Source organism: Nicotiana tomentosiformis, chromosome 6 (genome assembly GCF_000390325.3).
Source record: "Nicotiana tomentosiformis chromosome 6, ASM39032v3, whole genome shotgun sequence".
Taxonomy (NCBI): domain Eukaryota; kingdom Viridiplantae; phylum Streptophyta; class Magnoliopsida; order Solanales; family Solanaceae; genus Nicotiana; species Nicotiana tomentosiformis.
Window position 1 is genome coordinate 84,001,735 of NC_090817.1, and position 72,089 is coordinate 84,073,823.

The 72,089-nt window shown below is 36.3% G+C and overlaps 5 protein-coding genes, 2 long non-coding RNA genes and 1 other non-coding gene across 8 annotated transcripts; 4 read left to right on the top strand and 4 right to left on the bottom strand.

Moving 5' to 3' along the window:
- Positions 1-7,237: 7,237 nt before the first annotated feature.
- Positions 7,238-7,809, top strand: LOC104088196 (histone H4). The gene has a single exon (XM_018768096.3). It carries the CDS (start codon positions 7,324-7,326, stop codon positions 7,633-7,635), a length of 312 nt encoding a protein of 103 aa, XP_018623612.1. The 5' UTR covers positions 7,238-7,323; the 3' UTR covers positions 7,636-7,809.
- Positions 7,810-11,412: 3,603 nt separating this feature from the next.
- On the top strand, positions 11,413-11,486 carry TRNAV-AAC (transfer RNA valine (anticodon AAC)). Its single transcript has one exon. It is a non-coding gene; the product is annotated as a tRNA-Val (tRNA).
- A 10,929-nt stretch (positions 11,487-22,415) lies between these two features.
- LOC104121491 (uncharacterized) lies at positions 22,416-25,505 on the top strand. The gene is made up of 3 exons (XM_018766674.3): positions 22,416-22,543; positions 23,757-24,702; positions 24,800-25,505. Exons 2-3 carry the CDS (start codon positions 24,487-24,489, stop codon positions 24,983-24,985), a joined length of 402 nt encoding a protein of 133 aa, XP_018622190.1. The 5' UTR covers positions 22,416-22,543; positions 23,757-24,486; the 3' UTR covers positions 24,986-25,505.
- Positions 25,506-41,278: 15,773 nt separating this feature from the next.
- On the bottom strand, positions 41,279-41,628 carry LOC138895019 (uncharacterized). Its single transcript, XR_011409219.1, has 3 exons — positions 41,594-41,628; positions 41,421-41,529; positions 41,279-41,335 (listed from the first exon to the last, which is right to left on the bottom strand). It is a non-coding gene; the product is annotated as an uncharacterized lncRNA (long non-coding RNA).
- Positions 41,629-43,017: 1,389 nt separating this feature from the next.
- LOC104117935 (NADH dehydrogenase [ubiquinone] 1 alpha subcomplex subunit 2) lies at positions 43,018-44,610 on the top strand. Its single transcript, XM_009629086.4, has 3 exons — positions 43,018-43,168; positions 43,328-43,434; positions 44,202-44,610. The coding sequence occupies exons 1-3, from the start codon at positions 43,083-43,085 to the stop codon at positions 44,297-44,299; spliced, it is 291 nt and encodes a 96-aa protein (XP_009627381.1). The 5' UTR covers positions 43,018-43,082; the 3' UTR covers positions 44,300-44,610.
- A 911-nt stretch (positions 44,611-45,521) lies between these two features.
- LOC104117936 (protein yippee-like At4g27740) lies at positions 45,522-47,697 on the bottom strand. Its single transcript, XM_009629088.4, has 5 exons — positions 46,938-47,697; positions 46,248-46,285; positions 46,054-46,159; positions 45,906-45,961; positions 45,522-45,826 (listed from the first exon to the last, which is right to left on the bottom strand). The coding sequence occupies exons 1-5, from the start codon at positions 47,052-47,054 to the stop codon at positions 45,739-45,741; spliced, it is 405 nt and encodes a 134-aa protein (XP_009627383.1). The 5' UTR covers positions 47,055-47,697; the 3' UTR covers positions 45,522-45,738.
- A 249-nt stretch (positions 47,698-47,946) lies between these two features.
- Positions 47,947-48,699, bottom strand: LOC104117934 (probable histone H2B.1). Its single transcript, XM_009629085.4, has one exon. The coding sequence runs from the start codon at positions 48,613-48,615 to the stop codon at positions 48,169-48,171; it is 447 nt and encodes a 148-aa protein (XP_009627380.1). The 5' UTR covers positions 48,616-48,699; the 3' UTR covers positions 47,947-48,168.
- A 20,854-nt stretch (positions 48,700-69,553) lies between these two features.
- LOC138894962 (uncharacterized) lies at positions 69,554-70,458 on the bottom strand. The gene is made up of 3 exons (XR_011409156.1): positions 70,197-70,458; positions 69,954-70,070; positions 69,554-69,876 (listed from the first exon to the last, which is right to left on the bottom strand). It is a non-coding gene; the product is annotated as an uncharacterized lncRNA (long non-coding RNA).
- Between the last annotated feature and the right edge of the window lie 1,631 nt (positions 70,459-72,089).

Sequence of the window (72,089 nt, forward strand, 5' to 3'; positions counted from 1 at the left end):
AATATATTATTACCAATTAAACTGCTCTTCAGTATATGAGAGGATAATTTTCAGTGCCAAAAAAAAAAGTTGACAATATAACAAATTTCATGCATTTTAAAAAATGTATGGACTATCATGATAAAATCAAAAAATAATCTTATCCAATTAAAAAAGCTCATCACATAAATTTATTGAATCAATCACTGAATCTGAGGAAGTTGAAAAGAAAAGTATTAAAATATATTCATCTACCGTAAAAAAAAGACCTAGAGATGTAGAGAATTTGCATTGCAATTGCAATATTTCTTGTTAAATATCAAGCTTCTTGTACCGCTCTAAGCAAACATGAGTTGTTCGCATGATTAGGTGACTATGTCACGAAGAAATCTTTAATGATTTGAAAGAAAAAAGATTTGGAAAAAAAAAATGAAGGGTCGGCTCGTCCTAGCCCGTGACCTTCTTATGACTGGGTTGGATTAACCATTTAAGGCTAATTCAGATGATGAGCCGATCAGTCCCAACTTACCAAATTCAAAAGTCCGCGAGGCCTAGGCTGTAAATGCCTGATTTTTATTTTTATTTTTCTTCTACATTGTGTCTTTATTTTAGGTTTATTATGTATAGGTTTTAGGATTAGATTATATTTAGTAGTTTGTTAATGGGTTTAATTGGGATTGATTTTGTTTGTTTTAAAGCACAATTAGCCCAAAACATGGACCAAATCTGTGGCCCAATTGTATTCGACCCGCCCAGCTCAAGACCCCAATCGGACGCCCCAAAACGGCGTCGTTTTGGTTTAGTGGCTGAGATTTAATCTTAGCCACACATCTTGACTTGATCCAACGGTCCTAATTTAATATTCACTTAGGCTATTTAAAGCCTAAAGAGCATAAACTTTGCCCTCATTTTTGCCCTATTTTCTTTTTCTTTTTTCTTCCCCTCTCTCTCTCTTCTCTTTCTCCTCTCAGCACCACCACCCTGCTCCGTCGCCGAAAATCGTCCACCGATGGCGGCCCACCTCCAATCCACCCCAAAATCGTACCATACAATCATCTCAACCCCCTCTTTCCAAATCTCCAACCCAAATCCCTCAAAAATCGCTCAAATTCAACGATTTTTAGATCTAGAAAACCCTATCCGCCGCCTATTTTTCCAAAATCAAAGAAACTCCGGCCACTACCACCCTACAACACATACATGGATGGATAGAGCTCCGCAAGACCTATCCTTTCTTACCCATTTTACCCATAAAATCCGCACCACCGCCGGCCAGCCATCCCCTGCTGTCGCGACCACCCCAAGGTCACCACTGCCTAATTTTTCTTTAGCCCGTTCGACCCAAAGACTCATGTTCCCTTCTAGTATGATGCCAAAACTTACTTGTTTTGGGCATTTTCTAAAAGGAAACTTGTGCTTCGGGGCCGGACAGCCGCCTCTTGGCATCTCCGGCGTCTTTTCGCGGCTCGAACAGTTTCAAGCACGCTCGTTAGGTATAATCGTCATCTCTTTAATTAATTTCTGATTTTTGTTTTTTTATTATTTGCAGGTTAGTTTCTAATTTTTGATTTTTCTATTTTGGTTGTTTGTTGTTAATTAGAGTTTCAAGTTAGTTTAGTTGTTTGTTAGACTATTATTGATTAAAAGTAATCTTTAGGATATTGGTTAAATCGTTTACTTAGTTAATTGATTGTTTAATTGTTGAACATCGTCGTTCGATTGCTAACGATGCCCGATCTGTTTTGAGCATTAGTTTGTGAATTCAGTTGTCTGTTCTATATTTAGTTTGCACAAATCAGTTTGAGTTTTAGTTCCATTTAAATTCTGGTTTCTGTTTTGTCAATTCTTAGTTGTTTGAGTTTGATTTGGTTCAAAATCAATAGGATGGTATTGATGTTGTTAAAATCTGAAGTTTATATGGGTTTTATCATAAAAATAGGGTACTAGTAGTCTACTTTTTACTAGTAGGGTAGCTGAAATGATATTTTTTCTCCTTGGTTGTGACATAGCAGATTTTCAGATTGTCTTTTCATCTTTTGGACAGATTTTGAACAGTGTTTAGCACACAAAGTCAATCTTTTGGTGAACCAAAATCTGTCCCAAAAAGTGACTTTATTTGCCTATTTAAGGGGCTGCTATTTCCTCACTTCAGGACACTCGATCTTACATTGAGAGAATATCTTCTTACACTCAAAAAAAAGAACACAAAAATAATAGAGATATTAAGAGCTTTTTTTTAAGTGAGTATCTGAGAGAAAAGAATACTTAAAAAAAAATACAAAGGTCTTTGACGCGAGTCTCTAGTCTCTTCTTTCCTTGAAAGTCTGTTTGAGTTTCTGTTCAAATTTCTGGATCGGATCGGTTTCTTTTGCTGGATATTGATGCTGCTGCATAAAGTGTGTTGTTGTTGTTTTGCTCGTGAGTTTATTCTGCTCCTAATAGATATTCCTTTCACATTTTAGTGTAGCTATGGTTGTTACAAGCAATAAAATATAGTCTTAGGATGCTTATGATCATTTAGTGCTTTATGAGTGTGAGTTCATGCCTGCAAAAGAACTATGAATAGCTTATTCCATGTATCGATATTTAAAGCTGTAAAATTCAGCTTTTGATGATCATGCTATTAGCTTCCCTTGAATCCTTTTAATTGTGTGCTTGTGTATAATTGTGATCTAGTTTGGATGTATTTATGTTTGGTATAAATGGTGATTTAAGATCTGGAACTTATGGCAATACATCAAGAATTAAAACAAGAAGTGAAGTCTTGTAGCATGACTTTTTGTTTTCCTGTTAGTTTATTAAAGTCAAAGCTATGTGGTGGATTAATTGTCTTAATATGGTTTGCGATTTGCTAATGTTATATTTTTCTAGTTAAGTTCTTTTCTGACAAGTGATATTATTACAGAGATATCTTTGTAGAGTCCATTGAATTAATGTCAATAATAATGTGAACAATGAAAAAGTTTTAGTAATATTTTATCACTGTTTGGCCTCACATACATTAGTGCAATATTTGAATATTTATGTTAAGTTAATAGCGTATAATTGATAGGTTTGGGGCTAAGAGATAATTGAAATGTGGGTGACTAAGTTATTGGGCTATGCAGCCACATATTGAATAATGGGCCCAAGTAAATATTTTTTGCTAGGCCCACTTCGTGTTAAGCATGCTAGCAGGCCCATTTGTTAAGTAGTTTCAGCTGGCCCATTTTCTTTCTTCTTAAAAAATAATAATAATGATTAAAAACAGTTGGCCATTCTTTGTAGATATTTTCTGCTGGGCCCTTTTCATGATAAACCAAAAAAGCAGCCCAATACCATTAAAGTTTAGGAGCTGGCCATATTTATCCATAAGCAAGAGATGACCCTAGTCTTTAATTGTTGGTTTCTCAAACCAACTCCAATTACAGCCCGATTTCGCACCATAATTAAAATAATTTAGCAATTTAATTGCCTTAATAATTATCTTAAACGCTAGGTATTTAGTAGGCGCGCTTTAACTTCACGGATTCGCTCGCATAGCGTGATGTTGAACATTCAATAAATTAATTCAGTAATCTCATACCATACCCATTTGTTTTAGTTAATTTTTAATTTAATTAATCCTTTGCTAAAATCGCGGATTCGCTTGCGTAGAGCGATAGTTGACTTTAAATAATTTTCAAGAATTAACTTTTTCAAATATAGTAATTTCTCAAAAGTACTATAAATAATTGATTGTCATGATTTCAGATTCACTTGCGAAGCGCAATTATGATAAGTTAATTAATTTTGTTATTCGATCACGCATTCGCTTGCGTAGCGTGGTTATGACAGTGTAATATTCTCCAAATCATTTTTTAATAATCATAATAATCAAGCATTAAAAGCGGATAGGTAAAACATGAAAATCATATAAATCACAGTTTGTCCAAAATTGATTTAAGCCAAGTTTTAAGTCAATAAAGCGACCGTGCTGGAACCACAGGATTCGGGGAATGCTTTGTACCTTCTCCCCGGTCAACAGAATTTCTTACCCGAACTTTATTTTCGCGGACCGATAAAAATAGAGTCAAACCTTCCTTTGGCCATGGATTCAAATATATTGTGACTCGAAACACCGAAAAATCAATTCCAAGTGACGATTCTGTAAATAAAATAATCCTTCTTCAAATTTATCACTTTAATCGAAAAAACTCATTAACCCCAAAATAATCCATAATACATATTTTTTTGGGGGAGGGGAAAGGGGGGGGGGGATAAAAAAAGGGTGTGACATGGGCTAGGCTGGCCATTTGAAAACTCTAGTCGCTTGATTATTTTTGGGAAAAATACCATCTATGTCCATTTATAAGTAGCTTATTATAATAATTGGCAAATTCATAAAATATTACTAATATTAGCCAAATATTTCTAATATGAGCCAGTTAGTTATTTGTAGCCAAAAAAGACCAAAATTTTGCTTTTTTTGAGTATGTTTTATTATAATAGATTGCGTATATTTTAAGGAGCTTGAATCTCAGTTTTGGGATGATTTGGTGGAGTTTTGAGTTAGTTTGGATTGAAAATTCAAAGTAGGAGACGAACATGGAAAAAAAAATATGTATACCACACTGTGTATCACATATGTATCATATTTGTATCAACTGTGTATCGTATGTATATCCATGTATGCCTGTGTGTGAGATACATACGTGATACATGTGTCGCACAAGAATTTTTTGAACTCGATTTTAACTACATATTTTGATACCAAATCAGTCCAAATGGCCTCCGGTCTTCCTCAAATTTTGTATATTGACTCATCTATATGTTTTCAATGAATTTCAACCATACCCATTAAAATGTCCTTTTTTGCTTAGATTTTTGGAATCTTGTATTTCATCACCTTATTTGTTATCCCATCCATGAAATTTTTTTTCCGTCTTGCATCTAATGTTGCTAATCATGCTTAAAATTATGGAATGAGATCTTAGCGTGTGATTCTTGAAGAGAAAGAACCTTATTTATTTGGATTTTTAGTTTTTATATGTGCTTGACTAATTTTGATAAGTCTATAATTAATGACTAAAGGTCGGTAAGTTAGAATTTATTTGAGTATTTGTGTAAGATTCCCTTATTTGTGTGGCTAGGTTAGCAACAGTTTCGAAAATTATCATTAAATTTTACACAGAGGCCAGAAAAAGTGATTAACTACAAGGAGGAAGAGGAGGAGATCATGTGCCGCATGTTACTTTTGTGGCAAGTTAGCAACAGTTTCTAAGCTAGCGTTTGACCATATATATTCTCAAATTTGTTTTGAAAAATTTGATTTGGATGAAATTTGGTTTGAAGATGAAAATGTGTTTGGACATTAGTTTTCAAAACATATTTCTCAATTTTATTTTGGAAAAATATGAAACATGACTTATACCCACAAGTTTTAAAAATTATCACAAATACCCAACAATACCATTATCAATAATATTCATTATATTATCGCAAATCATAGTCCTGAACATAAATAAATTTGATACAAAATTATCATTTTAATAACGAACTACATCATACACTATCAGATGATCAAGAATACGAAGCAACATTATTACAAAATAATAAATTGTGGGCTCTTTTATAAAATACAAAAGTTTGGGGCAATTTTTAAAAAATATAATAGTGATATTTTGGCCCAAAACCAGCTATTAAGTTGGTTTTAGGATTTGAGATTTTTGCCAAAATATAGGCAAAATTTAGTGTTTGCCAAATAAAACCTAAATTTATTTTGACAAAATCTATGACAAAACGAGTCCTAATAAATTATTTGGATTTTTAAATATAAGCCACAAAAGTGATTATCTCATGTCATTTCTACCGCATTTAGCCTGCGTCGTTTTTTTTTTTTTTTTTTTTGTGTGTGCGCTTGTGTAGCTAAAAATTCATGTAAGGAGTTAATATTTTTCATTCCTTTGTTGTGAGTTCAAAATATCCGTTTTTTCACAAAAACAAAGAGAGTTATATACTTAAAAACTGCGTCAAAAGTATTTCATTCCTTCTATATTTATTTAAAAGATGTTTAAAAGTTTAAATAAAAATAATTTGTTGGATGAGGAGTGCGTGGCTTATTTTTTCTTTTGTGTGCTTGTGTAGCTAAAAATTCATGTAAGGAGTTAGTATTTTTCATTCTTTTGTTGTGAGTTCAAAACATCCTTTTAAAAGAAAAGAGGTTATATACTTAAAAACTTCGTCAAAAGTATTTCATTTATTTTATTTTAATTTAAAGGATGTTTAAAAGTTTAAATAAAAATAATTTGTTGGATGAGGAGTTTTAGCACAAATGCGTAGTACATTTTCCCATCAAAATGCATTATATAATTAGGACTTAGATCTTTTAGGGGTCGTTTGATACATGATATAAGGATAATAATCTCGAAATAAAGTTTGTGATTAACTTTATTCTATGTTTGGTTTGGGGCATCAGCTAATCCGGTGATAACTTTTACACTAAATGGTGAGATTAGTTATCCCATATAGAAGGTGGGATAACTAATCTCATCGGATATTCCACCATTGTACCAAATAACATTTTATGCTAAAAACTTACTTTTATTTGATATTTACATTAAACTATACTAATTTATCATGATTAAGTAATAAATTAAGGCAAAAATATTTATTAATTAACTTAATTTAGTGATAATAATATTTGTGAAGGCATGTTTTATGTTTTCATTGATTTGGTATAAATATCGAATTAGGTAAAATTTTACCAACTTTTGACATGCCTATAGTTGACAAGATTAACTTTTAATTTACCTAACGAATTAGGAAAGTTTTAAGACTAATTATTATTCTTTTCAAAAGAAAATATTAACCACTGATGAGTTTTGATTACTATAATTTATTAGCATAATAAACTGCTCTTATTTTATTTACCAAAAAAAGAAACAACTGCTCTCAGTAGGAAACGATGAATTGACAACACTAGTAAATTGTCCTCTTTTACGGTTAATAATTCTCCGTAAGCAAAATATGAAAAGAAGAAACTAATATTCTCCGACCGCACCAAAGTACCCTCTTTTGTCTCGTGGAAAAAGCACAATCCGCACCTCTACACAAAGCTGCACTCCTCACCGTAGATCATATTTCAATCAACGACTCATATTCAGGTTCCGCCTTTCACACGGATCACCATTATTATCCGTCGATTAACAACCAAATCCCCCAAAATTTAGCGGCTACGATTTTAGCCCCGCCACATTTCAAACCGCCCACGAAATCCACCAAATATAAATACGCACCATCCGTCACTTCTATACTCGCCGAATACATTTCAATTCAAATACAAAACCCTAGAAGCTTCTTTTATCTTCAAATTTCTGTGTAAAAATGTCTGGTCGTGGAAAGGGAGGCAAGGGATTGGGCAAGGGAGGAGCGAAGAGGCACAGGAAGGTGCTGAGGGATAACATCCAGGGAATTACGAAGCCCGCAATTCGGCGATTGGCTCGTAGGGGAGGTGTGAAGCGTATTAGTGGGTTGATCTACGAGGAGACACGTGGCGTGTTGAAGATCTTTCTAGAGAACGTGATTCGTGATGCTGTTACCTACACTGAGCACGCCAGGAGAAAAACTGTTACTGCTATGGATGTTGTTTACGCACTCAAGAGGCAGGGCAGGACTCTCTATGGATTTGGTGGTTAGGTTGTTTAGTTTGTGATTTTAGGTTAGTGTAATGGTAGTAATTGTAGATTTTCTGGAAATTTCTGTTGGTTTCTCAGCAGCTTTGTTCTAGTTCTTCTTCTTAAGGTCTTGATATTGTAATTTCTCATTGCAGATTCAAGGAACAAAGTTCATTTCTAGAAATTACGATGGTTATATTCTGGCTCGTTGTTGTTGTTAATTGATTGATTGAAACGACTGTGCAATCCTCCAATTTTTTTTTATTTTTACCTTGATTTGATTGATATTCCTAATAAATACCAACATTGTTCAAAAAACAGAAATTTTACTGGTAAATTCAAGCTTTATCCATTTCCATTTCCGAGTTGTCAAATGCTCTGCTCGTCCAAAATCTTGAGACCCTTGTTCTTGGTTCACTAAATTTAAGCTTTATGCACGAAATTGTTTCTCTTTTTGAAGTAAGATGCCTTAAGTAACCTCAGCATAAGCTACACCATTACATATGGATAGGGAGCAATTAAGGAGCCTTGTGCTAGTAAATGATCAAGAGTTGAAATAACTAGATCAAATACTATTTACTTTTAAGGTGGAGAACTGAAAGCTGTCCTCTTAAAGTTGAAGGTATAGCAAAGGAAATCTGTTTCACAACCTTCCTTGCATGTTAATGAGAGATGAAACGGGGAAAACCAACTAAATGTGAATTGGACCAACCTTTAACGTCTGATTAACTAATTTCTTTGTTGATTCTTTTCAATCGTACTTCTCAGCAGTTAAAAGTTTGAACTGAAGCTGAAACTTAAGGATTACGAGGTTTCTCTTGTTGAGGCTGGCATCTTTAGAATCAGAAATCAAGTTTCTGCTTCATTTTCTCCTTGGCTCAACATTAGCATGAACCCTTAGAAATAACAGGATTTGTATCTTAAGTTTATCCAAAAACTGTGTGTGGGTGTGAGAAGAAGACCTGAGCAGATACCAATCCCACAAGAATCTGATGATATAAATCAGAGAGAGGAGTAGAGAGAAACAAACTAGCAGTACCAGTGTTACAGAAGAACTGTTATGTTGATAGAAAATCAAATCACAAAGGATAACTCTGGACAATCACCCTACACTTTTAGCAATGAACTACAACCACAACAGAAACAACAGTTACATACATTCACCTATCGAACGACTGACTGTTGAGCTTTGGATTTCAGAAGGTTACACCTTTGAAATACATGAAATTGTTGAATTGCAAAAGAGCAGAAAAACCCAAATCAGTGTTATTTGAGCACTGGAAATAATTTGACCATATGCTTGTGGTCATTACTAAAACAGTTTCTCAAGCACTATCCTTAGTAAAAGAGGAGACAACAGAAACCAAGATGACTATGAATATTCACGCTTACTCTGGATGAAAATATTCACATTTTGAATTGCTTTAGTCCAACCTGAAGTAATAATATGTACTGTAATACCAAAACCAAAGAAAGAATATCACACAATTACGAATATGAGCTTTAGTGTGTGCATTCAGTGGAAGTTTCTATTTTCATAATGAGCTGCTTCTACATTTTGATCAGTGGTTACAAGTCTGCATTTTCATCATTAGTTGGTTCATATAACTGGATTCAGATCAATGTTATCCATTCCATCAGCCAGCTGATCAACATCTTGATTAGGAGCCTGTTCATTAGCGCCTCCATCTTGATCATTTGGAACTTGTTCATTAGCGCCTTCACCTTGTTCATCATCAAGTTGATTTTCATTATTCATCGGAACATCATTATTCCAGTAAATAAGCTTGTCCCTGCCACAAATATACTAATTTGTATTAACATTATCAGATCGATATGCATAGAGTTGCATTTTGCATATTTGTAAGAAACTTACAATTTCATCAAGAATCTTCCTTCTTTACAGTATATGGACGGTTGGGCGACTCTAATCTGGAAAAAGGAATAAATTCTATATATGAAAAAATATAAAGAGAGAGAGAATGAAAATCAAATCCTCTTTGTTATTAGTATCTTACAAATTTCCACCCTAGTAGCATTCCACATCCGACACAGTAAGCATCGGCTAAGGTATATCCATTATCTAGTCGAAGATATTTCTCGTCGTCCAGTACTTGTACATTAAACCTGCGTATATAAAGGTATTCAACGTAGCCATATAGACAGCAGAAAAATTGCATGTGTAGATACCCAGTTTTCAAAATTGCATGAAATTTGGAGACTTACACTTTATGGTAGATCCCTCCACTCGAGTATGACACCTGCAAAATGTACAAGACAAAAAATTGAGCATTATAGCTGTTCTGTGCTTAGTCAAGAAATATTAAAGAACAACGCAAGAGTACTCATTCAATGCTTAATCACAACTCGTGATACAAATAGCTGATGAAATTAAGCGATTGAATCTTACATATCGTCTTTATGGAATCAGTAGCGATTACATCAAAACATACAAAATCGTTTTTCCTAAACGAATAGTTAAGTACAACTAAACAGAAATTAATTAAAGATTGTCCTAAATGTAGAGTATCAAAAGGAAATGTCTGTAGCCCACAAAACCATCTGGTGTGTTCACAAACAAATTCATACTGAATTGCAAGGAAAACTCACAACTCCAGGGTCCCAAAACGTAACATTCAACATAAAATACTACTACTGGTATATATGAAAAAAATGATGCAGAGAGAGTGAGAATCCATACGTTAAAAATGCGATCCTCGAGAAATGCAACTCGAGTTCTGCACATACAACAATGGATGTAATTGACAAATGGATTCATATCGCATTCAACTAAAAAGAGTCTTCCCATTGTATTAACTTTTTGTATCAAGAAGCAACTCCTAATAGATATGTTTCAACTCCTGGACCTGTTACAGAAAAAAAATTACTTCAACAAAGATAAAAAATGGAATAGAAATAACAAAGATGCACTACTGAAAAATCGAGTTTATCAATGGAATATAGACTGCTTCTAACCTGATAAAGAACGAAATTTGGTGATCAATGAGAATTCAAGAAAGTGAAAAGTGGATGGGATTTATAAGGGAGTGAATGCCTAATAATTCTGAAATGCAGAAGACTGCATATAATGGGAATGAGAAGAGAATGTTGATATAGAAAATTCAGTTCTTGATTCTTGAATCCAAGTTTGAAGAGAGCTCTGCTCAAACCGTTAAATCAGAGAGGAGGGAATTTTGAAATAGCTTCGCGAACTTAATTGAACAAATGTTCAACCTTTACTAGGGATAAATTTTCTTTTTCTTTTATTCTTGAGAAGATTTTACAATTTACCCTCTAAATTATACATTATTTTAAATTTCTGCTGTCTTGTTGACGTTTTTCTTTGCCTCCTTCTCCTTATGCACTTACTTAAAAAGGTACTAAAGAATAAAATACCATTGTGTTTCTTTTTCCTTTTTTCTTTACTAACTAACGAGAAATACAGTTATATTTGGACCCGTCTCCTTTTCATTATAGTTCTCTTAAATTTCTCAAGTACCTAGTTAAGTGAGCGACACTTGCAAAATTTAAATTTGAAGGTCTCGATTAAAATGATCTAACAAGCATTAGTTCGATTTTATCTTCAACTTTGATAATAATACGATGGAAATTCCTGCAAAATAATTTAAAACCACGTTTAAAGTTGTACATTTGAGTATAACTTGAGTCTCCAGCTTTGGTAAGAAAATGGTTGGATTCCTGCAAAGTTAAATTAAAAAAAAAAATATAAAACCTTATTTTTAATAATTTAAGTCAATTAGATAATATATATAATATGTAGCATCGGATAAAGCACCAAGGTGTCGTGGTGTAGTTGGTTATCACGTCAGTCTAACACACTGAAGGTCTCCGGTTCGAGTCCGGGCGACGCCATACTTATTCACCCGTTATTTTTTTAACGGGTAGTGTGTACTCCTGGATAGTTCACCACTAGTGGGAGGTGTTCACCACTGGAGCAATGAAACTTGAACATATTTCAGTAAACTATACTCAACAAACACACCACTCAAAAAGCTGTAAATATGCTCCACGTTGCAGATTTGGAGATTTCAAATTAAATCGTACCTAGCATTGCCATATTACAAAATAACAATATAGTTTTTAACCTTTGTTCAAGCATGTGGCACATGCTGCGCCCTCAGATGCAGAAAGCAACAGGAATGAACAAATATCTGCTCATAAAATTAACTCCAAGATGAGAGTAAAAGCCATTAGATCCACAATTTCCAAACATATCTGTTAAAATCTAACTTCACCACATACTGGAACATCATCTTTCCCCACAGTAGTCATCCACATTTTTGAAAGAAAAACAAACTAAAGTTCACTAGCATTCATTGTCAAGCAACTCCACTTCTTGAGACAGACAATTGTATAGCAGTCGCAATTAAGGAAATATCCTCTCTGATAAACCCAAGTTTCTTATAGATGTAATCTTAACCAGCAAAATCCAAGGAAATATCAGTATTCTTGTTGTCAAATGCTTGAATCCTTGACAGCTGACTTGCATCAAGAAACTAAAGATAAACTAAGCAGCATATACAACGGTAGTACCAGAGTGATAATCTAACGAGTGAGTGCATTCAGTGGAAGTGTCTACATCCGTAATAAGCTGGTTCTACATTCTGTTTAGCATGTTCAGTGGGTTCTCAATGTCTGCATTTTCATCAATAGTTGGTTCATATGTCTGCATTTAGATCAGTATTATCTATTCCATCAGCCACTTGATCTGCATCGGCTTCTTGGTCATAATCCTTTCCATTACTACCTCCATCTTGGTCATGATACTGTTCATTAGCGTCTCCAACTTGTTCATCATTAAAATAAAGCAAATCATCATTCCAGTAAATAAGCTTTCCCCTGCCACATAAATACTTATTTGTATTAATTAACACCTTGCAAATAACAAATACCATGTTGCTGAAATCATCTGAAATACCCTTTATTCAAAATCGCATGGAATCGTGAGACTTACACTTTATTAAAGATCCCTCCACTCGTGTCTGCCACCTGCAAAATGTACAAGACAAAAAGCTGTTGAAATTAAGCAATTGAATCTTACATATCCTCTTTATGAAATCAGTAGCAATTTCATCAAAGATAAAAAATAGTTTTCCTAAACGAATAGTTATGTGCAATTCAAGAAAATAATAATTCAAGATTCTGTCCTAAATGTAGAGTTTAAAAGAAAATGTCTGTAGCCCACAGAACCATTTAGTGTCATCACAACAAAATTGAATTGCAAGAAAAACTCAGAACATTCAACATGAAGTACTACTAATGATAGATATATGCAAAAATGATGAGAGAACGAGAATCCATACGTTAAGAATGTGATCCTCGAGGAAAGCAGCTCGAAGAATGCAAAAACAACATGTATTCGAGAAATGGATTTTTATTGTATTCAACTATAAAGAGTATTCCCATTGTATCTGCTTTCTCAATCAAGAAGCAACTCTGATCGTAATAGATATGTTTCAATTCGTGGACCAGTTACAGAAAAACTTTACTTCAACAAAAATAAAAATGGAATAGAATATCAAAGACACATGGATGATGGAGAACTCAAGAAAGTAGAGAATATGGGTGGGATTTCTCAAAATGGGAAAGAGAAGAGAATTAGTGTTGATATAGAAAAGTCAGTTCTTGATTCTCGAATCCAAGTTTAGAAGAGTTCTGTATTTACCGTTAATTCAGAGGAGGGAAATTTGAAATAGCTTCACTTTGAACAATTTTGTTTTTCCGTTAAGAAGATTGTTCAATTTTACCCTCCAAAATATACATTTTTTAAATTTCTGACACTAGTCCTATTGATACTTTACTTAGGCCCCTTCCATGTGCACTGCCTTAAAATTTTATAAAGAATAAAATACCGTTATGTTTCCTTTCCTTTCCTTTTATTTTTCCCTTTGCTTATGAGAAATACAGTTATATGTCAATAATGTTATTGTTGTGTGAATTTCGATCCCAAAAATCAGAAACTGATAAGGAGTTGTGTATTAATGTAGTTATATATGTAACTTGGGTCAGCATAAAAATCAAATATTGTAGTAAATGTTTTTCAAGAGAAGGGACCGTTTTCTTCTTAATTTTATCAGTCTAGTATCCAAAAAACACATTTAATGACTAAATAGTTCAATTTCCACCAAAATTATAAATTCATATAGAAGAGAAAACTAATAAAGTACTTCATAAACATTATCATTGTCTAAAATCACCACGAATATCACACCGTTACATAATTGATAATGGCCGTATTTTGTATTTTAAACAAAATTATATTAATCATTAGATAATCAGTGATTCAACATAGGTTGTATTTTAATTAAATTCATTTCATAAAATATTTATTTTTGTGGTAATCAAGAAAAACTAGTCTGACAAAAAGTTATTATTTATTACTCCATTGATTGATACTCCATATATTACTCCTTTGTTTGATACTCCATATATTTTAATTTATTAGTATTTGGACACGCGCATTGCGCGTGTATTATGTGTCAATGAGAACAAAATTTTCAAAAAAGACCTAAGAATATTCATATATATATTTGATTTACAAAAAAAATAAAAATTACAAGTTCTTGAAAATGATAGACTTTAATTGTATTTAGCTAATTCAATATAAGAAAAAAGATGCCCCACAGAATTTTCCAAGTTTTTATGGATGGTAATACTAATTGAAGTATAAGAAAATAAATCTAACTACTAAATGCTAAAAAAAGCCTACTAAATAAAAAAATTGCATGTCCACCGATGGCAACTTAAGCTACGTTTGATTTATCCAAGAGCATTCAAAATTCGGGAAAAAAGGATTGAGGACCAAAGCATGTCTCAAGAAGAAGAAAAAGATTATCATGTTTGATTTATTATTTTGATAAATTAATTCATAAAAGTCGTCCATTGTCTTTCTTCAAATGGTATGTAGGAGAACATCATTGAGCATAGAAAGATGTGTCGTATTAATTACTGACATACCTAATCAATAACACCATTGGAGATAAGTCAGTTGATCTATGGGGCTAAAAACACCTAGTGCCACTCAAAGACATTTCTTTATTTTTTCATGACGATCTCCCAATACTTTTTTTTTTAATGAATTCAATATATACTTTGCGTCAGGCTGTGAATGAATAATATAGATTAAAAGTCTAAGAGGATAAAATTTATGAGACCGTCAATATCTCGTAATAAAAAAATTTAATGAATAATTTTCTAAAGATCTTTTGTGGATATCTGTAAAAGATCTCAAAAAGAAGATACCAATTTACACATATCTTATCCAAGATAATTGAATCTAGGTTAAAATATTTTAGTATATGTCACTTCCACCCAAGTAGCTTTTTTCAATGTGACCAATAACCATGGGGGTGCTCCTTTGAGACATTGAGCAGCATACTTTGAACTTTTTAATTAAAATTCAACAAAATATGTTCCTTGTAAAATAGATTGCCGATATGCTCCATAACATAAGTCAATATCTATAAAAGAAGATAACAAGGATGTGAAGTAGTCTACAAATCTAGCAAAGAGCTACAATAAATTATAAATATAAACTTATAATAAAGAAATTAAATGGTCAAGTGAGCAGCCAATTATGGATAATTAATAACCTTCACCGATCAGTTAAATGCTAAATACATTATGTATTCTACTTGTATATTCATGTTGAGCAGTAGTAAAGATTTGCTAGTACTTATGAATCGTAATTGAATAATGACTCAACTTCAGAAATTTGCACAAGTAATAAATTAGAATGAGAGATAACGTAGGATTATTATCATTATCATTAAAAATAAATGTCTAAAGCTTGTATATACAATAAATGTGCTCAATTTTATCTTTGGTATTCATTATAATGTATAATTACATTTTTATTCAACAATGTTAAAGGAGTATTTTTAAACTGAAGGGTAAAATGGTCGTTTAGCTTTTGAAGGATATTTTAGTAAAATAACTTTACCCAAAAGTCTTCACACTTATAATATAGTATGTAAAACACAGCTTGACTCAGTACATAGTATAAGTAACAAAGAAAGATTTAACTTGTGGTCTTAAATATTACATAACATTTATGTGGTTATAAAGCTTCTCATTATGTGTAAAATAAAAAGTTTATAGTTAAATATTTTCAAATTCAAAAATATCATTATTTGTGGAAAAAATAATAAGAAAATTGTGTCATAGAGGGAGTAGGTCATTGCCTCAATTGAGGTGTATATTCTTCTTTTTTTTTTGTGGAGAATTTTTAAAGGTTTAATATATATATTTATGGGAATGAGAAAGGTGATGTGGCATGTCTCAAATGTTAGGAATTACATTTATCTTTTTCCTACTTATTTTGGGGTTTTCTCCAATTTTAATTGTTAAAAACTCAAAGTCACACCCCTTCATTAAATATTACATAACATTTGTTAATTACTTTCTGCCTTTGCTTTATTTTTTCTTCTTGCAGATATTTGTTAACAGGTAACCGCTATGCACTGCAATTCTATAATTTTGATCTTACTGAAAGTTGATGTATCGACGACCGTAACCCTTCCTTTCATCCCATGATCTTCTCCGTCTTTCATCGCTATGTATTTCCTCTATCTCTCATTTATGTAAGCGTTGTTTAATCTCAAATTGCCATATGATTTTTACAAAGATAAGATCAATTTCAAGATATTCCTTCATTCTGACTCAATTTTCTGAGAATGTGATTTCTATGAAAATTACCAAATGTGCAGGCGCTGAAAAAGAGGATATGCATGGAAACGGCGGAAAAAATTAACTTGGTGATGCACACTATTCTCAGTTTTATATTTTAATGTTACAAATTATCTAGCTTGCTTGCCATGTTTGGGGTATTATTTAGGGGAAGAGTTGAGAAAGGAACTTTAATTATGTTATTGAAAACTTGAGGAAAATTTTTATATTTGTCTTTTACTGTTATACGAGTTGTTTGAGTATATAATTGAAGAGGAATTCTACGTTATATTTGATTTTGTTTTGTCTTTGAGGTAAATTATTGATCAGTCCATTTCTTAACGTAAACTTATCTTCAATTTTTCATGCAACCAGTAACACATGTTAGTTGATTTCTTTCTATATATAGTATTCTTAAAATTAATAAAATATCATAAAATACAAAAATATTATATATATATATATATATATATATATATATATATATATATATATATAAAACTAAAAATTACAGTGTAAATTTTTTTTTTTTTTTTTTTTTGCAGTGGAAAACATCTTAGTAGTTGATAGGGAGGGTTTTACTAAGGGCTTATCCAATACAAATCCCAGTTAATTAGATTAGTAAAGTACATTGATAATGTTGCGGTCGGAGAATATGCAAAAGATAAGATTTTTTAAAGAGTACTATTTCCCTGATAATTCATTGAATGCTCTTGAGATACAAATATGATATTATTTGAATAAAAGTATGAGGATGCCAATAAAATTTTAATGTAATCAATCTGAAGGACCACGAGAAGTGCGGGCAAATTAACTAGTTATGAATTAAGATGCCACTGAATATCTGAGAAGCTAGAGCGATTGAACAAGGGCAAAAAACATAAATAAACAAAATTTAAGAATTTTTTTCACAAACATAGCAACAATAAGTATTTTACATACAAGGCAACTAAATAATTATATTCCTAGCAGAAAGCTTTAAACCCTTACCTACAATCACGCATCTAAAGTGTTCATTTCCTTAAATATAAAATCAAAGGGTTTCAGTTTCCCATCTGTAACGACCCGACTTGTCGTTTTAAGAATTTATGCCCCGTTCAGTGACTTAAAGTCTTCAGCAGCCTCGCAATATGTATTATGACCCGCGTATGTGGTCGAGTTGGATTTATGGATGATTCAGAGAGATTTGGGACACTTAGTCCCTCAAATGGAACCTTAAGTCTTAGAATTTTTACCGTAGTCGGAACTGTGTGAGGACGACTCCGGAATGGAATTTTGATGATGTCAATAGCTCTGTATGGTGATTATGGACTTAGGAGCATGTCCGAAAAATTATTTGGAGGTCCGTAGAGGGATTTGGCTTGAAGTGGCGAAAAATGAATTTTTGGAAAGTTTGACCGGAGGGTTGACTTTTTGATATTGGGGCCGAAATCCGATTCTGAAAATTGGAATAGGTTCGTTATGTCAATTATGACTTGTGTGCAAAATTTGAAGTCATTCCAGATTGATTTGATGTGTTTCGGCACAAGATATAGAATTTAAAATTTCAAAGTTCATTAGGCTTGAATTGGGGTATGATTTGTGGCTTTGATGTTGTTTGATGTGATTTGAGGCCTCGGGCAGGTTTGTGTTATGTATTGGGACTGGTTGGTACGATTGGACGGGGTCCCGGGGGCCCCGAGTTTGATTCGGGGTAGTTCCGGACCAAGTTTGGGTGTTTTGATGCTGCTGGTTGCTGGTTCTGGTGTTGTTCTTCGCGTTCGCGGGGAGCCTCTCGCGTTCGCGAAGAAGGATTTTGCTGCTAGGACTTTGTTCTTCGCGTTCGCGAAGAGGTTCTCGCGTTCGCGAAGAAGGAAATTTTACTGTTCGTCGTCTGACTTTAAAGGCTCATATCTTGCAATCTATAAGGAATTTGGAGATAATCCAAAAATAAAAGTTATAGCCCTTTGTGTCTAGTTTTCAGAAAGATAAACCATTTATCATTTGGAGTCTTATATGAAAGGTTATGGTAGATATACCATAGGCTATCCGAGAAGAGTTTGGAAATCTCTGTTGCATAGGGCTGACTTTGGAAGCTTATATCTCATAATCTATAAGGAATTAGGAGATGAACAACAAATGAAACTTATAACTCTTGGAGTCTAGTTTTCAGAAAGTTAAATCATTCATCATTTGGAGTTTTGTATAAAAGGTTATGACCATTATACTAAAGGCTGTCTGAGAAGAATTTGAAAATGACTTTTGAAGAATTTGTTCTTCGCGAACGCGAAGAACAAACCCCCGGGAAGAAGAATAAAGTCCAAATTCGTGTCATTCTTCCATTTTTGGACCAAGAAAGCTCGGGTGAGGCGATTTTTCGAGAGTTTTTCACGAAAAATATTGGGATAAGAATTTCTAACTTGATTTTGGTTAAATTACATGAATCTATTGTTGTTTTTATCACTAAATTAGTGAATTGGGTTGAAAAATTTAGAAAACCCTCTTGGTTTAAATTTAAGATTTGGAGGTCGATTTGTTATTGAAATTCGATAAAATTGGTATGGTTGAACTCATATCGGAATGGGTGTTCGAATTTCATAAAAATTGTGTCGAGTTCCGAGAGGCGAGTCCCGCGTTGACTTTTATTGACTTTTTGGAATAAAATTTTAAGTCGACGTATTATTATCCGGAATTATTTTCGATGAATTTTAATGACGTTATACAATTAATTTGGATAGATTTGAGCTGTCTGGAGGTCAATTCAAGCAAGAAGGCTATTTTGGAATATCGGCCTAACTTCAAAAAGGTAAGTGTCTTGCTTAACCTCGAGTGAGGAAAATTCCCCTTAGCCATTGAGTTTTATGTGCAACTTGGGTAATTGAAAACCATGTACGCGAGGTGACGAGTACGTACTTGATTTATATGTGTAAATTTTATTGAGTTAAAGTCTTGAGCATATTGTGTTGTAAATTGGATAATTGTTGGCATATATTTTATCATCTACTTGTCGTGCCTAAACCCTTGTTGTTGACTCTGTTGTTATATGACAATGTGATGTGATTGTTATTTGATTATTTATGAAGTTTCATGAATTTGCTGTCTTGATAATTATTGGAATTTAATTTCATTTTGGATTTTTCCCTCTGTAAATAATTAATTAAATGAGCTTAAGAAAAGGTGTTTATATAATTATTGAAAATTTAATCTTTTATGAAGACTTTGCTTTATGTTGAGTAATTTCTATCTCTATTGATTGTTTTTGGGTGTTGTACACATTGTGTGGAGCATTTGACTATTTGCTGTGAAATTAATTAACTTGGTTGTAGCTTTGAAATTTGGTTGTGGCCATTGGGTATATTGTGATATGAATTAATTTTTGTTATGTTGTTGTGATAATTTTTCGTGTAAATTGTTGTGTTGTGTGAGTTGTTATTTTGGGGAAATAAGGGTGGCATTTCACCGTTGATATTATGTGGTTATAAGGGTGGCATTTCACTGTTGTGTTTGTTGGCTATTGATATTATCTGGGCGGAGTGATAAGGGTGACTATAGGAGCGATAAGGGTGGCAATAGGAGCGATAAGGGTGGCTATTGATATTGTCTGGGCGGAGCGATAAGGGTGGCTATGGGAGCGATAAGGGTGGCAATAGGAGCGATAAGGGTGGCTATTGTCAGGGACGATATGTGATGATGTGGGATTGTGGTGTTGAAAATTTTCATGTGATGTTGTGATTTTCTTGTATTTATTTTTATACCTTGTGCAACTTGTCTTGTTGTTAGTAAATTGATAATAATCTGATTTTATTAAAATTGGGAGCGTGTGGCTATTGCCAGGCGGTTTATAAAATGAAATGTGGGCACGAGGTGCCGTGAATTGTGATATGAAAATGGGGATATTGGCACGTCAATTGTCCGTGCAGTTGTGATATAAAATGTGGGCACGAGATGCTGTGATAAAATGATAATGATATTTGGCACGTGAATTGTCCGTGCAATTGTGATATGAAATGAGGGCACGAAGTATCAGGCAAATATGATGATTAAATTATGGGCACGAGGTGCCGTAGAAATATGAAAATGAGCTGAGACCCGTATTTATGAAAAATATAAAAATGGGCTGAGACCCGTATTTTGATGATTTTGAAATGAGGTGTCACATGATGACTTTTTAATTGAAAGAATTATATTCAAAATATTTATTTGAAAGGATTTTTACTTAGAAAGTATCATATAAAAGAATTGTATTTTGAAAGATATTTATTTGAGGAAATTGTATTTGAAAAGATTTATTGAAAGAATTATATTTGAAAAATAATTATTTGAGAGAATTATATTTGAATGAGAGTTATCTCGAAGAACTATGTGAAAGACATTTATTTGAGGGGCTTGATTTAATTGGGTGTAATTGTGTTTATTAATTGTTGAGTGATATTAATGGTGTTCTTGTTGTCTGTTGTGCATATCACTGGTTGTTTTATTCTGCCTTTATTATTATTTGTTTTCTATTATTTTGCACAGGTTATTAGACTAGTGAGTGTCTTGACTGTACCTCGTCTCTACTCCATTGAGGTTAGTCTTGATACTTACTGGGTACCGCTGTGGTGTGCTCACTCTACACTTCTGCACATTTTTGTGCAGAGCCAGGTATTGATAATATCGGACTTGAGCAGAGTTAAAGCGCGATCATAAGGATTCAAGGTAGAGCTGCTTGGCCGTCGCAGTCCCTTGGAGTCTTTTCATTTCATTGTACTGTTAATTTGTAATCAAACAGTATTGTATATTCGGTCCTGGTGATCATTCCATGTATTCAGTTAGAGTTCGTGACTCAGTACTACCAGTTTTGGGAGGTTGTGTATTGTAATTATTTCCGTTGTTAGATTTTAAAAAATAAAATGGCTTCAAAATGTAATAGAAATCGGCTTACCTAGTCTTAGAGAGTAGGTGCCATCACGACGCCTGTGGTGGGATTTTGGGTCGTGACACCATCTAATAATGAAATTGTCATTAATTATTATTTTATTGATATTTTCTCTCTATTTCAATTATGGTAACGTTTTATTCGGTGGTATAGCTATATTTTATTGATAAATGTGAATGCTTGTATAATAATGCATGCTTGGATGAATAAGTAATATTTATAATATTTAGATATTATACATATTATATTATTTGTATAATACATTAATATTTATGTAATAAGTATATTATGAAGTATAAATTAAATATTATTAGTATAAAATATTATTTTATTTGGATACACATAGTATATAATTCTTTTTCTCAATATGATAAATGTATACGACATATATTCAAAATATTAAATTTTATAATATAAAATATACCACATATTTATTATATAGATGTTATATATTTAGAGCACATTGTAGTTGTTTAAATATTATATAGTATTACTATTATATATAAAGTATAAAAATGACTCATGAATGCTTCGCGTTTAAAGACTTTCATTTTATTTAGTGATTGAATTTTGTGGAAGGTAGAGAAAATAGTGAAAAGGAAGAGAAAATCATGGCATAAAGGATTCTTAAATTTATTATGACAAATTTATACTAAAAGAATAACATAAATCTTTAAATTTATTCTAGAAAGATGTGATGAATTGTAACTGTTATACTCAAATGTAATAGAATATAAAATTATTAAATAAAAAATATGTGATTATACAATGTACATTTTATAAATATTTACTGAATTTAAGTTACATTACTTCATACATGCTTATAGATCTAAATGTCCAAATAATTAAAAAAAATTAAACTCCAAAAAAATTGAATTTTTTATATTTTCATTACCATATAGATGAGAGAGAAATATTTAATAAGGAAGAAGGGAATAAAATAAATTCCTGATTTAGTGGGATCTATTTATTTTCTTAACCTGCTAAAATAGTAAAAAAAAATCTTTCATTGTTGAAATAAACCACAAGTGATGTTATTTATATTGAACAAAGGGATGTATTACACTTGGCGGTCATGATTCTCAATCTGACCTGCCCAAGTCATATGCTTCTTCAAATGTTGGTGATCCACCTTAGTGGGCTGGCCCATAGGCCCACTCATTATTTTATTTTTTCTGTATATTCAGTTTCTTATTGCAGAAAATGTATATAATCCTTCGTACAGTTCTACAACTTCTTTACTTTCTGAGTAGACTCTTCTCTCTCTCATTCGTTTTCATCGGAACGTAGGGTTTCCTGTTCAAGAATCAAGATCTCTCTCCAATATTTCACCTTCTACTTGCAGGTAAGTTTTCAGATGTAGAATTGGCATAAACTGATTTTTAAAGTTTCTACAAGTACCCTTATTCTAGCTTCTCAGGTTCAGAATTTTGGATATTATGAAATACAAGTTAAGTTGGCTCAGTAGAATTAAAAATTGGCCATTCACGTGATCGTTAGCCCTGAATTAGACTCCTGATGCTTGTGTAATCTATAACATTTTGTGTAATCATCGCATTATATATTGTAGTTCTATATATCCTAGCAATTCTAAGCTCCATATCTCATGAGCACTGAAGAAGCAAGGGTTAATTTAATACTCCATTATCACTCAATTTTGCATTAGAGTCACAATTTATTTATTTTTAACGAAAAAAATTATCACTCAGCTTTACTGAAGTATCACAAAAATCACTTACCTAATTGATGCAAATGGAGTCAAAAGTCACCCAACTTTGCCTAAGTATCACCGAAAGTCATTGGGAGGAAGCAAAAGAAACATTTTATATGATACTTAGGCAGAGTTGAATGACTTTTTGGTTACAAAATTACTTCTTAACTTTCTGTGATACTTGGGCAAAGTTTGATGATTTTTTTGTTAAGAAAAATACTTTAGCGACTTTCTATGATAGTTAGGCAAAATTGAGTGATCTCTTTTTTTTTTTTTTTTGTTGGTTACAAAAAATAGTTTCGGGACTTTGCTTGATTAAAATAAAAGTTGAGTGGTCACCTGTAATAAAATGTAACTTTGAAGGTATTTTACTCCTATAAGGGTTAAGGATGTAGAATGTAGTTTTGACAGAGTATATCTGTATAGTAATAAGAGTTTAGAATGTTATTTTGGTTCCATACTGCAACCAAATGACTCAAAGAAAACGATTTTCTTTCTCTTTGGTGTGCGTGAGCAATGGGAACTTTATTGTAGTACTCTCTCAAGTTCTTCACGTTTTAAAATATGACTATTTTCAGATATGTTGTGCATTTCATAGCAAACTCCTTGATTTTTCCATTTTTTTTAGGACCTATCCTAACTCTTGCCTCTTGTAACCACAATTTGGATTCCAATTATATATCATATAGTTGCTGCATTTGTAATTACTCACTAGCTGTAATTTTTCCCATATAAAAGGATTGAAAAGGGACTCAAAGAAAGTTATGGAAATCTCATACAGAGCTTAACTTGTTCCTTCTGTTTTAGCTCTCTTTCTTCACTGTGTTTGTGTTTTGACAAAGTGTAGGTCCTCAACATCCAGAGCACATGAGATTTGCTGGGGGGGTTTGGTGTAAATCTACTTCTCAAGAACAAAACTTGCAGCAGTTATCAGCCAACCAAAATGACGAATTCAGATTCCAAACTAAGCTTGAAGCTGTTGATTGACACCAAGGCCCGCAAAGTTCTATTTGCTGAGGCAGAAAAGGACTGTCGATTTCCTCTTTCACATTAATTCGAGAGGCCCATAAAAACCCTCCAATAAGTAACAAAGTAGCAAAAGGGCATTTCTTTTCGCGACTTTAGTCAGTAAATGAGATGCTTTTCTAGCACTGATTCTTTAAATGAGATTTTTTGCATTTGCTTTTCCCATAATTCCAAATAAAATTTATTTCTAGAGGACCGAGATCACATTGCCTGTGGGCACTGTAACTAGGCTTCTTAAGGAGAAAGGAATGAGTGGATCCTTGACTAACCTCTACGAAAGCGTAGAAAATCTGAAGGATACCTATGTCCAATCGAACCAATGCAAGGATATCCTTTTATAACCCAAATCTTCAGTTGGGAATATCTCTTCAGTTCCTTTTCTATTGCTTAATGACGTTCCGAGTACCCAAAGGGCTCTTCTAAAACCCAAGTCTCCAGTTGGAATTTCTTCAGTTGCTCAAAGGAATTTTTATGGATGTAGCTACTCTTTGCATCACGCAAAAGTTTCTGATGACCCTAGTGCTGTCTGTCCAGATTGTGGGAGGTGTACGATGACAAGAAGGTTAACATATGTTGCTCCACGGGTAGTGAAGAAAGCTATCGCAGCTACAGGGGGGTTTGTGAAGGAGATGGCGACATACATGGTTATGGATGACTTAGTGGTTAAGCCTATGTCCGCCATTTCTAGCATTGCCCTTCTCAACAAGTTTAATGTTAAGGATGTTGGAGTACTAGAGGAGAAAGTAGTAAATTTAGGAATGGAAGAGGTAATCAATTAAGTTAATTATCTCTTCTTCTTTTCCTGTGTCCTCTTCTGTTTGGTGAAATTTTCTTTGTACTTAGTAAACTCCTATCATTTTGCAGGCGCTGAAGTTGCTGAAGGCATCTTTCGAGTCGAAAACAGTTCTCACAAGTGCTTTCATGAGCACAGGAGAAGAGCTGTGTGAAGCAGAGAATGAGCTACAACACATAATAAAATTGGATGTTTCAGTTTATAGTTGTCCTTTTAGCGGCTTCCTTTTGTTTATAGGTTCAGTTATCCGTTGCTAAATCTTACTTTGTCTATTTTGAGATTTCTTTTCACTCTGTTAGCTGCCTTCAGTCTTGTAATATATAGTATTTGTTCGCAAGCATCTTATTGTCTTTAGAGATTCTTCAGCCATGATCTCCAACATTATAAACGTCGTCGGATGAGACTGCTCTACTTATAATTGCACCAAATAGCATGTTACTGAGGATTATAATGCTGTCTGTCCACATTGTCGGAACCGTATGTCAAATAAGTTGAGATATGTTGCTCCACAGGGAATGAGGGGAGCTGTGGCAGCTACAGTGGTTTTTATGAAGGATGTGGTGAAAACATTGTGATGGATGATTTGGTGGCTAAGCCTATATCCACCATTTCTAGCATTGCCCTTCTCAACAAATTTAATGTCAAAAATGTTGGTGCGCTGCAGGAGCTAATAGTACATTTTGGAATGAAAGGAGGTAATCAATCATATTTGTATTTAAATTAAATACATGGACTGTGTACAGTATTTTCACATTATTGGTGTTTTAACCCGTTGTAGTAGATAATCTTTTGTTTTGTGTGTGACTGATATCACCTTTTACGGAAGGTTTTAACTTGTACTCCCTCCGTTTTAATTTATGTGAATCCATTTGATTGAGTACGGAGTTTAAGAAAAGAGAGAAGACTTTTAAAATTGTGGTGTAAAATGAGGCACATATATTTTGTGTGACTATAAATTTTTGTATAAAAGTAAATTATTTTTAAATAAGTAAAGAGGTCATTCTTTTTGACATAGACTAAAAAGGAAATAGGTTCACATAAATTGAAAGGGAGAGAGTATGTCCTTATCTTTTAACTACGTATTCCTGATCTTTTGTTTGTGTAAATATTCCTACGTAGTAAACTCCTACTTATCATTTTGGAGGCTGGAAGTTGTTGAAGGCATCATATCTTTCTGACTAGTGTTTTGTCTGCTAGTTAGATATACTGTACATTGCATATGTCTAGATAAATTGGATAGTAAAGCAAACGAGGGATCAGTATACAAGATAGACAGAGGATAACTAGGACTCAAACTAGCACTGGATATCTTATACTCCCTTAACTCAAGTTTTCCATCCCTCGCATCCCTCGCATGAACATAAGCAGGACAATCAAAAATTCTTAAATTTGAATAATCAGCAGATGAATCGGATCATACTTCAAAAGGAGTTTTTAACTCAATAGGTATAGATGGAGATCTGTTGACCAAATAACAAGCTGTATTGATTGCTTCAGCCCAAAAAATATTTGCTAACACATGAGTGTGTAAGCATGCTCTGTGCCCTATCACAAAGCGTTCTGTTCATATGTTTTGCAATACCATTTTATTATGGTGTTCCAACACAATTGCGGTGTCTCACTATGCCCTCCCTGCTATAGAAATTATCGAACTCAGAAATGCAAAATTTCAACCCATTGTCAGTTCGAAGACGCTTTAACTTTTCTTTCCTCCTGCCTCTCAACCATCGTCTTCCATTTAACAAATGTCGGAAATGCCTCATCTTTTATTTTCATAAAATACACTCACACCATCCTTGAGTAATCATCAATCAAAATCATAAAATACCTGCCACCACTTTTGAAGGGAACTCTGTTTGGACCCCACAAGTCTGAATGTATATAATCTAACTTGTCTCTGGTTTTGTGCTCGGCCTTCTTGCTGAACTTTACCCTTGTTTACCAAACACATAATGCTCACAAAAATTCAAAACTTGATTTTTGTACCCATTCAGCAAATTCTGCTTACTCAACAATGACAATCCCTTATCACTCATATGACCAAGTCGCAAGTGCCATAACTGAGACTGATTCAGATCACTTTTCCCAGAAGCTACAACAGCTTCCCCTTCAACTATACTAGCCTGAAGATGATACAATTTAGAATGCAATTTACCCTTCATGAGTACCGTGGAGCCTTTACACACTTTAAGTATTCCATTCTCGGAGTGAAATTTATACCCTTGATCATCCGAAGTCGAAAGAGAAATCAAATTTCTCTTTATCCGAGAAACATACCAACATTCAATGTTTCTGATAATTCCATCGAACATTCTCAATTTGATGTTACCAATCCCCTCTACTGGTAATGGATTATCATCTCCCATGTAGACAGTCCCACTCATTTGCTTGTAAGTTGCAAACCAATTCTTGTGTGGACACATTGGAAAGTAGCACTAGAATCAAGAACCCAAGAATTCTGCCCATGACTAAAACTCACAACACAGACTTCCTCTACATAGTCACTATCATCAGAATTATTGCCAGTGTCAACAATATTTGTCAAATTATCTATTTTCTGCTTCCCTCTTTTCTCCTTCAGCTTAGGACAATCTCTCTTGTTGCTCCCCGCACTCATAACAGTTTTGCTTCCTTGCTCTGATACTAATTATTGCGGAAGATTGTGGGTTAACTAGCACACAATCACACACAAAGCAAATAAAGAAGAAAAATCAACACAAGGATTTAACGAGGTTCGGCTAAGCCTAATCCTCGGGGCAGAAGCAGAGAGAGTTTTCCACTATGAATAAGAAGAAAAGCACACTACAATATATAGAATTCCCAACTACAACCCCTATATATATATATATATATATATATATAGATCCCAAACCTATAAGAGAAAGGTTTCCCAATTTGACAAGGACTATAGGTTTTTCTTTCCTAAATCTATTAGAACAATGGGTTTTCCTAAATCTATAGGGATTATGAATTTCCTAAAAATACAAGGAAATAATTCAAGCCACCATCTTACATGTTTCACCCCTAGTAACATCCCACATTTGACGCTGTAAGCTACGGTTTTGCCATTTACTTGCTTATGGTGTTTCTCCGTGTCCACTTCTACATTAAACCTGCAATTGTATAAAAGGAATGACCCCAGAAAAATGTTAGGCAAATAACAAATCCCATGTTGCTGAAATCATATTTAATGTCCAATTTTCAGAATTATTGCATGAAATCATGCGACTTACACTTTATTAAACACCGCTGTTCTCTCTTCTTCCACCTGCAAAATGTATTTATGGCAAAAAAGTGAGCATAGTAAGCTGTTTTCTGCTAGAGTATTGAATTCCATGCTTAATCACAATTCATGAAAAAAATAGCTGTTGAAATTAATCGAATATTAAATATCCTCATCAAAAGGTACCTAGCTTATCAAGTACAAAATGTATGCTTAACAGTTAACAGTTCAAAAGAATATATATAATTTCAAGATTATCCAAAGTTTCATAGAAAATGTCCGAGAAGCATTTGGTGTGTACACAAAGAAAATGATAAAAATGTTTACCCGAAAAATGGATTGAGTTAAATTTGTACGTAGTTCTAAAGATATGTGGTATAACTTAACACAAATCGTAATGATAAATAGAGATTATCAAATACGGATTGTAAAGAATAAAAAATACACAAGGTTGGAAAGAAGATGATTCAAGGACTAAGCAAGATGAATCAATCTATGAAGCCAAAAAGAATAATCCTTCAATATAGGAGAGTATGGTATTTTTGGTACACTTTAAGATAAAAACTGCCTTTTACAGAAATGTAGCCATCCTCTTTATAGTGGAGGATCCTACTTTAGATATAATTAAAAATACATAGTGGGAAACCCATGATAAATTAGTTTTTCCCTAATTCCCGCCGAGATTCTCTCCCTTAGTACGGTTGCAACGGCTCTTGTGTGTGAGCTCGAGCTTGATCGGACTCGGTGCTGGTCAGTATTGCTTTTAGAGCTCGATGCGGACTTGAGCTCGATGTCGACTCGGGATCTAGTAATGACTCGGACTCGGTATCGGTTGGCCTTTGCTCCTTAAGCTCGATTCTATAATATCTCATCATAATTCGATTCGGACCCGAGCTCGATAATGACTTCAAACTCGGTGTTTGACCTATACCTGAAATCTGAAGCTCATTCGTACCATCTTCGGAACTCATCTCGATATTACAAAGTCTTCCTTTGGTCCATTATGATCCCATCTCGATCAATCGTACGAAGGCCGAAATCAATTTCGACTGTATACAGATAGTCCCCTCGTTTCTCGGGATGGATGCGGTGAGAAATGATATGATTTCTCAATGGCTCGATTGGATATGTGCTGACGTTTGCATCGAGCCCGACCATGATGTACGTGATAGATGTCCCGTCGATTTAACTTACCAAAGCATTTTAATGTGTGTCAGACGGTGGTCGGCTACCGCTGATATTGAACTGCCATTGCTTCAATCTATAAATAGCCCTTCCTTTTACCATTTATCACTTTTACATCTTTAATCTTCCAAATTTTTCAAATTCCTTTTCGTATCTTCTGAGTTCATTCGCAAATCTGCGATTCTTTTCTACAAAATCCTTCTTCAAAACCACCATATCTTTGTCACCTTCTTTAAATCCAAAAATGGTGAAAACATCAAAAACTGTCCCCCAAAAAGAAAAAGCTTCTTCTTCCCAATGTGCCGCCGACAAAACACTGGTGGATCCACGGCCTGAGGAGCGCATTCCGGCGGCATGTGTTCTTACCTCCGATTTTAAGGTCGAAAAAGGCTCTTCGGTTCCGGGCCGATGTGAGCCGATATTGAGGTATATGTGTTCGATAACCGGGGGATATCTCAAACAGGTGAAAAAGAATTGTAACTGGGGAAACAAAGAAGTGGTAGTCCCTTCTCCCGAAGAGGATATTACCACTCATGTGGAAAGATTTTTAAGTGTGTACACTTACCCTTTCACGTTAGGCCCCCTCGACCCTGTTATCATTGATTTTTGCCGTAAATACCAAATAACTTTAGGCCAAATCCATCCTTTTTTTGGCGGATCGTTATTCTGATCCGTTTCTTTGTGAGCAAAATCGAGGGAATGTCTTTCACCCTCCACCACCTCATTAGATTGTACTGCCCCTGTCTCTTTTGAGGCGGGTTAAAAAAACTACAGCGCCGGGCCACTAAGGTTCTGTTCTCGAGCATAGATGAGGATAAGGATCGGGCTTGGATGAGAAGTATGGGTGTTTAACGGGCAGGCTGGACACAAAAAAAATCAGCATGTCCGTTTAACGTTGCGGGCTGTTAGCGGGCTGTACTTTTTCGGATTTTTTTTTATCCGTTCGAATTTGGGCTTAGCGGGTTGTTAGCGGGCCGTGAAATTTTTTTTAAAGTAAATTTTATTTTTCTTATTCAATGTGATTGATACTTAAGTGTTTGCAAACTTTTAAGGCTTAGAATTAAACTTTGAAGTTTAAAATTTTAAATTTTAAATTTGAATTTTATAATTTTAAAATTGAAATTTGAAAGTAAGTGGCTACAAAAAATTATTTAATAAGATCAATAGGCAATATGTAAGGATCAAGCTCCGAAGACTTTCATTTGATATTTTTATTGAATAATATATAATACTTCAAATTAAGTTGCAAGTTCTTTTTTAATTTTGTTATTTTTGAACTTGCAAATTAAAAGTTTACAACAATTATAAAAACAAGAAATAGTACATCACATGTTTTGCATCATTTTTGTAAGTTCATCTATGTCAACATAGGGTTTTTGGTTTCCGGCATTGGTTGAATCAGAACCATAAATCATTATATCTCCAATTTCTTGGTCTTCCGCTTCATCTACCTCGTCACGCCCTTGATTTCGTCGTTCTGATTTTATCCAATCTCTGAAGCACACTAAAATTTCCAAAGCGTTGCTACCCAATGAATGACGGGTATCTCCTAGTTGCTGCCTTGCTTGGCTAAATGCGCTCTCTGATGCGACTGTTGAAATCGGCACATTTAGCACGTCTCGAGCCATGGCCGAAAGAACAGGAAATTGATTTGAGTTGCTCCTCCACCAACCCAGTGGTAGAAATTCCTTTGTGCGGGGCTCTGCTGACTTTTGCAAGTAGAATTAAAGTTCATCAATATTTCTGCTACTGGTTTGTTGATGCTCCCCTAGTGTAGATCAAATCAAATAATCTTCAACACCATCATTATCATCCAAAGCACTGGTCCCAGATGTTGAAACTGAACTTGAAGGAATATTTGCATCTACAGCAGAAGAAGCATCAATAATGTTAGCATAATAATTATATAATGTTTCTAAATATTTGTGTAGATCAGAAATACAAGTGTCAATATCAGGAGTTTCAGTTGGTCCAATATCCATATAAAAATATAAAGCAGTGATTAATTGGCGACAAGTGGCCATTTTGATAGAAAGGTTTAAAATAGCACCAATTAGGAAAATAGGGGAAATTGGGTAGAAATATTTTTTAAACTTATCTAGCATAAATTCAACAACAGAAGTATATCCTTCTTTCTTCTTCAAATTATGTAGTAAAAGAGAAATTTCAGCAATATGAACTAAACCATTTGCAATAGTAGGATAATAAGCTCCAGAAAACTCAAGTGTAGCCAAATAAACTTTTTGTAAAACTTTACAACATCTTCAACGACATCCCAAGTTCTAGATGTTAACAAATGGCTAGGATCGGTGCAATGAGAATTAGTAACTTCAATTATAGGCATTCTATATTTATAACAATATTTTAAGAATAAATAAGTATAATTTCACCTAGTAACTATTTCTTCAGGCATGAGTCTTGGTTTTAGTCCATAGTATACACATTTTTCTTTAAATGCATTTAATCTAGCACTTCTATTATTTCCTTGAATTACACCAACAACTCTTCTAACTAAAGTGATATCATCTCTAAATAATTCAAGGCCACTCTTCATAATCAAATTATAAATATAACATGCACATCTAACATGAAATATTTCAGGAAGTGGTGGGTGTAGATGCAATTTTAATATTGTAATAGCGGCATTGTTGTTAGAAGCATTATCAAATGACACACACAAAACTTTTTCTGCAAGATTATAAAATATAGCAACTTCATGGATAGTATTACTTATAAATGCACCAGTATGACCTTGATCTTCATTATATTTAAAAGCAATAATAATTTTTTGCATACAAAAATTACCATCTATCCAATGGCATATAACAGTCAAATAATCATTACCATTTACAACACGTCCAATATTAGAAGTAAGAGAAATTCTACAAGAAAGACTGGTGAACAAATAATGTATATATATATATCTGATATTGTCCAAAAAAGCCTAAAGATATCAGCTCTACAAGTACTTCTAAGAATACCTTTAAACAAAGGGTTATAAATTCTTTGAATATAAGTAACAAGATATGGTGAAGCAGCAAAACTAAAAGATAAACAACCTAAAACAATCATTTTAGCTAATTCTTCCCGATCTTTCTTAATATCGTATTTACTCATTAATCCTCCAGTACCCGGGTTAAGTTTTTGTTGCCCATCTTCCTCATCTACTCCCCAATCAAGAGGGTGGTTATCTACCATTTGCCTACGAAGTTGACCCGTTCCCCCTCCCTTACCGGTCTCATATTTATAAATATCCTTACAAATTCTACATCTTACATAATTTTTATCTTCTTCTAGTTTGTCAAAAAAATTCTAACACTTACTTCTTAATCTTCGATTCTTCTTAATAGGGAGGGGAGGCCTACTTGTATTACCACGACTTCCACCCCTAATATTTTGAGTTTGACTAGCATTACCAGGTGTAGCTGGTGGTGTTTCAAGATTATCAGGTGATGGAATATCATCTAAATCATCATCTATACCATAATTTTCTTGAAGTCCCTCATAATCTACATTTAAATTTTCAGGTGAACTTTCAGAAATATGTGTAAAGCTACTAGAAGAACAAGCACCACCTCTTGATCTTTTGAAAGTTTTCTTACTACCACATCTACTAGTGTACGCTTTTTTGGCTGCTCTAAATATATCCATTATGTAAATTAAATTAATAATTGTAAATAATAAAATAAATGTACACCAAAGAAGAGAAAGATATAGAACGAGTGTATCGGGATTCCGGATACCGCACTAAATTTGATATCAAAAACCAAACTTCAATTGATAGATCGATACTTGATAGTTGATACCACACTTCACTTGAATACTTGATATTTTATAGTAATAATTTTGTAATGGCTAAACTAAATATTTGATGAAACTTGAAATAATAAGTAATTGAGAATTTAAGAACAATAATCAATAATATCAAGAGAGAATTAGAGTAGTAAGAGAGTGAATTGTGAGGAAAAATGAAGAAGGGGGGCTATTTATAGTTTTTAAAAGGTTAAAATTATAATTTATCAAATACTAGAGGTGTGGGGGCTATTTTCTTAAGGGGTAGGCCGAAATAGCCATTTCTACAAAAAAAGGCCATTGGCCAACGGTCATATTTGAATTTGACCGTTGGCAACGGTAAAATAAAAATAAAAATAATAATAATAATAATAATAAAAAAAAAAACGTTAAAAACCGGACTGAACTGGGCTGTAGCCCGTTAATAACCCGTTAACGGGTTAACAGGCTTAGCGGGTTCCGGTGCACCGATATCAAAAAACTATTCGTTTGAAACCCGCTCCCCGCCTAACCCGTCCCAGCCCGCCCCCCACACTACAGTACCGGGCTGAACCGGGTTGTAAACGGGTCAGCCCGGCCCGATTAACAGGTATAATGGGAAGGTTCGTTCGAGTGAAGATGTCAGACCTAATACCGGCCTAGAAGATGCCATTTCCCGAAGAATGGAACATGAAGCGTAAATGTAACTCGGCTATTATCTCCCATTGTTTTGACTCTTCGTTTCCTTTCTTAATGATATCCCCTTTTGTGGTGCAGCGGTTCCTTGGATGCCCGGTGTGATTCCCGACCTCAAAGACTGGGTACGGGCCCTGGCTTCGACTTCTACGTATGCCGAGCGCTTATGACGCGAGTTGTCAAAGGGCCGATGGGAGGCCAAAAATCATGGTAATCTCCTCTCTCGCATCATTGATAGTTCGAACTGTTTTTCGTATACTCAAATCAATTTTCTTGTGTGTAGGTTTGGGCAAGGATGTGGTTTTCAGACCCCTGTCTGGCGAGGAGGAAACTTCGGCCCCGGTTTCTAAACCGGCGAAGGACAATAAGAGAAAAAGGGCTTCTACTTCCGAAAATCCAAAACCGAAGGCTCGTAAGTCGAAGAAGAATACCATCCCTTTAACCTTAGAATCAGTTCGAAGTTTGAGGGATGAAGATGAGGAAGAAGAAAAAGACGATGGGCCCGTACTGGTGGCCCGAATGAAGAAAATCATCGATGCCCCACAGGCAGCTGGATCGATGGTGGTTTACAAGGCTCCGCCTCGAACTGAGGATATATCGGAGAAAGATTCGGGAAAATTTCATGACCCGTTAGGAATTGAGGATATCTCCCATCGAAGTCAACGGATGGTGGATATGTCTGAAGGGGCCGTTACTCACTTGGGGCAGTAGTAATCGAAGACTCGCCCACTTTCCTTGCTTTTTCCGAAGGGGCGATTCGGGAAGCCCAAGCTTTAGGGGCCCTTGAGGTAGGTGGATCTCATGAGGGAGATAATCTTTTTTGTGATTTGTTTACCGGTGTTGAGGATGTTGTCAACACTAGTGATGCATCAGATCTTTTCCTCGGAGTGCAGCAGGCTTTGAATCGGGTAAGCCTTAATTTAGTTCGTTGGTAATGCCTTTATGCTTGTTTTTCTTTTCTAACTTCGTTTCTTCTTTCTTTGCAGGCCGCAACAGTTCATCGAGAAGCATGTTCTCGGTCTCGAACCGAGTTGTGTCGATACGAGGCCAACCTTCAACAGGTCACGGAGGAGAAGAACTCCCTTAAACTCCTCTTAGGGCAAAGGGGAGAGGCAATCAAAGACCTCCGAGCTGAGTTGGCCAAGACTTACCAAGATCAGATCGATCTGTCTGAGCATGTAACGATACTTTTAAAAGCCTATAGGCTCGATACCGGAACGATGGCTAATTTTTCGATCTCACAGCTGCAGCAGAAAATTGAGATGATCGGGAAACTCTGTGAGGAGGTCGGTGTGATAAAAGCGGAGTCCTTAAAGTGGAAAGATGGTATCGGCCGCTTTGCTGCAGAGAAAGAGGCTGCTCGAGCCCATTTGTCATTGGCCGAAAACTAGCTTCAAAGTATGAAGGAGAAAAGCTCGGTTCAGGCAAGAAGAATAGAGGAGCTCGAGGCTCGGTTGGCCTCCGAACTTGTCAAGGCCAAATCTGACGCCGAGAAGGCAAAAGCCAATGTGAATGCATTTGTGCCCGTCTATCGGGCCGATGCTGAAGCTGCTCAGGTACAAGCAAGAGAGGCAGCCGATACCGCTAACACTCGAGCACATTGGGTTGTTGAACTTGCTAAATGTTGATCTCGGAGGGAGACCCTCGAGGAGATCCATGATCAAGGTTTTGATCTCTCCGAAGAGATAAAAAGGGGTAAAGAGCTTGAAGTCGATGATGAAGCCTTGGCTTCTGATGATGATGATGACGACAAGGATAAGAGCAAGAGCGGGTCCGAGAGAGGGGAGGAGCCCGATGGAGAAGAGACCGCCCCTGGAGATAACCAAGAAACTTAGCCCTTAGTTTCCATTTCGGATGTTGTAAACAATCTTATATATATATATATAAATATCTTTTCTTTTCCGACTTGTCTCTATTTTATTTTCTGCCATGTGAAGATTTTCTTCATTCATGCCTTATGCTTAATGAAGTAATGCCTTTTCGAGTGAGTGATTCGAACTCGAAGTAATGTAGCCCGTAGGCTTAATGGTCGAGTGAGTGCTTGCTCGAACTCGAAATAAAAAGTATCCTGTAGGCTTAGTAGTCGAGTGAATGATTCGAACTCGAAGTAATGTAGCTCGTAGGCTTAGTATTCGAGTGAGTGATTCGAACTCAAAGTAATGTAGCTAGTAGGCTTAATGTTCGAGTGAGTGCTTGCTCGAATTCGAAATAAAAAGTAGCCCGTAGGCTTAGTAGTCGAGTGAGTGATTCGAACTCGAAGTAATGTAGCCCGTAGACTTAATGGTCGAGTGAGTGATTCGAACTCGAAGTAATGTAGCCCGTAGGCTTAATGGTCAAGTGAGTGCTTGCTCGAACTCGAAATAAAAGTAGCCCGTAGGTTTAGTAGTCGAGTGAGTAATTCGAACTTGAAGTAATGTAGCCCATAGGCTTAATGGTCAAGTGAGTGCTTCGAACTCGAAGTAATGTAGCCCGTAGGCTTAGTAGTCGAGTGAGTAATTCGAACTCGAAGTAATGTAGCCCGTAGGCTTAATGGTCGAGTGAGTGCTTGCTCGAACTCGAAACAAAAGTAGCTCGTAGACTTAGTAGTCTAGTGAGTGATTCGAATTCGAAGTAATGTAGCCCGTAGGCTTAATGGTCGAGTGAGTGCTTCGAACTCGAAGTAATATATCTCGTAGACTTAGTAGTCGAGTGAGTGATTCGAACTCGAAGTAATGTAGCCTGTAGGCTTAGTAGTCGAGTGAGTGCTTGATCTAACTCGAAATAAAAGTAGCTCATAGGCTTAGTTGTCGAGTGAGTGATTCGAACTCGAAGTAATGTAGCCTGTAGGCTTAATGGTCGAGTGAGTGCTTCGAACTCGAAGTAATGTAGCCCGTAGGCTTAGTAGTCGAGTGAGTGATTAGAACTCAAAGTAATGTAGCCCGTAGGCTTAATGATCGAGTGAGTGATTCGAACTCGAAGTAATGTAGCCTGTAGGCTTAATGGTCGAGTGAGTGATTTGAACTCAAAGTAATGTAGCATGTAGGCTTAATGGTCGAGTGAGTGCTTCGAACTCGAAGTAGTGTAGCCCGTGGGCTTCGTAGATAGTCCCCGAGTGGGAATGGTTGCTTGAACTCGAGTCGGTGTAGCCCTTGGGCTTTATAGTTGAGTGAGTGTTGTTTGAACTCGTTGATTTTTCGGTTGGCAGTCCCCGATTCATTTGGTAATAATGGTCGGTCCCTAAGCTTGTTTGCATAATAGATCTCGAAATAAAGAAAATTTTCTAAGACATCGGTAAAGGAGAAATTTTTCTTTGTAAGTCATTATACATGTGTTCATGTTTTGTGTCAGGGCTCGGGCCAACTACATGGGCATGGCTCGTTTGATCACTTGGCCCTTATAATTTTTCCTGTCGAGACCCTATTGCTATGAAATGACGTAGTAACTTCCTTTGCACTGTACTTGATAATCATCGTTGATATGTTCAATGACAATGGTATGCCCCTCAGTATTCGAGGCTGATTGTAAGGAGGCCTCGGATACTGTTGAATTGTTCATGGTTAGCATGATCAATGGTTGCCTCATTAAAAAAAAACCTTGCCGAAAAACTCATTCGGGACAAAACCGGTCTAAGAAAAAAAGAGTGCAACGCGTGCTTTCAGACCTAAGGCTTCGTGTTGAATAAACCATCTTTGTTCCTGATCGAATTCATTAATCGAACGCCTGCAAGGGTTAGTTTCAAAATATAATTGAAGGGGGGGGGGGTTGTCGTACCTTAGCAGTAGTATCGTTTTAGCCGTTTTTCACACCGAGCTTGTAGGATTTCCATTCGTTATTCTCGATTGATATCCCTCCGAGCAGTGGGTTCAGATCCCAACTGATTATCTTCGACTCTAATTTTTGATTGGTACCGATTATGCACGTCGGCCCAAGTAATAGCTGGGTACTCGATCAGGTTATGCTTCAACCGCAGTGAAGCCGTCGAACTTCATTCGTTCAAACCTTGAGTGAAAGCCTGAACAGCCCAATCGTCTGTGACTGGTGGCAGATCCATTCGTTCTATTTGAAAGCGAGATACGAACTCCCTTAGCATCTCGTTATCCTTTTGTCTTACTCTGAACATGTCCGACTTCCTGGTCTCGACTTTTATGGTCCCGGCGTGTGCTTTTACGAAGGAATCTGCAAGCATAGCAAAAGAATCGATAGAATTAGATGGTAAATTATGATACCATAACATTGCTCCCTTTGACAAGGTTTTACCGAATTTCTTCAATAATACGGATTCGATTTCATCGTCCTCTAGGTCGTACCCTTTTATGGAACATGTGTAAGAGGTGGCATGTTCGTTGGGGTCGGTAGTTCCGTTATACTTAGGAATCTCGGGCATGCGGAATTTTTTTGGGATCGGTTTGGAAGCCGTGCTTGGGGGGAAAGGCCTTTGTACGAATTTTTTGGAATCTAAGCTCTTCAATATCGGGGGTGCCCCCGGGATTTGATCAACCCTGGAGTTGTATGTTTCCATCTTTTTGTTATTTTCTTCGATCCTCTTTTCTCCTGATTCTATTCGTTTTGTCAGTTTTTCGAACATCTTAATAATTTTGGGATTAGTCCCCGATTCTTGCTCATTTGACCTTACTAAAGTTGGCTCTGTTCTGTGGGTGATTTCTCGGGGTGGACTGGGCTCTGATCTGCTCGGTACCAGTGTCTGACTCTGCAACTGAGCTATCGCTACCTGTTGAGCTTTCAATATTTCGAAAATCATACGCAAGCTGATTCCGTTTTCCTCAACGTTATGGGTATCTCGAGGTGCAGATCAAATACCACCATGAATGCTATTTTCAGGCTCAGGACGTTGGTTTTTCTCAATAGCCATATGCGAATTAACGTCCAAGGGTACTTCGACTCGGGCCCCAACGGTATCGACTAGCGGCATTTCGGCCCTGGTTGTCAAGTTGTTATTTTCTCCTTGAAGGCCAGCTTCGTTGTCGATAGATTAGGCCATTAATTGAGAGTTCATTGTTGCTAATTCGAAATTAAAGATACTTTCAACAACAAGTGCAAGAGGGTGCATTTAGCAAATTCGTACCAAATAACCACTGTTATCATTGGCCCCACGGTGGGCGCCAAACTGTTTACCCGAAAAACGGATTGAGTTAAATTTGTATGTAGTTCTAAAGATATGTGGTATAACTTAACACAAATCGTAATGATAAATAGAGATTATCAAATACGGATTGTAAAGAATGAAAAATACACAAGGTTGGAAAGAAGATGATTTAAGGACTAAGCAAGATGAATCAATCTATGAAACCAAAAGGAATAATCCTTCAATATAGGAGAGTATGGTATTTTTGTTACACTCTAAGATAAAAAACTGTCTTTTATAGAAATGTAGTCATCCTCTTTATAGTGGAGGATCTTACTTTAGATATAATTAAAAATATATAGTGGGGAACCCATAATAAATCAGTTTTTCCCTAATTCCCGCCGAGATTCTCTCACTTAGTGCGGTTGCAACAACTCTTGTCTGTGAGCTCGAACTTGATCGGACTCGGTGCTGGTCAGTATTATTTTCAGAGCTCGATGCGGACTTGAGCTCGATGCCGACTCGGGATCTGGTAATGACTCGGACTCGGTATCGGTTGGTCTTTGCCCCTTAAGCTCGATTCTATAATATCTCATCATAATTCGATTCGGACCCGAGCTCAATAATGACTTGGAACTCAGTGTTTGACTTATACCTGAAATCTGAAGCTCGTTCGTACCATCTTCGGAACTCATCTCGATATTACGAAGTCTTCCTTTGGTCCATTATGATCCCATCTCGATCAATCGTACGAACCGTATACAAAAAATTGCAAGAAAAACGTGTCAGCAAAGAGAGAATATATACGTATATGCAAGAAAGAAGCAGAGCGAGTAAGAAATTGTACGTTATCAATATGATCCTCAACTAATCCAATTCAGGTTTTGCATATCCTACAGAGGACGAAATCCTCTTCTGGAAATTCATCGTATTCAACAATAAAGATCCTTCCCATTGTATCAAGAAGCAACTTCTTTATGCTATATTCAGCTGGTGGACCTGTTACTGAACAAATTTACTTCAACAACGTACAATATGGAAAAGAATCAAAGTGCTGAAATATTGAGTTTATCAATAGAAAATGACTAGCTTCGAACCAGATAAAGAATGTAACAGGAACAGAGCTGGTGGACAATGAGAGTTCAAGAAAGTTAAAAAAAAATCAGTGGGCTCTTTAATAGTGTAGACGCCTACTTTTCCAATGTTGAGACTGAATTGATATAGAAAAATCAGTTCTTGATTTTTTAATCCAAGTTGAGAGGAGTTCTATTGTTGGCCGTTAACTCAAAGAGGAGGGAATTTTGAAATAGCTTTACGAACCCAATTGAACAAATGTTCTACCTTTACTAGGGATAAACTTTATTCTCTTTTTTTCCTAAAGAAGATTGTACAATTTACCCTCCAAACTATATTCTCTTTTTCATTTATGACGTTATTGACATTTTACTTTGCCCCCTTCACCATATGCACAGACTTAAAATTGTATAAAGAATAAATCCATTATGTTTCCTTTTTCTTTGGTAATGAGAAATACAGTTTCATTTCGATCTAACTCTTCTCCCTTACGATTAACTTCATTTTCTCAATTACCTATTGGAATGATTGGTATTTGTAAATTAAAATTTTGAAAGTCGAGATTAAAATAATCTAAGAAGCATCCTAACCATAGTTAACGGGTAGATTTTAGATCTCCAATATTGGTAAGAAAATGATTCTTGTGCTTTTTCAAAAACAATTAATTTTACTATACTTAGGATACTTATTAAATGAATTTGATTTAGGTACTTATACTTAACCAAGACAAATGTAACTCATCCATACTAAAGTTTGAAGATATGGAGAGGAATCGAATCCATAACATTTCAAAAATGTTACCGTTGAATGTTAGAGGTGTCATATAGGGCGAGTTCAAAAATTCAACTGTTGAAGCACCTTTTGGATTGCCTAAGCGAAAAAATCATGATGCCCCAAACTTGAGACACAACAAAAAGATATTTACCCAGTCTCATTCTCTCTCATCTTTAATCAGTATCTTTTAACCAATCGTCTCTTGTCAAAGGCTTAAAATCATGAAAGTTGACTTGCATCAAGAAATTAAAGATAAAGTAAGCAGCATGCAAAGAAAGGTAGTACAAGAGCTCAAACATACAGTAAAAAAATCGTCAAATGCTTTATACCAAAAACGGGAGTAATAATATGTACTGTCATCCCAAAACAACCAGAAAAATATATCATATAGTAATGAAGTAAGTTTTGAAAGAATATGAACTATAGTGAGTGCATTCAGTGAAAATGTGTATATTTGTAATAAGCTGGTTCTACATTTTGATCAGTGGGTTGTCAATCTCTGCATTTTCATCAATAGTTGGTTCATATGGCTGGATTATGATCCTGTTCATTAGCTCCGCCAACTTGGTTATTAGGAACCTGTTCATTAGCGCCGCCAACTTGGTTATTAGCGCCTCCGTCATGTTCAATATTGTATTCTTCAAAAAACATTGGAACATCACCCCAATAAACAAGCTTGTTCCTGACACAAAAACACTTATTTATATTAATACCTTACAAATCATTAGGGGTAGAGTTGCATTTTGCGTATTCATATGAAACTTACAATTTCATCAAGAATCTTCCTTCTCTAATATACAAGGTCGGTTGGGGGACTGCAATCTGGAGAAATGAATAAATTCTGTTAAAAGAGAACTCCAAATCCCCTTGTTCATGAAAAGGAAAATTGGTAATATTAGTATCTTACAAGTTTCAACCCAAGCAACATTCCACATTTGACACAGTAAATATCGGCTACGGTATTTCCAGTATCTTGTTCAACATATTTCTGGTCGTCCAGTACTTGTACATTAAACCTGCATGTTTAGGCAAATGACAAAATCCCAAGTTTCAAAAATTGCATGAAATCAGGAGACTTACACTTTACTAAAGACCCCTGTTGTTTCATTTTGAATCTGCAAAAAAGTGAGCGACATAAGTTGTTTTGTCCTTGGTCAAGAAATATAACAGAAGCAGCTATAGAATACTGAATTCCATGTTTAATCACAATTCATGACATAAACAGCTGTTGAAATTAAGTACAATTCAAAAATAATAATTCAAGATTATCCTAAAAATGTATAGTTTCAAGAAATGTATGTAACCCACAGAACCATTTGGTGCGTACAAATAAAATTGATAAAGAAAAACTGCAAGGAAAACACAGAACTTCAACAACGAAAATACAAAACTGATACAGAGAGAGAGTGATGAGAAATCTGTACGTTTTCAATGTGATCATCGGTGGTTCCAATTCGGGTTTTGCACACATTACAATAGATAAAATCCTCTTCTCGAACTTCATCGTCTTCAACAGTAAAGAGCATTCCCATTGTATCAACTTTCTCAATCAAGAACCAACTACTCCTTAATAGATTTTCTTCAACTCGTAGACCTGCCACATAAACAAATGTAACTAATTCAAGAAAGTGAAAAAATGGGTGGGATTTATGATAGGCAGTATTCTATACTATGTTTTTACGAATTTTCTCATCATACGATAGTAATCATTCATTCTAGATAGGTTATATTCTCAATAACCTCATTCACTAAACTATTGTTTGTGTGGTTAATTGGGAAGAAATTCAAAAATAGTCAAATTTACAAGTGGTAATTGAAAAATAGCTACAGTTTCAAAAGTAATCAAAATTTAGCCAATTTTCATTTAAAGATAAATCTGAACGAAAACACTGTTCAAAATTCGAAAAATATTCCAGCATGTTCCAGCATATATATATTATACTGGAACTCCAGCATAGTATACTGGAGTTCCAGTATAATATACCGGTCCAGCATAATATGCTGTAAGTTCATATATAGGTGCTCCAATCTCCAGTATATTATGCTGGAACTTTCCGCGTATTGGAGTTCCAGCATAATATACTGGAAGTACATACACATGTGCACCAATCTCCATTATATTATGCTGGACCGGTCCGTGTTGCAGCAAAATAGTGGCTATTTTTTAATAACTTTGCAAACGGTGATTATTTTTGAATTACCAATCCGAAAATTGACTAGTCCGTGCTATTTTTAGGGTTAATTGGGAAAGAAAGCAAACTTGACTGACCAAAAAGTCATTTATTTCGTTAACGAATGAAAAGGGCCATATTTGGCCCAACTAACTGATTCTCAATGAAAGTCCAGTCTAAAGATTCAGAAAAAAACCGGTCCACGCTAGGTATAAACCCGTTAAATCAAAATTTTGAGTACAGCCGTTAAAGCCTAAATCACAACCTGTGAAGCATAGAAAGGTGACCAGTGAAAACGTCTTTGTACCCTTACCTTATATATATATATATTTATAAAATTAAAAGAAGAAATTGTGTGAAGGCAAAGGGAATAGTTGGAAGGTGAAGATTGTGGGAAAATGGCGTGGAGAGCAAATCTGTCTCGGAATCTGAAGGAGCTTCGCATCCTCTTTTCTCCATCCTCCCCTCAAAGTGCTGCCACTAGGTTCCTTCCTTCTTTTCCCTATTTCTCAATTTTTTCTCGGTTACTGCATTGAAATGAGCTCGAATAGTGATATATAAATATATCCAAGTTACTTTGCGATTGTGATTGATTAATAGATAAATTAATCCCAAATAATAAATTGTTTCATGTTTTAAATAGGGCTTTCATTGAGAAGAACTACAGAGATCTCAAGACTCACAACCCCAAATTACCTATTTTGATTCGTGAGGCCACTTCCATCGAGCCTCAGCTTTGGGCCAGATATGGTAATTTTCCTTTTCAGTCTTTTTTTCATTGATTATATCTCTTAAAATTTCTAATTGGCTCTCAATGCAGTCAATTGAAGTGAGTTGTTGAGTTATATGATGAACGATTAGTATTTTTAGGCACCTTCTGTTGTATATTGAACTTCTCTGTTAGTCTCTTTTAAAAAAAATCTTTCGTTTGCATTTAGTTGTTGAATTTAGCTGCTCTTTCTTGAGTTTAGAAGACATTTTCATTGTTGTTGTTACATTGCATTAACTTCCTGTATATTCCAGCTTAATTGAAACTTATACCTAGACTTTGGTTAATGCTTTATTAACATTTGATCAGGTAAGGGATTGATAGAAATCTGAATCATAAATTGAATAGTTACTCAAAAGAATGAGTATGAAGGAATTGTATGTGACTGTAAAGAATATTCTATGACTTTACTATCTTATGGATTTAGTGATTTGAGTATAGTGAATAGACTTCATAAGAGGTTGGCTTTTCTTGGTATGTAGCACTTTATTTTCCCATAAATAGCACTCAGTCGGTACTAGTATGACATTCTTTCCAGTTTGGGATGTTCTCTAGTCTCTAGTCTCTAGTATGTGATACTATTGCACTCATTTGGTAGGTTCTTCCGAGGACCAATTTGATGAAGTTTTATTTTAGCTTTTCCTTAGGGCCAAAGTTCATCAAATCTAGTATATCTAACTTGTTTTAAAGTGATTTGTACCTCTTTTTGACCTTCTATTCATGGATTCTTTCTATAAAATTCTAATAGACCTGGGAGTTGAAAGGGGCATCAGATTGGAGGGCTTGACGGAGGAGCAAATCTCAAAGGCACTTGAGGACCTTGCAAAAGTAGGGGCATCTCGTTAATCTTGATGACATTGGATCTTCAGAATTGTATGTCTTTGCATTTAGCACTTTGTAGAGTTTTGTCCTCGCATTGTGCTTTTCAAAATAATCTTTTGGCGTTAGCTATCGTGAATCAAGCTAGCAGTGCATACACTTGAAACTCTGGATATTTGGCTTTTATTTGTTGTTGGAAAGGCAAGTGTTTGAAATTCTCTGTTGTTAGCATTGGAAGTTTAACGTCATTCCTTCTGTGCATTTAGTCTTGTTACCGTTGAGGTTTTATCGAGTGTATCTTTGTTGATCAAATAATATATTCTCCCAGTTTATGCCAATGTATGTAACTCTTATAATGCAAGTCAACTAATCTGTTGCGTAAGATTAACACACAGGAAAATGAAGAGTTGCTAAGCGATATCTTCACTTCCTTTCCTGGCAAATAAAATTTCAATCTAGTATACAGTACTCACTATTAGGTAGAAAAAAAAAAGAAAAAAAAACTCTTGGGAGATGGCATTGATCTTCATTTTAGTAATTTCCAGAAGATAATCCTTGATTTATAGTCTTGAGTTTGAGAAAGCTGACAAGTAAAAAAAATTTATCCTATATTTAAAAGAGTGGACAGTGTAGAAAACTGATATTTAAGCTCTTCAATCAGCAGCTTCTGTTCCTTTGGTTAGTGTGGGATAGAAAGGGAGGGAGTAAATTAGTTGACTACCTCCTTTGTTGAGCAACTGCTAGACTGCACGAGTCATACTAATGAAGAGATCTCATTCTTAGTCTTAAGATGCAGAATTGCTTGACTACAGGCAATCCCAGACTCCCCTATACAACGCCTTCCTCTTAATATGTTTGGCTGAGGTTGGGAATGCTGGAAATATGCTTATGAGCCAGGTTGGTCCTTGATTGTCTAATGGTATAGCTTTGGAGATTCATCAGGTTCAGAAAGGGAAAAAAAATATAGTGATTAAATATCAAAGAACTGGGTCAAATATGAGGATATAAGCCACGTTGGATAGACTGTAATGGATATACCTCTGGTTATCAAGTTTTTGAGTGAACTTAGATCCCGTAGGTTCAGAGTTGCAACTTCATGCTCTAGAGCCCCATTCAGAGGCTACAATCGTGAAGCATGATAATAGTTTATCATGGTATCGGTGCAAAACTTCAGCAAACTGTGTATCAGTATTCTAAACTGGCGTTCAAATCCCTCTTTCAGCAAAAAGGAAAGTGTGTAAATCCCTGTTCTTGTTCAATCACGGGTGTGGAATGTTGCAGCACCATATTAGGGTACATATAGCAATGGAAAGAATTGTACAAAGTTCATGAAAGACTCGGTGAGAAAAATAGGGAAAAATACAAAGTAAAGAGCATCTGAAGTTTCATCTTCTATAGAAGTCGATTGATTTCTTCAAGAGATCTCCTTGCAAGAATTTTCTATGCTTTGGTAGGTTTATATTTCTTCAACTACTGGCGCTTCCTGTAGCTGTATTTGTGATTGGTTCCACTGCTTGTTGTATTTGGTTTCCATTCCTTTCCTGCAGCTTCCCCCTGTAAAAAGATATCAGGAACAATATTTTTAAGTACTCTATTAATGTGAAAGCATGAGTTTGTAGCATAGTAATCTCACATTTGCAACATAACCATGTCTTTTGTTGCCACTGGATCCTCTTCAAATACCTCAATCTGAAAAGTGGAAAGAAAGAGCAACATGTCAGATATTTTTGCTCATCGATGGAATTTAACAAATCTGATGCATGTGATTTTTTGTATCATACAAATTTCCATCCGAGGAGATTCTCGCATTTATTACAGTAGACATCTGCTACTGTGTGAAGACCAAGTTGCCTCTGCTGCTCTGCTTCGTTTACATGCACATTCACCCTGTATATTTCATCGTTCAGATTAGTTCTTCGCTGTTCAGACAACTCTTATTAAACTATCCCAGGAAATTAGTATTATGAAACCTTACACTTTATCAAATACACCTCCAGTCACCCCGGTTGCTGGCTGAAAAACACACAACAGTAGATAAATGCAATAAGAACCGTTATTTCTATCTACATGATATGATATACATATTATTGCACCAGTTAATTATTAGTGCAGTCTACTCAGTCTAGTATAGTAGTATGAAGCTTACTCTTCGATTAAATATAGAAAACATGTAACGTCGAGTAAAAAGCTCATAAATCGCAGGCATTACAAGATAGTATTTCTACTTCCTAAATGCTAAATGGGTATACATTTTCTTGATCATTCTGTCTATCTTTTTTATAGACGTATAAATTGATGTTCTTGCACATTCTTGCAAAATTATAGAAGAAAGATAATGTTGGGGGTACTTGAGAAATGGACGGCAAAAGAAGAAAGGGAGAAGAGACAGACCAAAGTTCTTTGTGCATGAAATGCCATTAAGCCTAGAAACTTATCCAAATAGAATCGCAGCCGTCATTTTTCAAGAGAAGAATATCCAAAACTTTGTAAGCTCGCGAATATGATATGCGCATTACGTATCTGATGTGTCTAATTAAATATATTTTCATTTAATATTCGGAATTGAAAGATCAGCAACACTATTACAGATCGTTCAGCTATTACAACGCTAAATTAGTTTGACTCAAGAATGACAAATTGACAGAGGGAAAGAGAAAAAGATTACGGTGTAGTTAAGGCTGAAATCTTCGCTGAGAGCGACATGGTTTTGGCAGATACGGCACATGTAGAAACGAAGACTCGGATCAGACACATTGAACTCAACATGAAATGACTTTCCCATCTCTGAAAACTTCCTTATGTTATGTAGAACTATTTTGAAGCAGAGAAGAATATAAGTCACACGAACTTGGTAAGTTGTAAGTGGTAAGTGGTGATAATCAAGAGCAGATGAAGAGGTTTAAGAGAACCGATGCGCTCCTCTTTTAGAAAATACTAAAAGATGTTCAAGAAAGATATATAGAATATTGAATGCGATAGAACTATATATAGCATCCGGAAGGCAGTTTCTTGATGAGAAGGAGAAAAATCAAGTTATAGAAATTACAATAGAGTGGGGGGTTTGCGGAATTTGAGTAAATGCATATTTCTGTTGTGCATAGTTAGTTATGTGTGTATATATTTATATGGGATTAAACGGTCTTTGCCACAAGGTAAGCTAATAAGGAGGTTGAGAGGAAGAGAAATCTCTACTTAGATTTCTTAGCCTCTTTTTTTGTTTGTTTTAAAAAGAAAAGTACTCATTTGGTTCAATGGTTTACTTCAGTCTAAACCTGGTCCTAAAGTGAATTTCACGAAACAAAGCAACTAATAAGATACTTACCTTTCATCTAATTCAATTTCCAGAAAGTAATAGTTATGCTCCAAGAAGATCAAATTTATCCACTGGTGGTTAATTTTGGTTTCTCAAATGCTCACACTCAACCATTTGCCAATCTATCTTGTGCTTTTAATTGGCTTTTTTTAATCAATTAATGCTTCAGCTATAACCACAGTTCAATAATAGCTCAACGATTCATCAAGTTTCCTTGAAGTAGATAGCATTGGATTAAGGACCAAATGTCACTAGATCTCCTTCTCCACTTTTAATTGAATTCCAAAAATACTACTCCATTAAAAATAGAAATTTGACTTTTCCAGAGTATTAATTTGAAAGCTTGAAATAAAGCATACCATTTTACACCAAAAGAAAAATTGAGAACTGAAATAGAACTATAATAGGATTGTACTCCAAATATGAACTACACATACAGGATCGAGAAGATCCATGGGTTAACCCCCCAAAAACAAAAGAAAAAAACAGTAAAATACCATCCGATATAACTAAAACCCTAATCCTTAACAAACATAACCATAAACTCAAAAACTACTCTAACAACAATCCATTAGAACGAATTTCAAGAGCTAGTAAATTTGGTAACAGCCTTAGTACCCTCAGAAACAGCATGCTTAGCCAATTCACCAGGAAGTACAAGTCTCACAGCAGTCTGGATCTCCCGAGAAGTAATTGTGGGCTTCTTGTTGTAACGGGCCAATCTCGAAGATTCTTGGGCCAACTTCTCAAAGATATCATTAATGAAACTGTTCATGATACCCATAGCCTTGCTCGAAATCCCAATGTCAGGATGGACCTGTTTCAGCACCTTGAAAATGTAGATCTTGTAAGTTTCAACGCTCTTCTTGGCCTTCTTCTTCTTCTTATCTCCGGCAGCGGCACCACCGTCCTTTGGGAGTTTCTTCCCGGCCTTTGGCTTCTTCTCAGCCGGAGTTTTCTCGGCGACGGTGGTTTTCTTCTCCTCCACCGGCTTCTTTTCTGCTGGCTTCTTCTCTGCCTTTGGTGCCATTGAAACAAAATGTGTTTACAAAGAGAAAAATGTGATGGGAATTTGAATGCTGCTGTATGTAGGTGAACTGATATTTTGAGATGCAGGTAAGTGCAATGTACATATAGAGGCAACAGATGAAATCTTATTGGTTAGTAGTTGAGGCGCGCGGATAGATGAGTTGGCAGGATTTGGAGCGTCGGATTTATCTGTTCTCGTGTGAGGATAAATGCGCGGTGGTGATAGAGTTTAACTTTTGGGCAAATTTCCACTTCGCGCCTCTGGCGTTGGCGGTTCCCTAAAATTCATGAAATTTCGGGGGATTTTAGAAAACTAAAAAAGAAAACTTTGGCGGATTAATTTACTGGGAAAAATGGAAAATGAGATCATAATATGGTTAAGCCTTTTTTTGGTTATGAATAACATTCTTTTTTTCACATCTTTGCAGTTTGGATTTTTACTTTAAAGCGACTGAGATTAACCCAGCGACTGAGATTAACTCATTTTCCATTTATTGGCAAATGTATATCACGATAATAATTTGTATATATTAACATATATATCATAATTTTTTTTCTGTATATCAAAGTGTATATATCAAAACTTTATTTAACTTCATAGTATATCTAAAATATAAAATTATAAATATAGTTATCTATAATTTATTGTTGTCTCTATATCAACAACAACAGACCCAGTGTAATTCCACAGGTGAGGTGTGGGAGGGCAGTGTGTATGCAGTCTTACCCCTACCTTGCGTAGGTAGAGAAGTTATTTTTGATAGACCATCAGATTAAGAAAAAGCAAAGTCACAGCATCGTAAAGAAATACAATAACATATAAACCATGAAAAGGAAACAGAAATACGAAGTAATACCAACAACAACAAAATAACAAGAAAATTGAAGCAACGAAACAGCTGGTAGTAATACAAATCTAAATATAAGGAAGTATGAGAGTGTTATACATACTATAGAGAAGATAACGATAAACTCACGACTACCTATTAGCCTTCTACCCTAATTCTCGACGTCCATACCTTAACTAATTTGCAAAAATAAAAATAAAAAAAATTACCTTTTTTTAAAATTTCATAAAAATCCGTTTATAATGTAGTATTAAAAGTTAAATTGATAAAAATGCAAACTTTACGCAATAAGGGTGAAATTATATAAGACAAAAAATGATACTAAGTGAGTTGTCATTTTTTTAATATATTCATTATAACAAATGACAATTTCTTATTTTTTTATATATTAAATTATTTATTATAAAATATTACTTTAATGTAGTCATTTTAAAACTCTTTGCATGTTCTTTATTGATAGACGCTAGGCACATATTTTAAAACTGAATTTAGATGTTCTTTTTATACATATATTTTATTGATTGACGCTAGGCACACGTACTAAGATAAGGACTTAATTTATTTTAATTCTATCTCTTCAAAGTATCTATCTATCTATATCTATACTATATTAAAAGCACAAAGGCCATTAGCGAAATGTCGTTCGCCTTTTTGTCCCCTTAAAAATAGTTTCACATTGGACAAGATTGTAATTAATTATTTTTTTAATATTTAGAATTTTAAAATCAAATAAAAAAAATTATTAAATTTTTTCTTATTTGATCTACGTAGAACTCCTAATATTTAAGAGTTTGAGATTGAGTAAGATTTTACCTCAAAATTTTCTATAAATTACACCTCACTTTTAAGTTCCTTTCACGTTAAGTTATGGATTCCAACAAGGAAATAGGACCGAAATCTATAGTTATTTCTTTAAAGAAATACTTTTATAAGGTAAAATTTTAATGAACTTTAAAATTCTAAATATTATGAATTTCTACCTAATTCAAATAAGAAAAAATTTAATATTTTTTTAATTTAATTTTAAAGTTACAAATATTAGAAAATATCTAATGTGAAATTAATTTATAAAGAGTAAAAAAAATGAACGATATTTTGCTAAAAATAAAAAAATTAAAATAAAATAATATTATTTAAAATATGTGTTTGCATTATAATATAAAACTTAACGAAAATTTGCAACTTCTAAAATGATAGATGTGTTAACCATGAATAATGTACAAACTCAAACATTTAGGTACTTAAATTATATCATAAAACAATATCTAACTAAATTTAACTTTAGGTAAACTAATATTAATTAAAACGTCAAAGGGTGAAAGGAACTTTACAAGTTATAAATGCTTGGGTAAAATTATTGCTAAATTTAAATATTTAAAGCTTAGATGAGCTAATATGAATTTGAGTCAACAAAATAATTATTTCCTTTAAGGTTGATAGAAAGTAATTAATGTCTAAATTAATGAACTAATTAGCAATTAAAAGTATCCAATTCAATTTCTTTCCAAATTAATTATATAAGTAAAAATTATTTTTCAAGTTGAAAAACTACTAGGCAGCATAAAAATGTTTTTATAAGAAGAGCATTGGTAGTTAACGATATAAAAAATAAAGCAAAATAGTTACTATAGTATTAAAGTCAAATTGGTAAAAATATAAACTTAAATAAATAATAATAAAAGAGCAGTAGATAAAATGCATTCTAAAATGAATGAATTGGTATTATTTTTTTGTTTCTTCTCACATTCATTTCAACACATGATAGCTCCCTATATTTTTTTTATATTGAATTATTTTGGTAAAATATTAATGCAACATTAGTAATTATTTTCAAATCTCTAAAATACCAAACGATTTAACTTTTTAATTTATTTTATTTGAAAGATTTTTGTGATTTATTTGTTTTCAGTATTAGGTAAAAGAAAATAAGTTTAAAATCATAATAAGGCATCTAAGAACTTTTGTAGAGCAAGCTTTTTTCCATTGAGTTAGCTAAATGAGATTAGTATTCATTATTTTCAAGAACTTATCCTTTTTAAAATTTTATTTTTATATTACGTGATTTTTTAAAATTGTGTAACCTTAATATAAATACACGCATAAAGCACGTACCCTAAGACTAGTATATATATATATTACCACACCAAAAGACCAGTTACCTTTATTGATATGCTGACCCAACACCACCGAGCTGACCCATTTCTTCTAATCCTCCTCGACTTGTCTTCAGGTCAACACTTTCCCTTATCGGTACACAATGATCCTAAGTCAAAGCTCGCTGCGGAAGACCCTAGCACGAACCACGTCGTCCAAAAACCCATAAGTCGTTGTATTTTCTCTGGAGCACCCAACAATACTACAACCGAGAGACCCATTCTGAAGAGACCTTCTGTGAATCTAAAGATGTTTCTCTAACCTCTCTGATACTGGAATGTAGATTTACTTGATCCTGGCCCTCGATTATGTCTTCGACCGTGACCCTCGACCTTGAGCTCGATCATGCCTTCGATCGTGGCCCTCGACTCTGGGCTCGATCTGGGCTTCGATCGTGGCCCTCGACCCTGAGCTCGATCTGGGCTCACATCTGGGCTCGATTTCTGGGCAGAAGCAATTTCCAATAGAAGGAAATTGCAGCAGCTGTTCTAGTTTAATTTTTGATCCGTTAACCATCCAAAACTCACCTGAGGCCCTCAGGACCTCAACCAAATATACCAACAAGTCCTAAAATATCATACAAACTTAGTCGAATCCTCAAATCATCTCAAACAATGCTAAAACCATGAATTACACCCCAATTCAAGCTTAATGAACTTTGAAATTTTTAATTTCTACAAATAACTCCGGAACCTATCAAATCACGTCCGATTGACCTCAAATTTTGCACACAAGTCCTAAATGACATAACAGAGGTATTTCAATTTTTAGAATCGGATTCCGACCCCGATATCAAAAAATCAACCCCCCGGTCAAACTTCTCAAAAATAAAACTTTCGGCATTTCAAACCTAATTCCTCTACGGACTTCCAAATAATATTCCGGACACGCTCCTAAGCCCAAAATCACCATACGGAGCTGTTGGAATCATCAAAATTCAAATCTGAGGTCGTTTACACATAGGTCCATATCCGGTCCACATTTCTAACTCAATTATTTTTTTAATTATGAGACTAAGTGTCTCATTTCAATCCGAGTTCCTTCCGGACTCGAACCCACTAACCCGATATAACATAATATAGCTGAATAACACCAAACAGAAGTAGGAATGGGGAAAATGAGGTTATAACTCTCGAAACGACCGGCCGGGTCGTTACATCCTCCCCCTCTTAAATATTCGTTCGTCATCGAATGAATGGAGTCTCGAATAGGTGTGGATATATGATCCGCATCTCCCGCTCGGTCTCCCAGGTGGCCTCCTCCACAGGCTGACCTCTCCATTGCACCTTCACTGAAGCTATATCCTTTGACATCAACCTTCGAACCTGCCGATCCAAAATAGCCACCGGCTCCACATCATAAGTCATATCACCCTCTAACTGAACCGTGCTGAAATCCAAAACATGGGACGGATCTCTAATATACTTCCAGAGCATGGAAACATGAAACACTGGATGCACACTCGACAAGTTGGGTGGCAAGGCAAGCTTATAAGCCACCTCTCCTATCCTCTGAAGCATCTCAAAAGGCCCAATGAACCGGGGGCTCAACTTGCCCCTCTTCCCAAACCTCATAACACCCTTCACGGGTGATACCTTCAGCAAAACCTTCTCCCCAACCATAAAAGACACATCACGGACCTTCCTATCCGCGTAGCTCTTCTGCCTAGACTGCGCCGTGCGAAGCTGCTCCTGAATCAATTTCACCTTATCTAATGCATCCTAGACCAAGTCTGTACCTAAGAGCCTAGCCTCACCCGGCTCAAACCATCCAACCAGAGATCTACACCTCTTCCCATACAAAGCCTCGTACGGAGCCATCTGAATACTCGACTGATAACTGTTGTTATATGCAAACTCCGCGAGTGGCAGAAACTGGTCCCATGAACCCCCAAAGTCAATGACACAAGCACGTAACATGTCCTAAAATATCTAAATAGTGCGCTCGAACTGCCCGTCCGTCTGAGGGTGAAAAGCTGTGCTTAACTCAACCTGAGTACCCAACTCTCGCTGCACGGCCCTCCAAAGCTGCGATGTGAACTGAGTACCCCTATCTGAAATGATGGAAACTGGGACACCATGCAGGCGAACGATCTCTCGGATGTAAATTTTAGCCAACTGCTCTGAAGAGTAAGTAGTACCAATTGGAATGAAGTGCGCGGACTTGGTCAGTCGATCCACAATAACCCAAATAGCGTCGAACTTCCTCGAAGTCCATGGGAGCCCAACTACAAAGTCCATAGTGATCTGCTCCCACTTCCACTCTGGGATCTCTAACCGTTGAAGCAAGCCACCCGGTCTCTGATGCTCATACTTAACCTACTGATAGTTTAGACACCGAGCCACAAACCCAACTATATCCTTCTTCATCCGCCTCCACCAATAGTGCTGCCTCAAATCCTGGTACATCTTCGCTGCACCCGGATGGATGGAATACCGCGAGTTGTGGGCCTCCTCAAGAATCAGCTCTCGAAGCCCATCTACATTAGGCACACATATCCGGCCCTGTATTCTCAGCACCCCATCATCACTAATAGTCACATCCCTAGCATCACCTCTCCGAACTCTGTCCTGAAGAACGAGCAAGTGAGGGTTATAAAGAGAAGACCTGGAGACCACACAAGCCAATACCCGACTAGGCTCCGAAATATCCAATCTGACAAGCTGGCCTGCCAAAGTCTAAACATCTAATGCCAAAGGTCTCTCTGCTGCTCGAAGATATGCTAAACTCCCCAAACACTCTGCCCGGCGACTCAAAGCATCGGCCACCACATTGGCCTTCCTCGGATGGTACAAAATAGTGATATCATAGTCCTTAAGAAGCTCCAACCATCTCCGCTGATGCAAATTAAGATCCTTCTACTTTAACAAATACTGCAGACTCCGGTGATCAGTATAGATCTCACAATGAACCCCATACAAATAATGACGCCAAATCTTCAAGGCGTGAACAATGCCTGCTAACTCAAGATCATGGATATGATAGTTCTTTTTATGGGTCTTCAACTGACGCGAGGCATAGGCAATCACCCTACCCTCCTGCATCAAAACACAACCAATGCCTATCCTCGAGGCATCACAATACATGATGTAAGAACCTGAAGCTGATGGCAAAACTAACACTGGAGCTGTGGTCAAAGCAGTCTTGAGCTTCTGAAAGCTCTCCTCACATTCATCCGACCACCTGAATGGAGCACCCTTTTGGGTCAATTTGGTCAAGGGCGATGCAATAGATGAAAATCCCTCCACAAAGCGACGGTAGTAACCCGCCAAACCAAAAAAGCTCCTAATCTCCGTGGTTGAGGACGGTCTGGGCCAACTCTGCACCACCTCTATCTTCTTCGGATCCACCTGAATACCCTCACTGGACACCACGTGCCCCAAGAATGCTACTGAACTGAGCCAAAACTCACATTTAGAGAACTTTGCATAAAGCTTCTCCTCCCTTAATCTCTGTAATACAACCCTCAAATGCTGAGCGTGCTCTTCCTGGCTACGAGAGTACACTAGGATGTCGTCAATGAATACAACGACGAATGAGTCCAAATAGGGCTGGAATACACTTATCATCAAATGCATGAACGCTGCTGGGGCATTGGTCAGCCCAAAATACATCACCAAGAACTCATAATGGCCATATCGGTTCTGAAAGCTGTCTTGAGAAAATCTGAATCCCGAATCTTTAGCTGGTGATAATCGGACCTCAAATCAATCTTGGAGAACACCCTCGCTCCCTGAAGCTGGTCGAATAAATCATCAATACGAGGTAAAGGATACTTGTTCTTGACTGTGACCTTGTTCAACTGCATGTAATCAATACACATTCTCATGGAACCATCCTTCTTTTTCACAAATAGAACCGGTGCATCCCAAGGTGACACACTAGGCCGAATAAACCCCTTATCAAGGAGTTCCTGAAGCTGTTCTTTCAATTCCTTCAACTCCGCCGGTGCTATACGATACGGTGGAATAGAAATGGGCTGAGTGCCCGGCACCAAATCAATACCAAAGTCAATATCCCTGTCAGGCGGCATGCCCGGTAGGTCTGCAGGAAACACATCCGGAAAAATCACGTACCACCGGAACAGAATAAATTACAGGAGTCTCTACACTAATATCCCTCACAAAAGCCAAATAAGATAGGCAACCCTTCTCAACCATACGCTGAGCCTTCAAATATGAAATCACCCTACTTGGTACATAATCTACAGAACCGCTCCACTCAACCCTCGGAATTCCCGGTATAGCCAACGTCACTGTCTTAGCATGACAATCTAGAACAACATGACATGGAGATAACCAATCCATACCCAATATCACATCAAAGTCAACCATACTGAGCAACAATAGATCTACTCGGGTCTCCAGACCCCCAATAGTCACCACACATGACCGATATACATGGTCCACAATAATAGTATCGCCCACAGGAATAGATACATGTACAGATGAAACTAAGGACTCGCAGGGCATATCCAGAAAATGGGCAAAATACGAGAAAACATATGAATACGTGGAACCAGGGTCAAATAATATTGAGGCATCTCTATGGCAAACTGAGACAATACCTATAATCACAGCATCTGAAGCAATAGCATCTGGTCTGGCAGGGAGAGCATAGAAACGGGCCTGACCACCCCCTGATCTGCCTCCCCCTCTAGGGCGACCCCTAGCTGACTGACCTCCACCCCGAGCTGACTAGGCGGATGGTGAGGTAGCTGGTGATATAGTCGGAGGTTGACTCCTCTACTGAGATAGACCTCCATGACGATGAGGACACTGCCTCCACATATGCCTAAGCTCCCCACACTCAAAACAACTCCCTGGTGCTGGCGGCGGAAACTGAAGGGAAACCCTAGCACCGGGATGACTGGTAGAAGAAACTGGCATAGAAGAGCCCTGAACATGTGGAGCATGGGACGAACTCTGAACTGGAAGGGCACTAAGTGATGAGTGGCCCTGATGAGAACTGTGAGAACCATGGCCAGATGATGCACCCCGATGAAATGGCCGAGCTGATTGAGCCTATCTGAAATGACGACCTCTACCGTGCTGGAACTGACCCCCAAAAGGAGCACCGCTGAATCCACCCTAACCACGAGGCCTCTTGGCCTCCCGCTCAACCCTCTCCTGACCGCGAACCATCTCAATTTGCCGAGCAATGTCGACAACCTCATCAAAGGTAGCACCCGAAACCCGCTCCCTGGTCATGAGCAACTGTAGCTGATAAGTGAGGCCATCAATAAACCTCATTATCCTCTCTCTATCTGTGGGAACCAACCAGATATCATGACGGGCCAACTCGGAGAACCGCATCTCATACTATGTCACATATATATCACCTTGGCGGAGCTGCTCAAACTGTCTACTCAGCTCCTCTCTGCGGGATCAAGGCACGAACTTCTCCAAAAAGACCACGAAGAACTGCTGCCAAGTAAGGGGTGCTGCGCCAACAGGCCTACGCCTCTCGTAAGTCTCCCACCATTTGAGTGCAGCCCCATAAAACTGAAAGGTAGTGAATGAGACCCCACAAGTCTCCAAAATACCAGCAGTACGGAGTATTCTCTGACATCTGTCCAAACCTCTCCAACCTACGCTGATCATCCTCAGGCATAGCAGGAACCACATAATCTTGAGCAACAGCAACCAGATGGGCTGGTGGTGCCTCTGGTGTCTGAAGTCCCTCAATAACCTGCTCGGGTGTGCGAGCGACGGGAGTCTGAGTGCCTCCCCTAGCCTGAGAAGTGGTTGCGACCGTAAAATAGAGACCTCCTGAGCAAGGCCAGTACACGCTGTCAGAATCTGAGCTAGGGCCTCCTGAAGGCCTGGAATCACAATAGGCACAAGTAGTGCTTGAACTGGTGCATCAACAACTGGAACTTGGTCCTGATCTGGGACAACCGGTGGATCTGTAGGTACTGCCCCAACTGTTGTACGGGCTGCACCTCTGCCCCTACCACGGCCTCTACCGCGGCCTCGGCCTCTCGCGGCCCTGGCTGGTGGTACTGGTAGCTGGCCCTCCTGACCGGTAGCACGAGTCCTCACCATCTGTGAGAGAATGAAACAACAGATGTTTAGTTACTAAAATCAACAGATTCGCATGACAAGAATTCAAGAATGTGGAGTTTCCTAAAGGTTCTGCAGCCTCATGAAGATAAGTACAGACGTCTCCGTACCGATCCGCAAGACTCTACTAAACCCATTCATGACTCGTGAGACTTATGCAACCTAGGCTCTGATACCAATCTGTCACAACCCAAAACTAACCCCTGTCGTGATGGCGCCTATCGTGGAACTAGGCAAGCCGACTCATTTCCAAAACAAAATGATATTTTCATTTCAAAGATAATTTCAAGTTATTTAACATAAAATCTCCATTTAAAGAGTTCAAATCAAAGAAAAATAGAAGTGCGGAAAAGAAAATCCCGACATCAGGGTGTCACTAGTCATGAGCATATACTACAATCTGTCTAACAATATCAAGGCTATCTCAGCCCAAAAAATAGCTAAATACAACTAGAGAAAGATAAGAGGGAGAAGAGCAGGGGCTGCGATCGCCAAACACCTACCTTGCTATCTCCAAGAAAATCTGCAACCAGAATACTCAATAACCGCTACCGTGTCCAGCTACACCTGGATCTGCACACAAGGTGCAGGGAGTAACGTGAGTACGCCAACTCAGTAAGTAACAATAATAAATAAAGACTGAGCAGTAGTGACGAGCAATAAAGCATATAACGTTCATATCGAAAATCTCAGTAAAATACCACATGCTCTAAAAACAAATCAGGATTTGAATCAAACATCTCGTTTAAACCCAGTTCCTGTAAAAATCATTTAAAGACATTTTTTCAACAGTTTTTCAAACAAAGGCTCAATGCAAAGGTGAGAAAAAATGATGAAATCATAAACAGCCCCTCGGGTAAAACATCACTCATATACAGCCCCTCGGGCAAACCTCACAGTCACTCGTGCCACTCGGGCATACCTCACAATCACTCTGGCTACTCGGGCATACCTCACAATCACTCTTACCACTCGGGCATACCTCACAATCACTCTTGCCTCCCAGTCACTCAGCACTCGGCACTCGCACTCAGTAGGTACTTGCGCTCACTGGGGGTGTACAGACTCCGGAGAGGCTCCTTCAGCCCAAGCGCTATAATCTGCACGGACAACTCACGTGCGATAATAATAAAGTATGCTGCAGGCGGGCAGCCCCGATCCACACTCATCCTCACAAATCAGGCTCTCGGCCTCACTCAGTCATAAAGTATGCTGCAGGCGGGCAGCCCTAATCCACACTCATCCTCACAAATCAGGCCCTCGGGCATTTCAGTAAAACAGGGCATTCGGCCCAAAATATTTATATACATCAAAATAGAGTCATAAAACTGAATTATGCGGTAAACAAATATAAACATGACTGAGTATAGATTTTTCAATCGAAAACAATGAGAGGATGGTAAGAAACAGCCCCTAAGGGTCCAAACAGCATTGGCGCAAGGCCCAAACATGGCATTCTGCCCAATTTATAGAAAATCTTTATAAAACATATAAGTATTAATGGTTTCAACAAAGTATGCAACTTTACAGTTGCTACGGGGCGGACCAAGTCATAAATCCCCAACAGTGCATGCCCACACGCCTGTCACCTAGCATGTGCGTCACTAAAAATAGTAGAATTATACAAAATCCGGGGTTTCATACCCTCAGGACTAGATTTACAATCGTTACTTACCTCAAAACGTGAAACTTTTTACTCTGCTATGCCTTTGCCTCGCAAATCGGCCTCTGAATGCCTCGAATCTAGTCACAAATAATTCGTTTCAGTCAATAAAATTTATTGGAATTAATTCCACAAGATAATAATGATTTTTCCATAAAAACCCGAAAATTAGCTCAAAAATCGCCGTGGGGCCCACGTCTCGGAACCCGACAAAAGTTACAAAATCCGAAATTCCATTCAACCACGAGTCTACCCATACCAATTTTACCAAAATCCGACCTCAACTCGACCCTCAAATCTGCAAATCTAATTTCCAAATTTCTAAGTTCCAATCTCCGATTTACACCTCAAAATCATGTAATCTAGTCGGATTATTCGATGATAATTCAATATTATGGAGTAGAAATGATCACAAGGGACTTACCTCAAGTTTTCCTTGAAAATATATCAAAAATCGCCTCTCCTCAAGCTCCAATTTGTCAAAAATGGCAAATGGGACGAAGTCCCTATTTTTATAATTCTGCCCAGACATCCTCGGTTCTACCTCGATCTTGGCCTTCGATCTTGGTCCTCAATCCTGGTCCTCGGTCCTGCCCCTCGATCCTGGTTCTCGATCTTGGCCCTCGATTATGTCTTCGACCCGGCCTTCGACTGTGACCCTCGACCCTGGGCTCGATCATGCCTTCGATCGTGGCCCTCGACTCTGGGCTCGATCTGGGCTTCGATCGTGGACCTCGACCCTGAGCTCGATCTGGGCTTCGATCGTGGCCCTCGCCCCTAAGCTCGATATGGGCTCACATCTGGGCTCGATTTCTGGGCAGAAGCAATTTCCAACAAAAGGAAATTGCAACAGTTGTTCTAGTTCAATTTTTGATCCGTTAACCATCCGAAACTCACTCGAGGCACTCGGGACCTCAACCAAATATACCAACAAGTCCTAAAACATCATACGAACTTAGTCGAATCCTCAAATCACCTCAAACAACACTAAAATCATGAATTACACCTCAATTCAAGCATAATAAACTTTGAAATTTCTAATTTCTACAAACAACTCCGGAACCTATCAAATCACGTCTGATTGACCTCAAATTTTGCACACAAGTCCTAAATGACATAATAGAGGTATTCCAATTTTCAGAATCGGATTCCGACCCCGATATCAAAAAGTCAACCCCCGGTCAAACTTCTCAAAAATAAAACTTTCGGCATTTCAAGCCTAAGTCCTCTACGGACTTCCAAATAAAATTCGGACATGCTCCTACGCCCAAAATACCGTACAGAGCTATTGGAATCATCAAAATTCAAATCCGAGGTCGTTTACACATAGGTCCATATTCGGTCCACTTTTCTAACTCAATTATTTTTTTAATTATGAGACTAAGTGTCTCATTTCAATCCGAGTTCCTTCCGGACTCGAACCCACTAACCCGATATAACATAATATAGCCGAATAACACCAAACAGAAGTAGGAATGGGGAAAACGGGGTTATAACTCTCGAAACGACCGGTCGGGTTGTTACAAAGATTTTCTAAAACATTTTCTTTTACTTCTTTTTTGTTGTTGTTGTGGAGTACCATTAATTCTGACATTCTTTTTTATTCTTATTCTGAAAATATCACCATATAATCAGTATGGTGAACGATCCCAGCCCAATCGTTTGGACCTCATTCCTGTTGTACCTCACAATTGAAGGTTCTCGCATGTTGGTGTTCTTGTGCCTTACTAGGGCAATTCTATCATAGTATCCGAACTAACGGTATACTAATCTCCTACTTTGACACGAGTAATTTTGGGGTAATATAAATGACTAAAGGCTATGAACCCTTCTCAGAGATTTAAGATAACTCCCAAAAATACTTTTTTGAGAAATTGTTTAATCACAAAATTTAAATCAATAATACTTCGTCACAGTTCTCATCAAAACAGTTTCATAAAATCATGTAGAAGAAATTTTGTTGGCTTGAGTAAGTTTGTTTTGATGATTGACAAAGAAACACATGCATGAACCAGGTCCATACACAGTATACATATGGCACATGCAGATTCTAGCACAAGGCATGCACGTGAAGGGGATAAGCACAAGTGGTTATATCTGATATCTCCTGAACGAAAATATTGCATAATTGATAAGGAGCAGGACTCCTTACTTGAAGAGAACTCTGTCCTAGATAAGGGAGGAGTTAGAAGTTGAAGATAACTAGAACTCTTCCACCATGGAAGAGTATAGCATTGGAGCTCTAGTTGATCTTATTCTACTAACTCAATATATTTCAGGATGTTCTCTTTTACAGTGACGCACAAATACTGAAGTTAAATAAGAGTTGAGCGCAAAATAGCAAGGCATTTTGCAAGCAATTCCGGTATGTTTCAAATGTGTGAACCGGGAGTTACATGAACCAGGTAGAAGAACCAGTTCCAAGTGTCTGTCTTTTATTCTAGTTTCATTTTAGTATGGCTTTTGAGTTGTACCTTTTGGCTTTCTCTAGAAGCATTTGTACTAGGTACTCTAAGTGTATTGTTCAAGTTAGAGTTAACTTGAAATTATCGCAACAACCTGAGGCTGGTTGCCACAAAGGTTAGAGGTAATCCTTAGTATTACAACAGTTTTATAAACGTTGTTTTTGGCTTAGTGTCACGACCCAAAATTCCAACCTGTCGTGATGGCGCCTATCTCGATTCTAGGCAAGCCGACAACCTCGATAAACCACAATTTCTTTTTAAGTTTGAAAATATAATATTTAAATTCAGCAGAAGAAATCTCACAATTTCATATATAGACACTCCCAAAACTCGATGTCACTGAGTACATGAGCATCTAAATAAATACAAGGTCTGACTGATAAAATCACTATCTGAAAATATAGAACAATACAATAATTAAAAAGGAAGGGAGTCAAAATCTGCGGACGCCAAGCAACTACCTTGATAATCTCCACAGAATAAACTCTGAAATCTAGCAACCGCCGTATCCGGGAGCACCTGGATCTGCACACGAGGTGCATAGTGTAGTATGAGTACAACCAACTCAATAAGTAACAAGACTAACCTTTGGGCTAAAAGTAGTGACGAGCTTGTACCAAGGTGAAAGTCCAACTCCAATAACCAACAACAGTTCATAATCACATAAAGCAAGTAATAAAAGAAGTAACTCAAAGATAAAATGCTCAGCTCAATCATGATTTCTGAAAATAGTTCTGTCTTTCAAGTGTATCAGTAAAAACCCAAATCGTTTACCGAAGTTGCCAAAGTTATGAGTAAGTTTGAAAAAAAAAAGTAATTCTCCCAAAACTCCTTTCAACAATAAATACGATGTTTTATTTTCTTTCGAGATAGCCAGTATAAAATGCATCACTATGCCCATATGTCAATATATGTGAGAAGTCATGAATGACGTGATACCGTATGACATGAGGAAAATACATCTCTATGTATGTATGTCATGTGTGCATGTCAATGCTATGTATCTCAGAGATGAACTCATGTACTCGCACTCTCAGAGTATTCAATCACTCAGTACTGTATATGACCAACCCAGCCCAGGGAAGATCCATCCCAAATATATATGTATATCCATCAACAAACAGTCAGTCACTCAGTACTGTATAAGGCCAATCCAGCCCAGGGGAAGATCCATCCCTAAATATCAATGATTCGGACAAGATCCATGTCCAGAGAAAATTCATCCCTCAATATAAATGCTTCGGTCAAGATCTATCCCTCAATATAAATGCTTCGGGCAAGATCCATGCCCAGGGAAGATCCATCCCTCAATATCAATGCTTCGGAAAAGATCCATGCCCAGGGAAGATCCATCCCTCAATATAAATGCTTCGAACAAGATCCATGTCCAGGGAAGATCCATCTCTTAATATAAATCAACCACGCTCACTGGGGGTGTGTGCAGACTCCAGAGGGGCTCCTTCAGCCCAAGCACTATATAAAGCCGATATGGCCTACTGCGACATGCAGTCCGATAGAAATGAATGAACATGACTGAGATATTGGGCTAAATATGTCATGAAAATCAGCCCAAAATGATAATATGGTGTATCAATAAATAGTAACATAGACTGAGATATGATATGAAATGAATGAACATGACTGAGTATGAAATTAAAATTTAAAACAATCAATTCAACAGCAACTCGACCCCATGGGTCCTAAAATATCGGCACATAGCCTAAACATGATCTTTAATAGGAGCCTCAGCTAAATTTCTCTAACACGTAGAGGATACACGGATAATAACATGATTCTTTAATTTTTCAACTCCACATAATTTATTCAAGTCATAATTTCTATGGTGCACGTCCACACGCTCGTTAACTATCGTGTGCGTCACCTCCAAACAATTTATATAACACCAATTCGGTGATTCATACCCTCAGAACCAAGTTTAAAAGTGTTACTTACCTCAACAAGACGAACCCAACACCGAGCAAGCTAATCAATACTCAGGAAATTCCATTCCGTGCGTATCCACATCTAAATGCCTTGTTGTCTCCTCAATTCAATGCCAACGATCTGAAACTGAAATTCACCCCTTAATGATACTACAACGATCTACTATAATAAGCAACTTCAATCTACAATATCAACATCCATTGGGACCAACATTAGTAACCCATTCCATAGTTTAGGCCATTTAGACAATTTACCAAACACCTAGTGGGCATACATTTATACATTTCTTCACCATAGAATTAGTTCTTCCAACTACCATCATTTACCAACAATTCATCTCACCATCATTATTTAATAACTTATAATCCTAACATCATATGCGTGACCAACCATTCTCACCCAACCAACAAAATTCCATCCAATAATCATCTTTCAATCTCTACAATGGTTATGTATTTAAATTGAGAACTTATGGCTTCCAATCACCATACCATGAGTTCATATACTTAATTCATACTCATATTCCCATAATATATCCATACATGTAAGTCTAAGGGTATAGGATTACCTTTTGGAAGAAATCTTATAAAATCCTCCTTTGAGTTCTTGAAGAAATTTCTTGAAGATCTTTGTATTTTATGTGTAGATTTCATCAATACTAGTGTAGAAATGATGGAATTTCACACCAAAATAATGGGGACTGCTTTCCTTGAAGAAGAGGGGAGTTGGCGGTCTTGAGAGAGTGGAGAAGAGCTCCAAAATTCGTCTAAAAGAAATGGAAAAAATGAACCCCTAAATTGTATTGTATTTATAGGCCCAGATTTCTGGGTTTCGGATGCTTCCATGGATGCTTCGCATCCCTACTTCACTCCTCTTTGAAGTTTGGATGTGGACCTGGATGCTATGGCAGCACTTCACTGCCAGCCTTTCTTTCGGACGCGGCCTCGGATGCTTCGCATCCACAGACTCCTTCGCCAGCCTTTGGTAATTTTCTTATAGGAATGCACAAATGACGAACGGTTTGAAGTATTAAAAACTAGACTCAAAGACATTTAATTTTATAGGTCATACATCACATAACTTCTTATATATATACTAGTCCAAAGTTTGTTCTTGTGCGTACTCATTTGGAACTTTAGTCTATCATGAAATTTCCAACTTGACTTGGACTTAGGGCTCTCCTTAGACCCCACATCACTTATAATATGCCTCGTACACTTATTATCGTATATAATTAATATCCATTATATTGATATTCCTTGTCTACACACAAAAATAATATAATGAGCGCACATCAACTTTCTTACTAGCGCTCAAGTACTTCGAAATTTTTCGGGGTGTTACACTTAGGGACTTAGTGGAGTGTTGGAAAAAATCCTACTAGGAAGTAGGTCATGATTTTTTCTCCTTTTGAGCCGGGTTTTTTCCACGTAAAAATACTTGTGTCCTTTACTTTCTACATTTACTATTCCGCAATTGTAGTGTAAAGAATGCATAGAAGAACCAGGTTCTTCTATAATCTGTGCACGCGAAAATTGGACACTACACAAATCACCCCTTTTGTGTGATATTGAAGTACAAAACAAAAATTGATATCAGAGTAGGTTATCCTTGAAGAGGCTAAGATCTTAGGAGAAGATCAAGATGAGTGCACCACCTGAAAATTAGGAAGTGCAATCAACTGGTCCACCGCTCTTTAATGGCTAGTACTACTCTTGGTGGAAGTCAAGAATGAGAGATCACATACAGGGAGAGGACTTTGAGCTATGGGACATTGTCACTGATGGTCCACCAGCTACTTTGAAGAAAAATGCTAAAGGAGTAGATGTGCCAAAGACAATACACTATTAGAAAATGGCAGAATTCCGACCGCCAAAACGGTCGGAAATCGGTCGGAAATCACGAATTTCTGACTACTTTCCGACCAAAATTGGTCGGTCGGAAAATAGTTGGTAGGAAAATAATTTTCGACCGAATCCGTCGATAATTTCCGACCAAAGTAATCGGAACGTTCAAAAGGTCAGACGACCAAATATTTTCAAATTTCCGACCGAATCAGTCGTAATAATATAAATAAAAATAATTATTTGTTTAAAAATAAATAATATAAATATATAATTTCCGACCGAATCGGTCGGGAATTAATAATTTAAAAATAAATTTTATTTAATTTCTGACGGAATCCGTCGAAAACTTATAAATATTAATTTTTTTTTAAAATTTCCGACCGAATCAGTTGGAAATCTGGGATTTTTTGGTAAAATTTGGGCAGTTGTCCGACTGTTTTCGTCAAAAATCAGTCAAAATTTTCTATAAAACTGGCAGAATTCTGCCCAATTTTGAGCTACACCACCTGTCAAACTTTTACAATACAATGACGCCAACAACTAATCAACCATTAACACAATCTAAACCAACAATACCAACCATTAACACAATCTAAACCAACAATACCAACTATTAACATAATCTAAACCAACAATACCAACCATTAACACAACCTAAACCAACAATACCAACCATTAAACCTAACAATTTTGGGCATAAAATCATCCAAATAGTAGCCCACATTCAAGTTTAAAAACAAAACATAAAGTTGTCTCTCACAATCAAGTTTACCAATCAACCAAAACACCACACCCAAACTACTACACATCAGATTCAGTTTGTTCATCCTCATCATCAGATAGATCATGCCCATATTTTCTCATGAATTTCTGCATCTTAACAAATATTTCGAATTGGGAGTCCAATTGTTGCTTCAAATCACGAATTTCCTTTCTGTCACGAACCGAAATTCCCACCTTCGGACCTTGATGGCGCCTAACATTTCACTTGCTAGGCAAGCCAACGTTATAATGATATTAATCATTTTTTAAACAATCTTTAAATTTATTAATAACAAAGAAATAAACGCGGAAGTAAGGTCTGAAATATAGTGATTAATTCATAAAAATAACGGTGTCTAAATAGCATCCCAGAATTGGTGTCACAAGTGCACGAGCTTCTAGAATAAATACAAATAAATGTCTGAATAAAATAAAGTTGTCTGGATATAAACACACAGCTAAAGTAAAATAGACGGGGACTTCAGAACTGCGGACGCCATACAGTTATACCTCAAGTCTCCTCTGGTAGCTGAAATCCGAGAAAGTCTATGGTACGCCGCTGGAACCAACTCCGAAATCTTCACAAGAAGTGCAGAGTGTAGTATCAGTACAACCGACCCCATGTACTGGTAAGTGCTGAGCCTAACCTCGACGAAGTAGTGACGAGGCTAAGGCGGGTCACTTACATTAACCTGTACGCAATATTAGTAACAATAACAATAATAGAAATAATTTAGGTAACTCATTTATAAGAATTGAAGCCAACTCAGCAGTCATAACCAATTATCATTTCCATCAATTCTGTTGCAGCGTGCAACCCACTCTCACAATATATTCACATTCAATTCTATTGAAGCGTGCAACCCACTCTCACAACATATTCATATTCAGTTCTGTTGCGGCGTGCAACCCAATCCTCCAATATGGACTTTTAATAAGTCTGTTGCGGCGTGCAACCCGATCCTCCAATATGGACTTTTAATAAGTCTGTTGCGGCATGCAACCCGATACTCCAATATAGACTTTTTAATAAGTCTATTACGGCGTGCAACCCGATCCTCCAATATGGACTTTAATAAGTCTGTTGCGGCGTGCAACTCGATTCTCCAATATGGACTTTTTAATAAGTCTGTTGCGACGTGCAACCCGATCCTCCAATATATTCATTATAATCAATTCTGTTGCGGCGTGCAACCCGATCCTCCAATATATTCATTATAATCAATCCTGTTGCGGCGTGCAACCCGCTCCTCCAACATATTCATTTATTAATTCTTATAGAATAATTTCCCCAATAAATGCAACAATTAATATAAAATTATAAGACAACAAGCATACAATAATTATGATTTAATTACGAAACAAACAAAGGCAATTAGCAAATTATTATAGAAATCAGAGAGAAAATATGCAGTTTAATATTTAATATGCTAAATGTCAAATAACAATTAAGGCACATAATTCAAATAGCATGTAATAATTAATGCAGGAATTCAAGAATTAATATTTGACAAAGAAAAGGAGAGAAACAATTATTATAATAATTAATTCATAATTTAAAATAATTTATGATTTTTCAAGTAAATACACAAACAATTAATTTGACGACGTATAGACACTCGTCACCTCGCCTATACGTCGTTCACATGCATTTCACAAAATAAATAATTTAAGGATTCTATTCCCTCAAGTCAAGGTTAACCACGACACTTACCTCACTTTGCAAATTCCAATCAATTACTCAACCATAACTTTTCCTTTTAAATTTGTCTCTGAAAGCTTCAAATCTATTCACAAACAATTCAATATACTCAATACGAATCATAGGAATTAATTCCATATGAATTTACTAATTTTCCGGTTAAAATTCAAAATTTATTAAAATATTTGACAGTGGGACCCACATCTCAAATCTCGGAAAAACTTACAAAATCTGAATACCCATTCCGAGACGAGTCCAACCATACAAAAATTATCCAATTCCGATATAAAATGGACCTTCAAATCTTAAATTTTCGTTTTTGGAAGAATTTATAAAAAACTGATTTTTCTTCCATGAATTCACGGATTCATGATATAAATGAATATGAAATCATGAAATATAATCAATAAAGGATAAGGAACACTTACTCCAATGTTTTCCCGTGAAAATCGCCCAAAAATCGCCTCTTGAGGTTTAGGGTTCGAAAAATTAAAGAATGAAATAAAAATCATGTCTAAGTCCCTTTTACTCAGCTGCAGGTGTCGCAATTGCGACCTGAGCTTCGCAAATGCGAAGGAACACTCGCAATTGCGATGCCCTTCACAATCCTGCCTTCGTAAATGCAATGCCCTTCACAATCCCGCTGCCTTCGTAAATGCGAGGAAAGTGTCGCATTTGCGACCACTGAACCTCGCAAATGCGAGTAGATGTTCGCATTTGCGAACCTGCCCTTCCTAGACTTCCATCGCAATTGCGAGAACATGCTGGCCCAAGCCTTCTTCGCAATTGCGATAGATACCTCGCAATTGCCAGGCCTGCTTATTTCGCATTTGGGAAGCCTGATCTCGCAATTGCGAGATCAGAGGCCTGCAACAGGTTCAGTTATACCAGCAAAATTTTCTAAGTTCAAAACATCCTGTGGCCTATCCGAAACTCACCTGAGCCCTCGGGGATCCAAATCGAACATGCCCACAAGTCTAAAAATATCATACAGACTTGCTCGCACGATCAAATCGCCAAAACAACACCTAGAACTACGAATTTAGCACCAAATCAAATAAAATTCTCAAGAACACTTAAAATTCATATCTTCTCAACTGGACGTCCGAATCACGTCAAATCAACTCCGATTTCTACCAAATTTCACATACATGACTTATATATTATATTAAACCTAAACCGGGCTCCGAAACCAAAATACGAGCCCGATACCAACGAGATCAAATATTAATCAATTTCTTTAAATCCATAAAATTTCAGTCTTACAATTTTTATCAAAAATTTATTTCTCGAGCTAGGGACCTCGGAATTCGATTCCGGGCATAAGCTCAAGTCCCATATTTTACTACGGACCTTCTGGAAATGTCGGAACATGGATCCGGGTCCGTTTACTCAAAATATTGACCAAAGTTAACTAAAAATTAATTTTAAATCTCAAAAATTATTACTTCATAAATTTCCACATAAAGGCTTTCCGGATTTACGCCCGGACTGCGCACACAAATCGAGGTAAGTGAAAATAAGGTTTTTGAAGGCTAACTGGCCCAGAATAGAGTCTTAATTCACAAGATGACCCTTTGGGTCATCATAATTTCTCATATCTTCCATCTATTCTTGATTTTGAGAAGAAGAATAATTGGCCAAGAGTGGGTTTGGATGACCTGTAGGTTGATGTACTCCAAGTCCGTAGACCCTGCATTTCTTTACTCCACCTGTTGTCTCTGTCCATAATGAAACCATATCATCAGGTGTTGGTTGAGTTGAAGGAGGCTGAGTTTGTTGCTATTCTTCCGCCCTTTTATGATAATCTTCCTGAAATAAAAACATAACTATTATGTAAACAAACTAATATTAATCAACCATAAATAATTATGAAGTTAGTATTTTACATATTTGTCCGACGCATGCGTCTCCACCCAGTGTTCTCTTGTACCATCCTTTTTCTTTTTCTTATGCGTCTCCTCGAAGACCTCGGCGTGACTAATATCTTGCCCTCTTTCCTTTTCCTTCATAACAAAAAATATGAGTTAGACATTACAAACGTAAAATTTTATATGTAAAACTAAGAAAAATTTTATAAGTATTTACCAATCTTAGTTATCTTAGTTTATGGGCCGCAAACCTAATCGAACCTCTTGTGTGCAACGAGCCACCTTTACTGGAGGCACGTTTTGCCTTTGCTTATTCACTCTTCGCCTTCCATTCTGCGGTATTCCATTTCTTAAGAAGTTTATCCCAACATCTTTTCTTAACCAGTCTGACATTTTATCGGCATTCCGAGCAGCGAACATAGTATCTTTAATCCGCTTAGCAGCCTTCTTCTCGAAAATACTATTTATTTCATTTTGATGCTGAGGATGCCATGTACACTTTGTTTGCAATATAAAAAGTAACATTAGATGAAAATGATAATTATTAAATAAATATAATCAATTTTTACCCTAAATTGATTCCACATTTACTCTCTGATGCTGTACAGTATCTGTCTCCAAGAATTCCACATTTGCTCTCTGGTGCAGCAGAGACAGCAAATGGAGTAAATCCATCTGTGCATAATCCCAACCTAATATTTCTTGGTTCACTAGCAAACTCGGGGAACACCCTATCAAAATGCTTCCACGCTTCTCCATCTGACGGATGACAGAGAATACCGGGTGGCCTTCTATGTTCATAGTGTCATTTCATATGAGGAACAGAGCTCATTGATGCATACAACCTCTTTAACCTAGGTATAAGAGGTAAGTAATGCATCACTTTAACTGGAACTTTCTTTTTTGTATTGGCATTTGTGACTTCCTTAAAACGAGGCTGATCACAAAATTTACAGTTCTCTAGAGATGTGTCATCCTTATAGAATAACATGTAACCTTTCTCACAACAATCAATTCTCTCTGATGAAAGACCCAACTTAGAAACCAATTACTTAGCAGTGTAGAAATCTTTTGTAAAGTCAATGTTACTCGAATTAAGTTTATTCATAAGCCCAATAATAGAATCCATGCCCGCTTGGAAAATAGAACTATCTTATTTAATACTTAGCAATCTAACCGCAACAGACAACTTGGAATGTACCGAGCCTTCATACAATGGACGACTAGTTTCCTCTAACTGTTCATAAAAACGCTTAGCCTCATCATTTGGTTCGGATTGAACCCCAGGAAACATCCCAAAAGCATCCCTCATCATTTCATTGTATCGAGAATTTTCAACATTATGCTCCGCAATGGGGATACCCTTACCACCAAAAGAATTATGAAAGTTAACGTCAACTAAACTAGCATGATTCTCCCCGTGAACAGTCCATATATAATAATTTTCTACAAACCCTTTCTTGCAGAGATGAACTTTAACTTCGTCTGATTTCAATAACTTAACAGACTTACATTTCACACAAGGACACCTAATCCTTCCTCCAATAAGAAAATCATCAAGTGTTTCAGCCTTAGTAATAAATTCAGCAACCCCTTCAATAAATTCACCCCTCAACCCCGTACGATTAGGATGATTCCTATTATACATCCATCTACGATGAACAAATTCCATCTACACAAATAGAAATCTAGAAATGAGATATTTAAAATAATTTGATTTATTTAAACTGGTTACAAAGTTATACTCTTTCAAAGGTTCGTTTTAGATATATACATATCATTGTGTCAAATCACTTTAATTGATATATTTTACTTTTTAAATTAATATTTTTAACACTCGAAATCTCACATTAATCCCTATTCTAAATAATATAAGTCTTTAAATATAATAATTAAATTTTAATAGCTTCTTAAATATTCATATAATCCAAATTAACTAATGATTTCTCAAATTTATAAATTAATCTTAATATTGAAATTGAAAAAATTTAAATTTAATATCATTCTATAAAGTGAATATAGAAATATTACTATATTATTTTATATGTTTCTTTGATTATAATTTTTTGAAAAATTAATCTTCATCAGTCATTTTCCCACTTTAAACAAATCATTATTTGTCTTGTGAAGTTGTAGGATTAAATAATTTTCTAA

Bases quoted from the DNA above. Each gene is read 5' to 3' on its own strand.
- LOC104117935 (XM_009629086.4), top strand. From the start codon at position 43,083: ATGGCGTGGAGAGCAAATCTGTCTCGGAATCTGAAGGAGCTTCGCATC. The intron at 43,169-43,327 runs GTTCCTTCCTTC...TGTTTTAAATAG, and splicing joins CCTCAAAGTGCTGCCACTAG to GGCTTTCATTGAGAAGAACT. The intron at 43,435-44,201 runs GTAATTTTCCTT...AAATTCTAATAG, and splicing joins TCAGCTTTGGGCCAGATATG to ACCTGGGAGTTGAAAGGGGC.
- LOC104117936 (XM_009629088.4), bottom strand. From the start codon at position 47,054: ATGGGAAAGTCATTTCATGTTGAGTTCAATGTGTCTGATCCGAGTCTT. The intron at 45,962-46,053 runs GTATGATACAAA...TCCACTTTTCAG, and splicing joins ATCTCCTCGGATGGAAATTT to ATTGAGGTATTTGAAGAGGA. The intron at 45,827-45,905 runs GTGAGATTACTA...ATCTTTTTACAG, and splicing joins GACATGGTTATGTTGCAAAT to GGGGAAGCTGCAGGAAAGGA.
- LOC104121491 (XM_018766674.3), top strand. From the start codon at position 24,487: ATGACAAGAAGGTTAACATATGTTGCTCCACGGGTAGTGAAGAAAGCT. The intron at 24,703-24,799 runs GTAATCAATTAA...ATCATTTTGCAG, and splicing joins TAAATTTAGGAATGGAAGAG to GCGCTGAAGTTGCTGAAGGC.
- LOC104088196 (XM_018768096.3), top strand. From the start codon at position 7,324: ATGTCTGGTCGTGGAAAGGGAGGCAAGGGATTGGGCAAGGGAGGAGCG.
- LOC104117934 (XM_009629085.4), bottom strand. From the start codon at position 48,615: ATGGCACCAAAGGCAGAGAAGAAGCCAGCAGAAAAGAAGCCGGTGGAG.